Source organism: Haliotis asinina, chromosome 2, assembly GCF_037392515.1.
Source record: "Haliotis asinina isolate JCU_RB_2024 chromosome 2, JCU_Hal_asi_v2, whole genome shotgun sequence".
Taxonomy (NCBI): Eukaryota; Metazoa; Mollusca; class Gastropoda; order Lepetellida; family Haliotidae; genus Haliotis; species Haliotis asinina.
Genome location: NC_090281.1, coordinates 73107092 through 73168039, shown reverse-complemented (window position 1 = coordinate 73168039; position 60948 = coordinate 73107092). Strand labels below are relative to the sequence as shown.

The 60948-nt window shown below is 40.1% G+C and overlaps 1 protein-coding gene across 1 annotated transcript; it reads right to left on the bottom strand.

Annotated features, from left to right (window-relative positions):
* Nucleotides 1-22426: 22426 nt before the first annotated feature.
* Nucleotides 22427-41032, bottom strand: LOC137272854 (transmembrane protein 272-like). The gene is made up of 4 exons (XM_067805261.1): nt 40820-41032; nt 30957-31125; nt 29990-30049; nt 22427-22948 (listed from the first exon to the last, which is right to left on the bottom strand). Exons 1-4 carry the CDS (start codon nt 41030-41032, stop codon nt 22506-22508), a joined length of 885 nt encoding a protein of 294 aa, XP_067661362.1. The 3' UTR covers nt 22427-22505.
* Between the last annotated feature and the right edge of the window lie 19916 nt (nt 41033-60948).

Below are 60948 nucleotides of genomic sequence, written 5' to 3'. Positions count from 1 at the left end.
TCAAATACTGTGTAATGCATTCAAGAATATAGCATAAATGAACCATTGTCCGGAATTATTACAACAAAGTACGGACTGGAACAGTTTTCACACATGTAACATGCACTGATGGTCTTTTAGGAAGAATGTTTTACGCTCATAATTTGTGTTGAGGAAATATAGGCAAAAAACCCAACTGTTTGCCTCAGTCAACAAGAAAGAATATTAAACTGTTGTGTGAAAATGGCACAGTTTTGCAGTGCTTCAAGAACACTTGTACAGTCGGACAAGTTTTGCATTTTTGGATATTGTTATAACAGCTAGAGTTTGAAAATGGATTCACAAAAGATATTGAGAACTATTTTAATATTATTGTCGCTGCTGATGGGCGATAACACTTTGCAAGGGCACTCTGCATTTTATGTTTTCCAATATTTTCCACAATTTTCAAACATCTTATTTTAGAATTTCTTTTCAAGGTTTTTCATAAAAACCTATCATGTTGTAAAATTTCTGGGAAGCTGCAGGAGGTTCAGCATCAGGAAATATGGAATCAGATTACAGGAAATCATAATTTTTGGTTCCAAAGATAGTGCACCCATTCCACCTAAAAATACAATTTTTGCCTTTAGAACAAGTACTGAAGTAATCATGAATATTACCAAAGCAGTAATGGAGTAATTAGGTTCCTATAGAGAAGCATATCATTTTATTGTGAAAGTCAATATTCTGTTGGTATTTGAAAGTTTCATATTTGTGGCACCAGAATGTTTTTCTCGGAATCTGATTCCACTTTTATGTTCTGTTTTCTTAAAGTTGGTTTAGCGAGAGAAATAATCAGTGGATGGAATTGCACAATTTTGATGAAAGTCATGAAAACAGTGTTCATATTTGATGGGATTTGATATTAATGGTAAGTCTCTTTCACTGAATTCTTTATTTCCTGTAGTTTTTGAGCAATGTCGTAATGAGCTCCCTTCCTGTCCATATTTTGCTCAACACAAGATCATGGTCTTTCTGTCAAAACTGCCGAGTCTTTCTTCTCAAGATGACGTCTGTAAAGGAAAGTGGCATAATGCTTTGATGAGGTTTTATTATTAATATTTCTGTCAGAACATGAATCTGTGATAATACCCTAGCTTTGTGTAGAGAGATTCTGTGTGAAGAAAATGGTTTACTCATTCTCTTACAATGCATATGCTGTGTGAAAAAGTGATTAGCAAAGATTTTATATGCCTAGAAAACAGCTACAAAGACAGTTAAATGAACTTCAACAATATCGCACAAATTTCAAGTCAGAAAACAACAGTGTAATAGCAGCCTTTGATATTTTAGAGACCGTATTGTTTCTCTCAGCACTTCAAGACAAACACAATACTTCATCTAGAAGGGTGAAACAATCTTTTACAGAAATAGCAACACATCCAGAAAATATTTATTTCTAGTAATATTTTGTTCTTGTGCAGACAGTAATTGATTTTATTCCCACTATTTACAGTATTTTTTTTAACCCCTTAAAACCTAGTCCCCTCCAATCCCCTTTTCTTGAATTTCATATTGTTATCCCTATGTATAAAAGGCAATGTATTTCTTTAGGATGCTAAATTTTGTTAGGGGTGTGCATCCCTCCCTGGCTTCCATTGATGGCAGTAATGGTGCATGGGACAAATTTAACCTGTTTCATACAAAGGGGTGTACAGAGTTATGTCCCTTAGTAATGTCAGGAAATCTTTATTAATGATCACACAGACAAATTGTTGATAATTAAGCCATTTCAATCCTAATGGTCATTGATGATAATGAAAGCTGGTGAATATATTAGGCCATTTATAAATGTCTTGGACAGCCTTGACAAGGCATGTTATCATTGGTTATTCAAGTAAGTTTGATTTTATGATTGTGAAGTTAACAGAGTTGCAGAGACCTAAGCTGAAAATGTTCACTAGACAATAGCATATAGTTTACCTTTAAAGGAAACGTTTTTGCGACGCCCCAAACCTGGAAATTCTGAAGTATCAGATGACCTGAATACTTCTGAAGTATTCATGATGTGTTGAAGGACCAGTAGGGCAAGGTAACATGATATGTCAGCCAACCTTTGGTATTCAGCAGAATCTCTATTGAACACTTGATGACTACATTCAAGGCCAAAGGGGCATTATTGCCAGAACCCTCCGTCACATGCACCATTACTGCTTCCCTGTGCTTCCATGCTTTGTTTAAAGCTGCCCCTAGACAGATTCTGTTTGAGGCTGGGTAGTTGTGCACGTCACTTGTAGCATTGTAAATGTGTACTCTAGGATAATCTGCCAAGTTCTGTCGAAACTCTCCTTGCCATGAGTCATGTGTTTGTTGCCAAGTTTGTTGTGTCTCTCACCGAAGCAACATCGCTCAAAGATTTTCAGAATATTTTGTTATGGAAGAAAACATCATAGTTGTTCCAGATTTGTTATTGATTTAATCATTGGGGACCAATTCTATTTTTAGTTTTACAAATCATTATGCAGAAAAAACATGTCTAACTAAAAATAGTTATGATTGATTGTGGCATTTTTTTAAACCCTCCTACAATAAAAATTTATCAATGAAGGTTAAAGCCAACTTTTGCTAGTTTCTGGCTAATTTGTGGTTAGGATTGTCTGTAAAACAAAAAATTAATTTTGCCTTGAGGAATAATTAAGTCAATGCTTTTTTGAGTTTTTTATTCTGATGGAAAATTACTCTGGTCTGACTGCTTCAGAAAATTATGACAATCTGTAAGAAATTAGGAAATAATACTGATTTGTCTATTTTCATGTGATTTTTTAAGGCATGATGTCTTAACATATTTTTGTCAATTAATTTCTGAGATTTTGACATGTATCATACAAAAATATGTATGGTTATCTCTATGCATACAGAACCCCACTTAATCGTTACCAGTGGTTTTCTGGCTTTTAGCTAGCCTAGATAAGTATGGTTAAAAATCGTGCAGTGGAAAGTGCATCTTAATGCATTGTTTTAATTGTATTATTGGATTAATTGAAAATATTATTTATCAAACTGGAAAAATGTTGAAAGTTGTTAAATAGGTTAATGGAACTTAAGGGGTGCAGACTGGAATTGGCACTAGCATGTTACACAAAGGTAATAGTTTTGATCGAATGCAAAAAAATGCTATATGTTGTGAAATTACTTATTCAGTCTTAAATAAGAGTTGGTAAGAGGTAGCTCAGTGGTTAAAGAGTTCGTTCATATAGAAGGCCAGGGTTCGATTCTGTACATGGGTACAATGTGTGAAGCCCTTATCTGGTGTAACCCACTGTGATGTTGCTGCATGTGTAAAACCATTCACTCACTGAAATACCAATGCAGATTTGGATTGGTCTGCAAGCCAGTCAGTTTGATATGGGTAGGCAGAGTTTCAGTTTTTCAGGGGGAATCTTCATGTTGTAGGAATATTAGCACTAAAATGTGTCAGATTATGTTGCATCCTTGTTATAATTATGACGATATTCTCTTGAAATTAAGATATGATTTGATTGGTGATCACTCATATTTTGAGGAGGTCATCCGTACATATTACAAAGGAACTTTATGAACGTTGGCAATGTCAATTCAATATGGGTGTAAAAATTTCCAGTCAATGAGAAGATTTGTTTACTTGATTACAAACAGTATAGTCCAATTTGAAAATGGAATTTAATGAGAAATCTATATGAAATTGGGTTTGTTGTATTTTGAAGGGTACCTGTTTGTGAGTCATGTTAAACTGTGTCTGATAACGTTGAGTCTCCTTCCTCTATGATACTAGGTATTGTAAGTACACAGCATACTCAAAACCTATGATAATCTGGCATGTATGCAAACATGTAGTGTATTTCATAGAATGAACTTAGCTGAAATCTTAACATCAATAGCCTTGTATGTGATATAGGATTCCGTCTTGTATGCCATACTGGACAACCTTAAGTCAACTTACATAATGTACATTTTTCTATGAAAAATTTCAGTCATGACTGCCAGTAGATATTCTGGTTCATTATGAATGCATCATCAATAAATATTTTATAATGTTCCAATTTTTGTCATTATTTCAAAGGTGATTTGTAAGATTAGTGAAATATACTTATCATGTATACTATGGTCTTATTTTTCATGACATTTATGGGTGGTCGTGACTGTCATGCAATTTGTATCATGACATAATTATCTGCTATTCATCCTCCTGCAGAAAACCAGAGACCAGTGATACTGACGCGTCATGTTCAAGAGGTTTAAGCCTGATTTTCAACATGGCCACCACCACAACAGCCATATTGAAAAAAAATGTATGATTGTGTCAGAAATGTCCGACTTTGTTCGTAGTGAAATGGAATGAAGTATGTGCACTGTAAGTTGTGTTTGCCAACTGGAACATTCCCCAGCTATACTTTCTTCACATAAGTTAGCTAAGACTTTCTTACAGACAAGTTAATGGATCTGACCAATATTATGCTTACCATGTGATAGACCGGAATTGGCAGATGCACCAAATCCTGACTGCCGTTCAGAAAATCTGAAGTCTTGGTAGTAATGATCTGTGATAACTTTGCATACTGAAAACACCCTAAACTACGACAAAGAATGTAAGTTAGTTGTAACATCTGTAGTTGTGGATGGTACATGTCATACAGGTATACTTTGGAAAGATATGCGGGGCAGTCCTCATGTGTGTCACTTTTCCTAAGTCACAGTGCGTGAGTTGTTTAAACCAGTAACGACATTGCAGCAATAATATGGTGGAGGACACCAGGAGTGAGATTCAGACATTACGGCCATGTGGGGCCTTCTGTGTGACGAGCACATGTTTTAACTACTTGGTAACGCCACATGGAAGTGAGACGCAGGTGGTTTGATCGGGGTCTTGGCAACAGATAACTAGCACGTGCAACAAGCCTAGTAATAGTCTTAGTTATCACAGACTGAATCCGGGAACTCGTGTGAAGGCCGTGATCGTCAGATCACAACATCTCGACAATAGGTTTGCCACAGTAAGCTCCACCAGAATAAAGTTGTTCAGAGGCAGGGTGTTAGCAATCAACCACGCACTTGAGATTTCCAAGCTGTTCGGTCATACACGGGATCTTTTTTTAACCCTGAGTACGCAAACATGCAAGGGTCAACCGTAAGCAGTGGAACCAAACTTCTCTTTCTAGAGGGTGTGTATGTGGCGCATTTGGCACTTACTAGTAACAGATCTTAAGAATGGAAGGTGGGGTTAAATGATGTTCAAGTTCATCCAGGTGTTGTGCTTATTTAGCAAATGTAAATACAATGTGACCGATTCTACTAGTCTTATCAGAAATCGACCTCTCTGGTGTGACACCTGTATGGTCGTGTACACGTGTCAGAGTTATTTCTCAAGCTTGTCAAAAGTTCAGCTATGCCGATTGTGTCCATGAGAAATTGCCTACGTAAGCAGATTGTTAAGTTGTTCATCTTAAACCAGACAGGCCAGGCGGGAAAGCGGGAAGAGCGCGGACAGACCAGAAGAAGGGCAAGCCATGAACAAGGAGTGACGAAGATGGACCGACCAACCAACCCAACCCATCTACAATGGAAGTGTCTGACCTCGCCGCCCGCCCCAAGTAGTCTCTATCGGACTCTGTGTAAACTTCGCCTTACCTCACATTCTTGTCATAAATAAATAAATAAATAAATAAATAAATAAATAAATAAATAAATAAATAAATAAATAAATAAATAAATAAATAAATAAATAAATAAATAAATAAATAAATAAATAAATAAATAAATAAATAAATAAATAAATAAATAAATAAATAAATAAATAAATAAATAAATAAATAAATAAATAAATAAATAAATAAATAAATAAATAAATAAATAAATAAATAAATAAATAAATAAATAAATAAATAAATAAATAAATAAATAAATAAATAAATAAATAAATAAATAAATAAATAAATAAATAGGCCTTTGGAGAGTGCCAGAGTGTGTTTCACAGGGCAGACGCTCTATTCACATAATATTGGATGCGGTGTCGTCAAAATGGAACCTAACAACTATGTCATGAGATTTAAGAGCCCAGTAACGACCAGCGTGTTTGAATAGTGTACATTTGTAATATGAAGCTTTTGGTTAAACCTAAACGTCTCGAATGGACGCGTAGGCGGAAACGTGACATTATGTTACTTTGAGTATTTGTTTAAATTTCCCCATGGCAGGGAATACAAAGGAAATGATTTACGTGGATGATTAATAATAAACTTAACTTTATGACTATCATTCTCTAGATGGAATGTTTGCAGTTTAACAACAAAGTGGACGTGCAGATGAGAGGTCCTTGCGGAAATATTTCAAAAGTTATGTCCCTGTTTATTCCAGTTTATTGCATGTTTAAAACGAAAATAAAATTGAATCAATGTTATTGCCATTTGCTACTGTTTGTGATATGTTTACTTTTCCGATTAGAATTTCAAACTTTAAAATTTTCTAAAAGTTTGGATATAAGGATTGTTCTGTGATAAGCATTACTTCTGTTTGGATAAAGCGTTTGGGAGACGGATTTTTTGTATGAGAACATGATCATGTCTTCCTCAGCTTCATAGGAGTAGGGGACTTTCATATTTTATTGCTGCTCAAGGTTTTGCTTGATTTAGATTATTATTTGAAAAAATCCCTTTTTATTCAAAAACGAAATTCGCTTTTTTATCCACCTTTCTGCAGTTGTCCAGATTATTGATTATTGTAGGTGAAATAAAACGGGACTTGCCTGTAAATGATATTAATTAATATTATTAAAAGTTTCATGTAACTTTCAAAAATGCAATATCATATTGGCCAAAGACCTCACCAGTCCTACAGTGCCCAGTTCCACAAAATGATCTTAGCTCTACGATGGCAGTAAGGCGATGTTAACGTATTGGAGGTACAATAACCTTATCACTAAGATCGCTTTATGGAACAGAGGCTACATTCACGAAGCAACCTGTACTAAGGGTAACCTGAACTTCCATTTTTTAACATTGCTCTGAGGTACCTTGGTGACTTGTGAAAGGACGTCTGTAGCCCTTCAATTAATTTTTTATTACTTTTTGTATTGTGGGTTTTGGCGTTTGTAGAGCGAATCCGTAAAACATCGAAAAGATAAAACGTTTTTCCCCACTCCATGTTATGAGACGCTGTCAGATTTTAAGTTGTTTTTGTCATTGAATCTCATGTGTCTTCCCAAACGTCCACAGCTTACGATGTCTGTCTAGGATCTTTCTTCATCAACTAGCGGTCCTCAGACGTCAGCTGCCTTACTTTACATGCTTTGTTCGAAAACTAGTTGACGCAGGATGTTTCTCAAAGAAAATGCAAAGTTCACAAAATGTATTTTTCAAAGGAAGCTATATAAAAAAAAGGAACTTTGACAGAGTGATCGTTTGAGTGTAAACATTATTTTACAGAGCTGTCTTTGATATTGAGAATAAAACAAACCAATGACACCGACAACTTGACTTTGATGTTTGGAACAAAGGGTTTCAGTGGAACCACTATGTGATGCATAAAACCAACACCTGGTCACCTTGCAGCTAGAACTTAGGAAATCATTGTTTGTTGTTTAACGGCGCTCTCGACAATATTACATCTATATATATAGACAGAACGTATAAAGTTAATCTTTCTTTTTGCATACGCCACCGACAGCATTATTCCAGCTGAACTTTCGAGTTTGGTCCAGACAACCCAGTAATCAACATCATGAGCATCGGCCTAAGCAAATGGGATCACTACGAAATATGGTAACCAAGTCAGCGAATCTGACCACCTGATCCTGTGATAGTCGCCTCTATCAGTTTAAGTAGATATCTATTACATCTTCACGGATTTTGGAAAATCTGCCAAGGCAGATCGGTTCCTGTTTCTTGACAGTTTTGGTGCCAGCCAAGTGGTTAAAGTGTACGCTCGTTATGTCGAGGGTCCTGTTTCTCCACAATGGTATAACTACAATCAAACCCCAGTGTCTCGAACTCGGTTGAGACGAATCCTTGGTTGTGTCGAACTAATATCGATCCTTTCCGATTCCCTTATATTTATCATTATTTCTCTACTGACTTTTGTGTCGAACACTTCCCATGGTCCCGACGAGGCCAACACAACGGGGTTTAACTGTATGTGTAGTTTGTTTCCGGTCTTGATGTCGTGATATAGGTAGAACGGTAAGCAGTGCCTCTTTACAGTGAGTGAGTTTAGTTTTACGCCACACTCACCAATATTCCAGCTATATGGCGGCGGTCTGTAAATAATCAAGTCTGGGCCAGACAATCCAGTGACCAACGCCCATTTACAGTCCATGTGAAGCGCGATGAGGGTTTAAAAAAGACGTTTGTCAGGCTGTCATTTATGACAATCTGATCCAACTGTTCTTTGCGACAACCATTTTCCTGAACACTCATAAACACCCTTGTGTATGTAAGTGTGTAAACGTTTCATAGTAGGCCTTTTACAGTTTATCGAAAATAGAACGAGGATAAAGACACCCTGCTTGTAAGCAACGTTATACAAACTGTGGTGACGTTGACGAGTAGATACCATCTACCCTCTGCTATATCATTTACTATGATCATTACTGGGCACCGTCCTTGAAATTAATCCACATGTTTACAATAAAGTCATCGAGAAGTGAGGCCACTGTAAGTGTGTGGGTGAATGAGTGGGTGGTTCAGCTTGATTTAACGTTGCTTTGAACAATAGTCATGTGACAAAACGGGATAACTTTGTGATCACAGAGGAAATGCTAAAGTAATTCAGGTCTGAAGTGGACAAGGGACAAGAATCCATGATGTCAAGTGTATGTTCCTCGACAGAAGTAATCCCTTAAATACACTGAATGGTGGTGAAATACAAGCAAACTTCTGACTCAACAGACCACCGATTGTGTAACTGTGTGATTGATAAGAGATGACGACGTTGTACGCCCTATATGACGGCCAGATGCTCCACGTGTGTCACTACAAGTGGTCACAGTTTCATGTCCGTTTGTGCAAGGTTCGTCCAAAATGGCAGCCTCAGGATGTCCCCACGATGTCTCATCGTGCAAACATGCCAGTGAGTAGTGTCATTTATTTTTACAAAAATACGAGTTGAAATACGGGAGATGAAAGCTAATTTCAACCAAATAGCTGACTTTCCAAATGTGCTTGGATCTATAGAGGATTTCATAATTCTGATCTACAGGGGATTTCAAAATTCCAATCAAAGCATAAAAAAGGATCAACATTTTCTTGTGTCTAGGAAAGGATTGGCATAAATGTTCAAATTGTGAATGGGCTCAAATGCAAACCACAAACATAGTTGCACAGTGGTCTGGTGCCATCCTCATATTTGGAATATGTGCAACCTGTAAAGTTGGCCAGGGTTAGTGGGAGATGATTAGTTGCTGGGAGAGAGTGGGTATGTATGTGCCCCATGGATGATGACCCCCATATTGAATCCACACAACATCTCTCAGCATAAAAACCGAAAGTGAGAGGACAATCGGCGTTTGGAACAAATATGGAGGGTCCAAGTGTTGCAAAATAATGTTGCAACGTCAATGCTGCACAATATGTGCATTGCAAATGGCCTACCACTTCATGAAGTACTTGATGCCAAAGAGGACGACGATGACTTTTTGATTCTCGGAAATCAATAACAAGGAAATGATTTTGTAGTTTGAAACAATTTACTTGAAACAATCTTTGCAAGGAAATGAAATTCGACATGTATTAACTGTGTAAATATTACGAAAAAAATATTTCATTTGCCATGATTTTAGTATTATTATAGCTTTCACAGTTGAAATATCTAATGAATATCATATGGATAAACCAATGAATATCATGTGGATTAGAAATAAAAAAGACAGAACGTTCAGAAGCCTTTACTAGCACATCACAAGTTCATGTAATCTTTATCCCTGTGGACGGCGATGTGTGGTAGTGTCTCTCCTCCTTGCTTGTTGGTGCTATTGCATCCCTCCTCTTGGTAGTAGAAAACAACGTCACTCAACAAGTCATTGAAACAGGCAGCGTACTCGTGGAATTGAATTGTCATTTTTATTTAGTTTCTTTATTTCAGTCTCTGCTCTTCAGCTTCAAACGTCTTTTTTCAACAGTCAATCGTTGATGCTCGATTTCCAGTCTTTCTTTTTCAGTTATTATTATTTCTTCCTCTTTGTTATTTTCTTTCATGATCTTCTGATATTTTCTTTGTTTTGTTGATGTCATCGATTTTGAGGACTCTCATTCAGCTATGACGTCTTCGGTAGCAACGTTTTTACAACTTCATCTACATACACATGATCCTCCACAACAGCTCTAGATGGCTTGCTGACAAATGTGTCAATGCCCCGTCAACACCTTCGATGGCGATGTCACCTGTAATCCAAACAGCAGATTGCTCTGTTTCGTCCAGGGTATCACAAACTTTACCGCCTCCAGTTTTCTTAGTTTCTTTTCTCCATAATGCTTCTTTTGTTTTAGCGGATGATTTTATCTGTTGTCATTTCTTTTTAATGTCCAAAAACTGTTGTTATAACTGGCGGATTTACGATATTCACGGCCTTGCAGATTTTTCCGAAGCCGTTTGTCCTTTGTTTTTTGGAAGAGTGACGTTGTCCGAAAATTTGTTGACTAAAACTCCAGTATGTCTAGAAAATTATTGTGCGAGAATCGATCTCTCTTCGTCTTCAAACCCAGCTTTCCGATTTTTCTTTCCCTCTGTGGGCTCGCCTGAAATATCCCGTCCCATTTCAACTAAATATCGGAACAAGCTTGACACCTAAGATTGGAAATTTCAAGAATCGTAGCAATGTGGACCATATCTAAACAGTTCTAACAAGATAGCGATGAAGATGTTGAATAGAGCGGCAGATTACCACTATTTTGCTGCAGTCACTTAACAAACTGTCGATAGTATTCTGAGTAAACTCATAAAGTTTCTCAACTTCATAAAAAGTACTAGTCACACGGATGGAACAGTACAAAATGTCACACGTAACTGTGGTTGTATTGCCCATAGTATGCTGAATTGTCGTGTTGTCTGCGATATCAACGTCTGCTAAAAACCACGTGATTTACAGGGAGTCCCACTGTCTTTAACCTTGCCTTAAGCGGTCTATGTATGTTTGGTATCGAGTTACGCTTTTTAAAGAAACCCCTGACGAACGCTTAAGGATTGTTTAGCGAATGCATTGTGATATTTGTGATATACTAATTTTCAACGACGTTGCTAAAGCGCTCGTTACCATGCGTTAGAAGCAGAGTTACGAGCCTCTTACCAGCCTGACTGCCGGGGAAACCTGAAACCCCCCTGTTGCATGATATATAATAATCTGTAATACATAATATTGATAATCATTCTCAGAGTACACCAAGGATTTGAACTCGACATCAACCGACCCTTCACAACTCAGAGGCATCAACAAAACTCGTGCTGCTGGAGAGGAGATTTAGACTCCGTCCGAATGAAATGTAAAATTTGCCTTTTATCTCTTCTTCTGTGTGAAAAAAACGTGCTTGAAAATAGACTGCGACGCCTCTATTTAACAGTTGAAGAACTTCAAATCCGTCTTTTATGTAACAGTCTTTTGCTGCTCGAATCCATACTTCTTGTGTGTACATTTAATATTGAAATCTGCACTAGAAGTAAAGAAACGTCCAAGTTGACACTTATTGGCAACCGGACTTTTACGTAAGAAAAAAATCCTGCATATTCCTTGTCGTTGAGAGACAAGGGTATTACGAAATCAATTTCAACAGGGCGGGGTGATTGATGGAAAGCTGTCTCTTTGGAGATGACCTACGTTAATCTCGACAAGCACGTGCCACTTGCTGTCAGCGCCATCTGGTGGTCGTTACTCTGGGCACATCAATGTAACGACAGTTGTCGCAAACTGAGTTGTTCTTTTATTCTGCAAATGTAATCTGTAACATGCTTTTCTATTGTAAGAGATTTTTTAAAGGTGAAAATATTGAATTTAGGATGAGGATGAGCGTTAAGAAGTCACGCCTGACGAGAAATCGTTTTCAAGTGTCTTAATTTCCACGTTAACTGACAAGCAATGGTGATTATCTTAGAGTGATGTTAAAGGGGCAACGATCACTGGCTTCATTCCGGGAATCTATCGCTACCTCAGAAATCTCATTAGCTGCCGTGAGACGAGTTACGGACGAGGAGTGGATGAGTGAATTTAGTTTTACGCCGCACTAAGCAATATTCCCGCTATATGGCGGCGGTCTGTAAATAAAAGGGTTTTGATCAAACAATACAATGATCAACAGCATGAGCATCAATCTGCGCAATTGGGAACCTATGTCATGTGTCAACCAAGTCAGCGTGCCTGACCACCCGATCCCTTTAGTGGTCTCTTATGGCAAGCATGGCTTGCTGAAGGCCTGTTCTACCCCGGGCCTTTAGGGAACGATTTACGGACGACTGCAGCTGAGTATAACATGGGACTGGGTTTCTGTCTGCGAGGTCAGAGGTCATAAACTTTAAGAAAATGTTTATACGTACACTCGTAATCTATTGAAATGTAAAGAATATATACTTTCAGACACATGGTTGATTAATACAACTGAATATATTTTTGCTGGACACATCCTCGATGATGAGGGGTTTAATGTCTGCATTCTTACAATCCTGAATCTAGTCGCATCCTCAGCTCTGATTTGGAATGATGATGGTTTTTACCGCTTTTAACAATATTCCAGCAATATCACGGTGAGGGACACTAAAAACAGGCTTGAAGGCATACTATCCATTGTACCCAACCTGAGTTTTCGGTGTAATGAGCGAACACTTTGATCACATTTCTTGCCAGAATGTATTTACTTAAAAATAACTTTGCAAATCGACTATAAAATACAAATATGTGGACTTGTTAAATATGCATGAAATGCTTTACCCAGATCAAAAATAATTAAAAATAAAACGCTTTAATCACTAGGCTACCCCATGGTCTTAGGTCTGGAAGTGCGGCGCAAGTTTGCGAGAGTCATTTGATTTAGATGGCTATAAGGGGGAGATTCAAAACATAACACACCTTGCTATCGAGGACATAGTGGTCATAGTGAGCACTTTTGGAGCTAAGATATATTTGTAACTCGAATTGACAGTCCTACACACACCTACACACACACACACACACCTACACACACACACACACACACACACACACACACACACACACACACACACACACACACACACACACACACACCTTTAAAAGAAGCTGTATCCGCAACTGCCCACATCGTGGTTCTGTAGGAATACAGCCAGAGCTGTGTCTTGAATATGTACAGGAGTGGTCGACAGTGTGACAAGACCATTAACGCAGTCTGCTCAATAGCACGCTAGATCAATCATTGGTTCACGTGAAACACTTAACAAATCAAACTGGCAGACACAGTCACCGATCCATCTGTTCTCCGCGACCAGCATTTCTCCCTTCCACCTCAAACCTCGCATGGGTACTCTTAAATAATTCAGTTAAATTTCAGTAATCCAGAAAGCCGTCTTAAGGGTCGACGTAAGTGAGAAAGCCAATGGTTATCAAAAACAAATCCATCTCCAAGTCTCGTTAATCCAGACAACTGTTTTCCCTGACAATTTCCCTGGGCACTGTATAATATTCCGGATGAATGAGGTTTCACTACAATCCCCTATAACGTCTTTACAATCGTTGTGTGTTTTCGATAAACACGAATGACAAAGACGTTTATGTTTAAAGGTGTTGATTATCTGTGCGCTTTCTTTTCATTTTCCTTTCATGCATACCGACTCGTTGAAATACTCGTTGATGACTGTTGAAACCTGTCCTATGGTTTTACGCCGCTGTTAGCAATATTCCAGCAGTATCACGGACACCGGAAACGATCTTCGCATGCTGTACCAGTAGAATCCGGTCTACGGATACCACACCGTCCTTCTTTGTCATTGTTACCACCGACAGTTCAATACAGCAACATGTTGGTCAACTGTTCCATCCATGACATCCTAGGATATGAAAACAGAAAATAGTTGACTTATGTTATCTGTCTTTATTCAAGAAATAAACACTGCTGTTGTAGCCATTTATGAAACGGTGGTATAAAAATGGGCGTGGCTGGGGTGTTTCATAAGTAAATGTTTCACAAAATGTAATATCTAAATACACGGAACTAAATATTTCCTTCAGTCGACATACAGCTGCAGCAATAATTGAATATTTCTTATAAAAGAGTTTAGTAATCAGATACTTGTGTTTAGTGAGTTAGTGACTGCTATCGCTGCATTTAACTGTAAGCACACTTCTTGCAAGCTTAGAATGGGCTATAATCCCGAAGTAATACAAGCCCAGTCTAAGTAAACTAAGACTTCGTTACACTCCACCACTGAGTCTAACAAAACCTTATGGGAGGTCGCATCAGGTAACCTTTGAGTTCGACCAATCAGAACACAGCTCTCCAAATCGCGAAAGTGGACATTCGCACATACCTTTTGAACTTTTTATCTCGAAAAGGTTCGTACAAGAACGATTCCGAATGCTATTTAGCATACGATCGCACACGGCGGACGTTACAACCATGAAAACGGTGAGTAAACAGTCGCTGAAAACAGTATTTTTGGCAATATTCGAATATGTCATCTTGCGGAAATATTACCTAATGGTAACCATGTCATACTGCAGGTCAAATAATTGTGTTATATGCGGATTATTGTTTGTGGAGAGATCTGTGTCAGTGACCTGAATATTTTGTCCCTCCGATCCCTAAATAGTAGTCCTTGTCTGATTGAATCTATTAAATCTATTTAACCGTCTCGCTATTGATTGGACGGTCATAGGTCACTCAAACGTTACCTGACGCGACCTTCTACTTGGTTCTGTTAGATTCAGTGGTGGAGTGTAACGAATAACACTGAGACTAAGTTTACTTAGACTGGATACAAGTCCAACATATTTACAATATGATGAAACCCGAGAGTGAGTGAGTTTAGTTTCTACGCAATATAAAATTCAGCATTACCACAGCGGGTGAAACCAGAACTGGGTTTAAAAAATTGTACTCATGTAGGGTATTGAACCCCGGTCTTCGGCGTGACACTTTCACCACTAGGATACCCTACCACCCCTATGAAATCCAAGACCACGGATATGGAACTGAAACCATTAATGGGGACAAGCCGGGATTCAAACCCTTAACCATTCCACACGTCAAAGGGACGCAACTCTTCAAACTCATCAGAGGTCCAAAATGACTGAAGGGACCTAAAGAACAATCGTGTTTCGCTTGAGGACTTATGTACCCTGCTGATTTCGTCTGGGTCCATGCGTTCCTTAACACCCAGGTATTCTAATAGAAGTATCACATATAAATATTTTAAGAAATAATGCAAATAGTGTAACAGCAATTCGTATAAGAGACCTCTATTCACTTTGTGGAGTTGCGTCCCTTTTGAGTATCAGGATCCCATGATTGTGGTCTCATCTTGTTAACGTCTGATACATGCATCACACTGATGAAAGTAATCATGTTCAAAGTAGCGTTAACCCTTTATTCACTCACTAACGCACTTAGCAATGAGGTTACAACATATTAAGATTGTGACGGGGATCAATACAATCAACTTTGATTTTGAGGGACCTTGGTGTTCAAGTGATTGAAATGTCCGTTACATGTCAATTATGCATATAAAATTCCGAGTTTGCAATCATTTCCAAAAATGTTACGAAGCAATTGCGAGAAGATAAAACATTTTTTCTTTTATACATTGATGTCAAAGATGTGCGATCTTAGGTACCATCAACTAACTGTACATTTATTGACATGAGTGAGTGAGCATGGTTTTACTCCGCTTTTAGCAGTATTCCTACAATATTGACACCAGTGTGGGAAATCGAACTCGGGCCTCGGAGTGGCGAGCGAACGCTTTAACCACTAGGCTAACCAACAATGGTGTTTATCGCTGCTTCAAGCAGTGGTTTGGCAATATCACGGCGTCTCAGCGATGCAATGTTTAGTCTTTTCCTTCTTTGCTGATTTAAAGCTGATAAAACTATCAGGAGGAATCCGGGTCCGAACATAGGTAACAGGATCCAGATAAACCTAAGAGACGCAACTCTGAACCACAGTTAGGAGCACCTCATGAATCATGTTTACTTAACACAGGGATCACAAGTTTTGAGCCTACCAATGTAGTCAAACACCATTGTATCTAAGGTGAAGGGACCTGCACTGACACTTCGAGTTATTTGAACTTGGACACAAACAGAAAATGATGACTATCAGAAATACGCAGGGGCCAATTTTCACATCTAGACAAAAGGGGGCGGTGGGGTAGCCCAGTAGTTTAGACGTTCGTCACGCCGAAGACCCAGGTTCATTTCCCCATATGGTACTATGTGTGACGCCCATTTCTGGTGTCACCCGCCGTGATATTGCTGGAATATTGCTAAACGCGGTGTAAAACTAAACTCACTCACTCACTCTAGACAAAAGCAACAACATAATTCGACAACAAGACTGTTTGACTGCATTCCGTCAAAGTATTGCAGTACAGTTGGGGAGCCTAATAAATTAATCCAGTCTATATATTTGAGTGAAAATATATATAAAACAACAATCCATGCAACATTTGCACATCCAGACCAATCAGTTGAGACGATACTGAGACGAAGTCTCATGATTTATGTGTAAGACAAACAGCAAGAGACCAATTGTATTCAGGTTGAGATGGCAAAAAATAACATTCACATTAACATTAGAAAAAATGTATTTGATTGCGTGGGTAGGTAAACAGGACCTGTGTGAAATACGACCGTGTGTAAAGTAACAAGAAGCAAAACGGACATTCCCAAAAAGCATGTTATTGCTTTTAAAGTGAACCACTCTTCTTGATGCACCATTGTTGGCATGCGCTGTGACGCATATGTATGTTTTTGGCAACTGCAACCTTGGCAACGCGGATGTAAACATATAATGTTGAAATATTATCGTTAAAAACATGTTCTTGATAATGGAATGGTAAGAGATACAAATACGAATACAGGCACGTTTTATGGTATATGGTGTTTAAAATATCCACAACAGTGTGATGGCGCCATGTTACAGATGTACTTTCTTAAGTTGTTGGATTAATTCGTGTACGCAGCTTGGGAAGTGAATTAAAAAAGATTGAACCAGTAATGATCCGGGTTGGAACCGGTTTTCAGAGACTCATGCTTGTCGTAGGTGGCGACTAACGGCATCTGGTGGTTAGACTTGCTGACTTTGTTGACACATGCCACCCTGTCCATATTTCGTGAATCGATGATCATGATCACAGGATTGTCTGGTCCAGATTGGATTTTGTTACTGGCCTTCGCTATATAGCTGAAATATTCCTGGTTGTGGCCTTAAACAATAGCCAAAGAAATAAGATCCACAAGTAATGACTGAGTGGTAGACAGTTCATCAAACATACTACGTGTATCTTTACATAATTTGCAAGTCAAGCTTCATAGAAGAAAGACACAACGCTTTTTCGACCTAACAGCTACATGTGTACTTCGACTAACGTTGTTTCAATCCTTAACCCGTAATTGAGAGAGTTGGATTTATAAAGCAAACTTTAATGATAAATTAAAAACAACTTTGCCGGGACTCAAAAAGTAGTCCGGATTACTGAGAAGAACGGTTTACAAAGAGTCCGGATTTGACAGATTCCACTGTACTTAGAATATACAGCTGTTAAGAATAGCCACTTGTAAAAAGCGACACGCACAACTCTTCAGTAGGTTGGAGGATACTATTTCTCATAATCATTACGCTTCAAGTACCATAAAAAGAAATGTTTCTTCTGTCCTCCCAGTAAACGGAAGTACGTCGTTTGTTTTTGCCAACTTTAACCCCACCCCTAACCGCGAAATTCGTCAGTTGTCATCTGCCATAAATGAAAATAAAGTACCGACCGTTAAAATGGGTCTAGTGTTTTTCTAGTGAAGTGAAATTATTTAGCAAGTAACGTACATATCAAACACGGACAGGTTGTAAAGCTGGTGTGCATCTTAGAAGTAGAAGGGGGCCACATTAAGCTCTTGAACCTGGAAACACAATGTGATACACCACACAACTCAAATTGTACATTGTAAAGGTGATGATGATGATTATATGATGATGATGATGATGATGTTTCGTGAGGTCACAACCAAGTATGTGTAGAAATAGCCCAAAAAATAATATCTTTTGATAGGTGCTTTCCAAACAGGAAAAATACAAGAATGACATGTAAAGAAATCCACATCAAAATAGACTTCGTGAAAAAGGTTGGAATCACTCGTTCAGTAAGGCCACAACAAGCTATATCCTTCTGTAGCCTCTACCTAGATTTTAATTTCAATACCACTGTTTGGCAAGAATCCGAGGCCTTTATCTAATCACAAGTAATTACGATCAATGTAATTTTACCTATAACAACGTCCGGCTGTTGTGCTGTATTCTACAAGGTGTTGCATCAAGCGGTATGTTTTATGTCCCATGAAAGCACATCAAACAACTACACAGAAGCGAGGGTTGTGATATAAGCACAATTAAATGGAGGTACATATGAACATTGTTCTTTGGCAACCTGAACATTTTAGAAGTGGATCACATACGTAGGGACTTCTCGTAGTTATCTTATAGTTCCATCTTTGCAGGAGCTTTTAATTGAGTTTGCACATTGTGATATACCCGAATGCGACTTTAAACAACAGCCATCAAGCAAACAAACGAACAAACAAACTTCATACGCCTAATTTCTGAGAAGACACTGTTCCTCCGTATCGCTGTTTTGCTCTGGCTCATTTTTACACCGAAAATTTACTTTGACGCTGAAATTGAACTGGGATGACATGCTGCTCTGTTAAATGAAAGGGAACTTAATATATACAGTATAATACTTTCAAAATGGCCATTGCTCTGTCACAGCCTTGTTGTTCTTAGTCTTGAGTTAAATATTACCAGATATTTAAATGTTTCGAGAAATCACAGATCGTGATGAAGGTGGCATGGGTGCTTACCTGAAACATTCCTTGTACATCCAACAAAACACATTTATATGTTCCTGGCATCTACTGATGTAAACGTAATTACTCAGCTGGCCACGTTTGTTTATAACGTTAGGTGTATCACAGATTGATATAAATAAGGTATCTACCAATTCTCATTGTATTATGTGAACACTGTCCGCTTGTGAACAGCATCCTTTATGCATGAATGAAACTGGGTAATGGAGGCCCCATTCGTATTTCGTTATTAGTTTAGTACACTGTTTTCAAATTAAATGGGATACAATCATTAGATGTAAATGCCTCGGATTTTAATCCAAGGCATGATCTTCGACCTGACTTCAGATTTTGGCTAAAACTGAAACCTCCAGGTGAGACGGATAATTGTGTTTTAAATGTGTTGAAAATAACCAGTACACATTGATTTCAATCACAATATGGTTATATCTGCTTAGAAAACTCTCTTGATCAGTAATTAAGTTTCTGATGACTTCAGTATTTTACTTCTGAACCGGGACCATTTCTAAAGAAGTGGTATTCGACCAACGGATTTGCTTTGGCCTAATGTACATCCTGAAGGTAGATCACCCGGAATATCACTTGGAGACACGTAAAGACAGTTCATGATATAGTCGTTGAGAGTGGCACCGTCTTTGACTTTAGGGATATCTTGAAACTAAGGTTTCTGGGATAATTAGGAAGTAATGGTCCGTCCCGATCACTGTTGCACATGTATGTTTTTTCACCCAGAGAGTCTTCCTACAGTCACACTGCCCACAGTCCAACACCACACAGTTTGCTGTAAGAACTATGATCCATTACATTCACAGTACACTAAGAAAATTCTTTTTCAAACACACTATCTTGTCTACAATCGTTATAATTCTTGGTCACATTGTTGAAGTTCCTATGTTTGCTTTACTTGTAATTTTTTTGTCCTTGGCACATCTTGCACTTGACAACAGATACACAAATTGACACCAGTCTGTGAAACATCAGCTTGTTTTTGACACCAATTTGTGATACACCAGATCGACCTTGACACACCTTGTTTGTGACACCAGACTGTGAAACATCAGCTTGTTCTTGACACAGATTATGAAACACCACTTTGTCCTTGACACCAGATTGTCAAACATCGCCTTGTCCTTGATATCACATTGTGAAATATCAGCTTGTTCTTGACACTAGATTGTAACACAGCAGCGTATTCTTGACACCAGATTGTGAAACACCACCTTGTCTTTGAGATCAGATTGTGAAGATTCAGCTTGTCCTTGGCACAAGACTGACAATAATCAGCTTGTCCTTTATATCACATTATTAACGGTCAAATTGTCATCGATACTAGACTGTCAGCTCTTCGTCGACCTAACCACCAACAGTCGCCTTGTCATCGATACTAGACTGTCAGCTCTTCGTCGACCTAACCACCAACAGTCGCCTTGTCATTGATACTAGACTGTCAGCTCTTCGTCGACCTAACCACCAACAGTCGCCTTGTCATCGATACTAGACTGTCAGCTCTTCGTCGACCTAACCACCAACAGTCGCCTTGTCATTGATACTAGACTGTCAGCTCTTCGTCGACCTAACCACCAACAGTCGCCTTGTCATTGATACTAGACTGTCAGCTCTTCGTCGACCTAACCACCAACAGTCGCCTTGTCATTGATACTAGACTGTCAGCTCTTCGTCGACCTAACCACCAACAGTCGCCTTGTCATTGATACTAGATTGTTAATAATTAGCTTATACTAGATTGTTAATAAGTAGCTTGACCTTGCGCGTGTCCTTCACACCAACGTTTTAAAAGTCAGACTGTATTTTATACCAGATTATCCTTGATACCTAGTTCACACCTCTTCGTGGTGAGTAAACATTTAGCCTTGTTGACAGATACGTAGTTGTAAGCATATCCTTGACGTGTGGTTAATATACAATGTAAGTTACGCTGGATCATCCTTGAGACAGAGTCACCACATTTTAGTTTGGTAGATGATGCACCAGTTTAAGCTGCCTTTGGTATCAGAACGACAGATGACAGACGGTACATGGAATCTGCAGATCGAATCCCTAGCGTGTACTCAAACAAAAACACAAAAATGGCAATAACGAGCTAGTCCTTGACACAAGATACTGATATTATTCTTTGACACATGATCCACATATTGCCCCTGACGACCTGATGCGTCTCTTAATGTTTTTGACAAATCACATTTTCCTTGAAACCTGCATCACATCATGCACTTGATTACGTTGTAATTCATTTTGTCATTGACGCATGCTTCACATTTTGCGTTTGACAGCCGATACTTGATGATGACATTTATCTTGACGCATGCTTCACATTTTGTGTTTGACAGCCGATACTAAGTAAACACATACTAAGGAAAGGTATAAACCAAAATATGTTTAAACGTTGCTACTTCCGTTCACAGATATGTAGAAAAAGGGTTTAGCAGTGTGGCAGGAAGCGCCTCCAGGGCATAGCATTGTTAGGAACAAGTCAGTGACAGAGTATGTTTTCTATCGATGCTTCAGGACAAACAATTTTTGCTCAGAAAGCAAAAGCCGAACATTGATTTTCCACAACAAAACCCAATATCGTCAGAACACACAGCATCATCAGCAAACAAGTTACTTTTAATGGTAGACCTGAGGCGATATTATTGTTTCCGGATATTGTACGCAAGAATTACATTCATATTTTAATCCATGCCGATGTAGTCACCCTGTTTCACATTATCAGAAGGTCGCTTCTGTCGAAGATATAACAAACATGGTGCTGTGGTGGTCGTCTGGTGATGGCGTAATCAGGACGTGTGATGTTTCACACCCACCAGTAGCAGATGGCAAGAGACTCGTCCATGTATCGTGTGATGGCGTTCAACAAACGTACGCGAATTTTCAAGAAAGCTCAACCCGGCTCGCTTTAGATGTTCTTATTACACTTGCAAACTGTCTGTCCATTACCAGTTTAGTCGCACTTCACACATTAGCACCGAGACTAAACGAAATCGTAATGATATCATCTGTACATTAGTTCATTTTCACACCGCTTTCGATTGTTAATGTCGTCTGCGCTGTCGCAGTCTCGGGAATTTCGAGACACAAAAACCAAGCAGATCTTACTGAAACGTTTTATACATTGTTCGTCTGATCTGACAACTATACGCCCCGGTATTAAGGAACCTGGTGAAAGTGAATTGTGCATTCACGTTTAGCACTGAACATTGTTCATCTTAATGTAAGCGGAATCCAGCTGAAATTACAAAGAAATGAGCATCTTAAATATTTGTAAATTATCTGTCAGTCCAATCACTAAAAGCGATCTCATGATCAGTCATTGAGCATCATTGGATGTCGTCTGCACATCCTCTGTGCAGCCGATCTGACTGGTCATTGAGCATGTTTGGGTGTCGTTTAATATATTCTGTGTCTGCTTTTTACACGAGAACCATGTTGACCTGACCATTGATTGAGCACGTAAGACAGTTATTTATACATTGTCTATCTGTCCTACACAAGAAGACCGATAGATAAAAGTCAGGAAACAAGCCCCCAGAATCCAAAGGCACAGATATGTGTAGAGACCAATGATCTGTATCACCGTGAACATGTAGACTGTCCGGTCGCACCAGTTGCTAGGGCGGTGGAGCTGTGGCGAGTATTTAGGCTCCCATAGCATGAACACCCAGTAGGATCCGAGGACTTGCCACACCAGGAGGAAGGTGTTCAGCAGATGGTTCATCACGCGGTACGTGCGTGACGTCAGAGCGGCACTGTCTCCTACGTCATAGAACGTGTCAGCACTGTCGGCTTTCCGAGACTGGATGGCTCGCCATAGGTTGATGGTCAGCTTGAGCATGCCGAAACACCCGCCCACTAACAGGTAGACCGGAATCCGAGGTTCCAAGGGACAGTCGTTAAGATACTTCACACCTGAAGAAAATAAAAATAGTATGTATGTGAGTTTGGTTCAATGCCAATCTTAGCAGATTTTCAGCAATATGATGGTGGTGGATAAATGAGCTTCCCATACGGTGCCATTTGGTGAATTGTACCCCAATTTTAGGCAATACGTCCCGTGTAGACCCTGGTTAGTAGTGGTCTTCAGCAACCCATGCTTGTCGTGAGAAACGACTAACGGGATCACGTGATGAGACTGGCTGAATTGGCTCATCGTCATCGTATCCCAGTGGCATGGATCGATGCTCATGACGTCACTCATGAAGGTAAAATAACATACAGACTACCTCATAGCTCTAGGTAGTGATGTTATATATAACCTAGGTTGTTCTATGGTTGTCTGTCACCGGAAGAACATCCTGGAATAAGGCTCAAACTTGCCTTAAACCCGAAATCACTTTCGCAATGCAATACTCCACGGATACTTGGGCAGAGGAAACGTGTGGGCTATAAAATGGATCGGCTAGTCCTCTTTGATGGCCGAGTTGATTAAATGACATTGTCTCATATTTCGTTGGGCTCAGTTCATGATATCACTGATGTGTTCGGTCGAGTCCAGGCTATGAGCACACCGTGGGGTGACAAACAGTACAAACACAAAAAGAACACATGACACGTTGTATGGATAAAGACTTCTTTACTCACCTGATGAAGGAGCAAGAATCAGCCCTGAAACGTCGTGTAAAGAAGGAAAAGGAAGTTCTTTATCCATAAACGGTGTCATGTATTCACGTTCGTCTAACTTCTAAATGCCTTAGTTTCAAAAAGTACAAAAATATGTCTCAGGTAACTGTTCGAGTTGTTGTTTTACACGGCACGGCAGCCTGAAAATAATTTGGAACATGAATTCCAGTGAACAACAGCATGAGCATAGATATTCACAATTTGTTCTGGATGGCAAATGTCAACCAAGTCAGCAAGCCTGACCACCCGATCCCGTTAATCGCCTCTTATGACAACATGAGTTGCTCAAGACCAGTTCTACCCCGGATCGTCACGGGTGTCTTAGATACTGCCACGAGTGAGTGTGTCAATGAGCAAGTGCTGTCTAACGTTATAACACTATCACGTCTATATCGATTTATAACATTGACGGACCGCGCAGACAGGACTGACAAAATGCCTAAGGATGAATCACCACAATTCAGGTCACCTACTGCTACTGCCCCGTCCTCATCAATGGAAGCCACACGGTGTTCATCTAAAAGGCGCTTATGTATCCTAATAACGATAACACTCTAATAATATGAAACTGCAAAACTGAAAACTTCAAATCGTTCCAGAAGTTCTGTACTGAAATATATTGCAAAATCAACATGAAACTAATCAAAGTCTCTAATGAGTCCTGACATTTGGTTAGAAATGATGTAAACATGTCGGAGTCTAAGAAGCCGTATGAACTATGCGTCTCAGGTAATGGAATCGAAGTATTGCCCACATGTTTTTCACACATATCATGAGATTACACGCTTGTTAATGATCTGTATATGTAACAATTCAAATACTCCACCGAAACTTCTTTCATACCTTTACAAATCTACACTACATTGTAACGAATGCTATGCCATATATCAGCACCGAAAAATGTTAATGTCAGAAAGATGCTCAATCGATTACGGCGCCGGTACACACTGCATGTCTTTTGATAGAACGCAATCAGATCGTGCTGCACGGCCACCTGATACGGTTCTAAAGATCAAATATGCACTCCTATTTAACGCTATTAGTCTTTTCCCAGTTAATGCTCTCTCTTGTTTAAAGAAGCCAGGTTTTTGATGAAAATGAAGCACTTCCTGCATGACTAGCGCCCGTGACTCTTAACGTATTATGATATCAAATATTGCCCTTTGCAAAGCAAACAGTTCTATCCCTGCTCAAACAAAGGCTGTACAAAGGGCAACAGTCCTGAGTGACGATAACGGAGTGTTACAGTCGTTGTCGTTACTTCATGGCGGATGAAGGAAGTTAGGATTTTATAAAAACAAAACAGGAAGGAGCTTTGTCAGAATACATAATTTTCCCGCTGGGACCATTGCTTGTTGTATAAGTGTCCCCTGCTGGGAATTTCGGGAAAGTATTCGTGAACAGATCCGGTGGTCTAGTGACATGGCTGATTGTATGGCATTGTATCCCAGTTCCGTGGATTGATGCTCATGCCATCACTCACAGGATTCTGGGCTTTAGAGTGTGGCGTTAAATAAGAAAGACTTCCGTGTATCGATGCACGTGATGCCAGTCACTGGATGGTCGGGTCTAGTTTATTTACATATCGCTGGTAATGTGGCTAAATATTCCTGAGTAGCGTTAAAAATGAAAGAATTCAGTGTATCGATGCTCGTGACTGGATGAACGCCGCCAAGGCGAGAAAGCCGCAGAGTGTGGAGCTGAATTACAAAGGATATAAACCTCGTATGAAACGTCATAGGGTATTGGTTGGCCAGATCGTACTCGGTGTCTCCTTACTCCGATCGGATATCTGATTACTTGTCTGGTAAACACACGGCTATTTCGCAGGTATCGTAAACAGATTCATATTGTTCACGATGTCACAGGCTACCTTCTATGTGTTCTAAGTGACTATGTCACTTCAGGAAGGACTAATGCCATTTCGTCTGACTTTAGTGTGGACTTGTATCATTGCGTATCACAAGTGTTGCACATACACACATACACACGCATGCACGCACGTACGCACGTACGTACGCACGCACGCACACATACACAAATGGTTAGAACTGGTCTTCAGCAAGCCATGCTTGTCATAAGACGACTAGAGCGATCTAGTTTTTTGACTTGGTAAACACATATCTACGTATCCCAACTGCGTACATCGATGATCAAACTGTTGATCATCGGACTGTGTGGTCCACACTCGATTATATTCCACAGTCATGGAGCTAAGCAATAAACAAACAAATATACTATGTATACTATTATGTTATAGTTTGAAAAACATCAATTCTTATCTATTTCAATCAGTTGCACAAAACAATTTCAGCTTGTATTGACATGAAATCATCACATCACTTCTTACAGCGAACTGCATGCACTTACTGTCCTTAAACAACTTCACTGAGTGCTATTTTAGAAGTTGGAAAGTACAATATAGACTTTATGGGTAACAACGTTTCCTATCGAAATGTAGCACTCACGAATAAAAGAAGTCGTCATTCATAATCTCTGTCTATATTGTGCAAGCAAATTGCTCGAGTGAGGGTTTAGGTTAAACAATTGTGGCACCGCGGTAAGACCCATTACATCAGTCCTGTGCTAATGCCATCATAAATAGCAGAGACATTACTGACACGGTCAAATCGTTAATACAATTAACAATCTATTTAGAAATATCCACTATCCGGGTAACAGCACATTACACGTCCCATCGGTTGATTATGATAATACGTACTGGTTACATAATACCTGTTCTTTAAAATATACACTAACCGGGTAACAGCACATTACACGTCCCATCGGTTGATTATGATAATACGTACTGGTTACATAATACCTGTTCTTTAAAATATACACTAACCGGGTAACAGCACATTACACGTCCCATCGGTTGATCATGATAATACGTACTGGTTACATAATACCTGTTCTTTAAAATATACACTAACCGGGTAACAGCACATTACACGTCCCATCGGTTGATTATGATAACACGTACTGGTTACATAATACCTGTTCTTTAAAATATACACTATCCGGGTAACAGCACATTACACGTCCCATCGGTTGATTATGATAATACGTACTGGTTACATAATACCTGTTCTTTAAAATATACACTAACGTTTATTTGACATTAACAACTTTTTGTGTTTAAGTCAGTTGCTAGCTTGGTTGCTAGTAGCAGTTGCTAACAACAACAAAAACAACAAGAAAATACAAACAGCCAACCATCCCCCCACCCCACCTGGAAAAAAACAACAAAAAACCCAACCCAAACAACCAAAAACAACATAACATTGAAAAACCCAAGGCCATTTACGCCAAGTACGCTAAGGACCCTTCACGGTCATCCCTTTGCCTGAATATTCACTGCCAAGTAAAACCCTTTCTGAGGAATATGTTGTCACTTAATATCCATTAGCTAACACAGTTTTCACTTAGGCCCAAATGCCAACGAACAAGCAATTAATTCGTTTTACCTCACTACGTATTATAATTCATTTTGAACATTCGACTTTGTTATGATATAACGCTACCAACTTGGCTGATTATTTCTCGGTAAATGCCAAAGTGGTTCCTTTGCTACGGTCAGAGACCAGTTCAGTGTGAACGTCCTTCAAAGGTAATAAACTAAAAGCAGAGAGTGGAGTTATAATGTTTCTTGTGTTTCATCTAATCCCCCGTACTGGATTACAGGCTTTAAAGGTCAGTGCCACTCAATTCGGGAACAGAAAGACCTAGGAATATGTGATCATCGGTTCGCGAACGGCTTGATGCACAATACACGGGATTTAGACTGTCGGGCAAGGCATGACGGTCACTTTGCAATCGATTGGCTATTTCGGACAGTTGAAACCAGTCACACAACGCGTAGTGTTGTTTAAGGTCCCAGCCAGAAATATTCATTATGCAGTATCTTGAAAAACAGCCTGGAGGTGGATAGTTGTGTCGTTAAAGCGTTCGCTCGTCACGCCGAAAACCCAGGTTGGATTCTTCATATGGGTACAATGTGTGAAGACCATTTCTAGTGGCTCCTCCGCGATATTGCTGGAATATTGCTAAAAGCGGCGTAAAACTATACTCACTTGAACAAAATCCGAATTAGTTGTTGACAGTACTGTTGATCTGGTTCAGAAAAACCATGCAGGACGATATATTCAGGTCGGTAACGAGTAATAGGACTTAGCCCAGTCACTGCACTTCCTGAGTATTCTAGCCAAGCCTTAGTCAATTTAATTTATTTGCTTTCCAATTATAACAGATATCATACGCATGTGCTCATGAATCAAATATCACATAGTTATGATATCAGTTATGATATCAGTAATGTGAGCTTATCCTGCCCCATCGTTTCACAAGGCACTAACACATGCAGAGGCAAGTCAACCGCTTGCCATCAAAGACACACACAAGTCAAAATAGGGGTTGAACTTGACAACAATAAAACGCTCTGAAAGACTGAAAAATATCTTCTGTTTTTTAATCCTGATAGAGCAACATTTGAGCAGTTATCCTATATTTTAGTAAAAACAGCACATCCAGCTGAAAGTTTTGCATTTCTGTATTGTCATACGGTCCTGTTGAGACTCAATCATAAATCTGCTCTGAATACGTTTGTTGACTTCGAGTGGACTAGAAACCATAGAAACCCAGTGAAACCTTCACTGGTAGATTGCTTACGTTCTAAATGTCAAAAGGGCTTTGGAGAATTTTCAAATAGTACTCATAATCTATTTTAAATTGGAAAAGAAATTCAAAAATTTGATTTTCGGACGCCAAAAAAATTAGAAGTACATCTCAACCAAATATTTAAGATTTACTTCTACTGAATATCTTACTTTCTTTTTTTTAATTTGTGAGGAGAATTTACTAACTTCTATGGTCCATGTAATAGTTTCATCTTTATTATGATTAGCTTGAGAGAGATTAATTCTACACCGCCTTTGGTAATATCCCAGCAATGTCATGGCGGGGAAACCAGAAAAGAGCTTCACATATTGTACCCAAATGGAGAATCGAACCCTGGTCTTCAGCTTAACGAGCGGACGCTGGGTTACCCCACCGCCCATTGATCAGCTTGAAAATGTCAGCTTGACGGGCGTAACACATTGGTATTGCTCATCAAGATGGTTTGCCAGACCTCTGATTGACGCATCTTGTCGTTATCCGCTTGATTCCATGCTGTCTCTGCACCTGGGGGGCCAACACCTTGTCCCCACTGTGACAGACAGGAAGGTGAGTGGGGTGTGTGGGGAGATATCGACTGCATGGGAGAGACGGGGGGCAAAGGATAGGATTACCATTCGAGGCAGGAAATTGTCTCGTGAAGGATATGGCTTCGTCAGCTGAAATGTTACCAGACTTCCGGTCCGTTGAAACCACTCGCCGTTATCCTGAGAGTGATTCACACAACAGCTTCGGGGAAGTCTGGTTCGGACGTGTGGTCATCCAATATCAGATAGTTCTCGATCAGAGAAACGGAACCTCGGTGTAATAGGAGTTTTCGTTCGTTTTCCGTATCCATTGCTAATCTAGCGACAACAATCAGTCGTGACCACCAGGCGAGCGAGAGGTGAGGACACGATGTCTCGTGACACCTAGCGTTGGACAAACAGATCCGTTGATGGGTCTAGCAGTAAATTAAGCGGTCACTTTAAGTGCCGTGTACTTCAGTCCAGTGCGTGTCTGAAATAACTTGTTTGAAAAACATTGCTTGCTATACACGTGAGTTGTGAAATTTCGAATTAGACCTTCGATGAACCGGGACGTTGGGGGTAGCCTAGTGGTTAAAGCGATCGCTCGTTACGCCGAAAACCGGGGTTCGATTCCCCACATGGGTACTATATGTGAGCCCATTTCCGGTGTTCCCCGCAGTGTTATTGCTGGAATATCGCTAAAAGCACCGTAAAACTAACCTCACTTGAACAAAATTCCGATTGCGTTGTTGTACAGTCACCGTTGAGGTGTAAAACTAAACTCTCTCACTGACTCACTTCGATGAATCCATGGAACAAGCGTGTGCTGCTGGCAAACGGGAATCAGAATTAGTGTCTGGATACACAAAACACTCGTAACGCTACGACCTGTCGAAACTCTACATTTTACCACATGCTTACGACTGTTGTAGCGCTGCCAACGCTGTGTGGCTCGGGACCAGGATACTGAATGAGGGAAAACAAATTATTCCAAGGATCTTGGTACAAATAAGAATCGCAACTCTGCAGAAACCTCGGACGACTCAGTAACAGGGCAACTCATGTTTCACGTTATTTCACGCATAATTTAGAGCAATACATCGTCAGTGTTTACTGTCGTAAATGATTACAGGTTAATACTTACCCATTGATAACATCACAATAGGTAGTACCATAGACAGCGCCAATATCCCGGTCACAAGAGCTGAAATGTAAGTCGTCTATATAGTATATGAATAATATATGATTTATATATTGGCACAATGGTGGGATTGCCTCCATGAATCATAAGTATTGAAGAACAACTATGCATAGACTCCAAAGGTATTTTCGAGTTACACGTGTATGCATTTCTCCATACGGGAACAGTAACGACAACAGGAAAAGAAACAAACAGAACATATAATGTTTATGTATTTGAAATCATCACCAACAACACATTTAAGTATGTCATCGTCGTTGTCATCGCCATGTTTTCGCATTGGCTAAGTGCTCCTCTATTATTTCCAATGTATCCTACTTACAAGCGAGGTATATTTCAATGTTCCCCGCTGCCAATGGCAACTCATTCGGTACTTCGTGGTAGTACTTCTGTATCTTGAATAACATTGAAGCACAATGATGCATGGAAAATACCGATGTCTCGCGAATGCTAATCCATGGAACGGGGATAAGTCTAAATTTGTTTTCCTTGTGTCTTCTGCAAAATCTAGCGATGGCAACGAAAAGATTTGCATCGTATTCCAAATAATAAATTATGGCTAAACGTTCAAATGCAGTGAATTTAAGGTATACCGATACCCATAATTCAAAGTTTAGAATTAATATTGAGGTAAGATAAGTATGTTGTTCACTGATCCCCGGGGCCTCATCGAGGGTATCATCTTTCAACCCATGTCATCCTCGTGACTGATGAACAACCTATGATATAACAGCGGGGGAACAAGAGACAGGCTTTGGGCATTAATCCATGGCTGAAAGAGAACGCGTTAACCAATAGGATAATCTATAGAAAATGCGCTATCAACCAGACCCTTGAAGAGAAACTCCACTGAACAGCAAGGGCACTCGTGTTGGTGAAGGACATCACAGTATCAGAAAGTTGTACTTACTACTTTTACATATAACCGAACACCCTCTGCAGGCGAAGTCGCACGCCCCGTCAGCCTCTTTGTTAGCCTCCTGTAGTTGCAGACAGACGTCATGGCTGGACTGGGCGCTGGAGAGAGCGGCGTCCCACTCAAGATTAGTCTCGTACAGCTGTCGATCATCGTTGAAAGACTGCAAGACAGAGGCTCACTGAGTGAGTGAGTACTGTTTTAGCAATATCCATGCAATGTCACGTCAGGGACACCAGAAATGGGTGTCACGTATTGCACCGTAGTCTGTTATACAGACCCTGAAACAGATGCAAGTCTAGATTACTAGTATGTGGCAAGTCTAGATTTCCACAGTTTCTCAGGAATAAAAAATAAATCTCCGGTCTACTTTACAACATATATTCTTTTTTTATTATGAACTTTTTTTCTGAAAAAATGTTCATTTTAGAGACAAGCTGTTAGTCTAATTGCACGCATGTGGAGAATCGAACCCGGATCTTCGGCGTAATGAGCGAATGCTTTAACCACTAAGCTACCTCACAGACCCTTAGATACGTACGAAGACGAACAGACGTTCCATGGTTAACATATTCGAATTTTGAGACAAAAAGCCCAAAAAGATACATCTTTGAAGTTTGTAATTGTTGAATTATATTGTTGTCATGTAATACTTTCTACACAAGTGTCAAGGACGCTACAACTTGCAATGCAGAGTTAAGTCCCTTGTGTGCTCCAAGGGTCTACTTATGCAAGATTAGCTCTGATTACGAGCATTGGTTTGTCAGTAAAATACCAGTTCCAGCTGATTTCAACTGGTCCGTCGATAAACTGCATCTATTTCTTTGAACTGACTCGCTATAACAAAATACATTGTATGCTGTACTCACTCACACTCTTACCAGCTCCACAAAGCATATTTATGGCGTATTGCAGAAAGCCTAATATTGTATCAATTCTGTTAATGAAAACCCATTTATTCATTCTGTTATTGATTGACTTGATGTCAGAAAGGACGCCTGCTGGAATCGAATGAAAACACCATAGGAAAATATTATTCGTCTGTGAACTTATCCAGGGCCCAAACAACGGCTCTGTGGTCATAACGGTTAATGGTTCAACTCATTGTCTCAGTCTTTAAATAATGACAAGAAACCCTCTGTTCTTCAAACAATCTAGTCAAAGAAACCATAAATAATAGCTTAGCAAGCTGCGGCGAGTCGGTGCCGATCCGAAAAATCAGTCGTGCGCCGTCTAAGACATTTTATTGATACAAACAGACTTTCGAGAGAGGGTCAATACCTACTCTACTTTCTTCAAATATCCAGGGATTTTGAGGAAATAAAGCCATCCAGACCTTTCCTTCCCGCAGCTGGAGGCCGTTCCCCATGTCCTATAACTGTATTTCTACAACGTCATTTCATGGACACCGTACCATGTGAACGTCGTGTGACCAACACAATGACAGAAGACTTACAAAGGCTTACATGCGGGTAGTCGTGTGACGTGTTGAAGACCGAGAGAGATGTTTCTTTGCTATATAAAGTTCGGTGATTACAGAAGAAGAGGATGGGGAGGCACGTTGGCTGACGTTGTTATGGTCAGAAGGCTGAGGCCCATTGTGAAGATGAGACTGGTTTAGGCTTAAAAGAAGAGTAATAATAGTCTACTTGCGTGTAAGTCATTTTCTCCCTTGGTCACTGTTTGTGTAGACCCAAATAATAGACTAACGCTTAGTCTCTGAATCTATCTATCTATCTATCTATCTATCTATCTATCTATCTATCTATCTATCTATCTGTCGGTCTGTCTGCCTGCCTGCCTGCCTGCCTGTCTGTCTGTCTGTCGATCAAATGTAGACAGTAACATATAGAGTGAGTCCTAGTAAGATGGAAGACCTTAGGCGTAGGGCTTTGGGATTATATGGAGGGCTAGGCGGTAGGAAAATATTGTGGTTCTAGGACTCTGCAGACGCATTATATTGTTGTTTCATCTAGCGGGGGCAATATTGTATGATGATTTCATTCAGTGGTGGCAATAGTGTATGGTGGTTTGATGGAGCGGTGGCAATATTTCATGGTGGTTTCATGTAACGGTGGAAATAATATGTGGTGGTTTAAGCCGGTGATGGCAACGTTATATGGTGGTTTCATGGAGTGGAGGCAATATTGTATGTGATTTCATGGAAAGTTGGCTATATTGTATGGTGGTGTGTTAGAGCAATGACAATATTATAGTAATATACAGTAGTTTCATAGATTGGTGTAAAATCATATGGTGGTTTCAGAGAGAGGTGGCATTGTTATGCAGTGGTTCCATGGCGTGGGGGATTATTTCATGGTGGTATGGTGGTGATGACACAATATTCTGGTATCATGATGTAGTGGTATGGCGGAGCATCATTTAGGGGTGGAACATTTTTTAGTTGTTTCACTGGTGTAGTTGTATGATCACCCGATTGTATCTTCATGAATCGTTGTTGTAGCTTGGTGATGATGTCACCGATCCTGGACAGAGTTTCACCTTTCTGTGCTACCAACGTCTGGGTTTTTTTGCAGGTACATATTTATGTGCATATGTAGGAGTATAACGTGGATCAGAAGACAGGGTTACCAATGAAATATAAGGCAAAACGTGGGAGAGGATATATAGTGTAGGCTTGGACAATCATTTCATGTCATCATGTTACTCAGATATGGAAAATATAACAATTGCGTCTTCCAATACTTTCAACGTATTACCAACCGAGCACCTGGTTCCATTTTTATGTTCTCAGATGACAACATTTAAATCTAACTCTCAGAACTGTAAATGAAATAAATAACATTTACAATTCTATTTACACCTCGTTACCTTTCAAGGATACCTAAATCAAATTCTGGCCCCTCTTTGTTCAGTACAGATAAAAAGACAGACGTTTTAACGATATGAGATCACCTGGAGGCGGTTGAACAGGCAGACTAAGGTAAATCGATCGCGAACAAGAAATAGCAACATCGCCCATTCAAATAGCTGTGTCACCGGATCGCCGAAAAATATTGCTTGAAACGGCATCGCTTGACGCCACAGTCTGTCGCACTGTCCATGAACCATATCATCTTGCCTTTCACGAAGCCCTTTCCCCCGTCCCTAAACGAAGCAGATCCATACTGCCACAGTTTCATGAATATCCTACCTCGCTGGGGCTCCTTATCAAATTAAATGATGTTTTTGTTTTCATCAAAATGTCATGTTTTTCAGACTAAAGGCTAGTCTAACTATATTTACGCATCTTTGACTCACGTATGAATATATCATTAACACTTATGTTTCACAAACTTTTCACTGATGTTTTCATATTTCACTTATGTCTATATTCCGTGTTTCATTTATGCTTCACATATTTGTCACACATATTTTACATGTTTTTCACTTATTTTCACCTATGTTCATTCACATTTCATTAAAGGTTTGCTTGTATTGAATTTTGCAACAAAACCAAGCACAGAGTTAATGCAAAACGTGTATATAATAATACTAGCAAACCGCCCTGAAGACTAAGATCCTGTCTTGTCTTGAGGTGATAACCGATATCACAGAAAGGTTACATCAGAATCTGAAATATATACACACTGTTATCGTTTAAAGGTAAACAGACATATCAGTGATCAACATCATGAGCATCCAAGTCAGAGAGCCTGACCACCCGATCCCGTTAGACGCCTCTTACAAGCATGAGATGCTACTGACCAATTCTAACCAGAAACTTAACGGATATAAGACAAGTACCTGCACAATCCAACAAATAAAACGGAAACAATGATAGCGACACCATAAACCTCTATATGTCGACAAAATGGCTGCAGTGGGAAATGAAAGCAATATATCATGTACACAGCATTCATTTTCTAATAAAGAAATTACGATCCATCTAGGTCTATATTTAGACACGTGTGGCTTAAATAGTCCTGGTATTGAGCAAACACAAAGATGGAAATACATTCTTGGATTGATTTTCATTAATGAAATGACACAACTTCAGTAATGGATGAAACACACAGCGTCACAGCCTTTTCAGTGCACTGTAATTGTCCTTGCCAGTATTATAGAGAGGTTCGACCGAACAGGGTTATGCTTCATAGCACTGATTGCCATTTTCATTATACACGTATTGGGTACAGGACTAATAGGTGAAATGTTCGTTATACTGAGAAAGGAAAAGACATAGAACACAAGGGTCTGGAGTGAGTGAGTGAGTTTCGTTTAACGCCGCACTCACCAATATTCCAGCCATTGTCTGTACCAGGCAATCCAGTAGTCAACGCTACGAGCATTGATCTACGCAGGTGGGGTACGATGACATGAGTCAACCAAGTCATCGAGCCTGACCACTCGATACCGTTAGTCGAGTCATACGATAATCACAGGTTTCTGAAGACATTTAACCCGGATCTTCACAGGTAGTGTTCCTGATGTCGAGATCCGATAAGATTTGTAATCCTGACCAAGGAAATATATATAAAACGTTTCAAAGATACAGTAACGGTAATCTTGTGTGACCGACAAGCGTATAGACAAGCTTTTTAATTAAACATAACAATGCCACTTGTATGAAGTCACTTTTCAAAGGTTAATTAAATGGAAGTAAGACCTTTCCATAATAGAAGAAGACAAACAATGTATATTCACAGACATGGCGTATGCTTCACATCTTTCTCAGTACTTCCTTGTCTAGCTTCACCTTAACATTGATTGAACGAGGCTGCGCGAGATTTCATGTTGACATACGAGAACCTGCAGTTGTGTGTAGTGGTATATGTAGTGGAGTGCACGCAACATATAGATTTGATCCAGGGACGTAAGTCGACGCGAGTTGACGATCTACTGGAGTATCGCCTGAGTCAAGTACAACAACATGGATGGATGAGTAGTGTTTTACGCCGTAATATCCACACCTGAAGAAGAACTTTCTTGGTGAAACAAGGACGAGTTTACAGTAAACGTTATGCCAAAGTGTTATCGTAAACTTTCACAGCGATGATGTAACCCTATTTTGAACAGAATTTACGGACCACGGTACACGTCGAAATGTTGTTGAGACGTTAAATCTGGATTCGAACGTGGACTGTAGAGGAATTATATCGCATTGTCATTAAAAGCGCTGAATATTGTTCGCTGTGTCATGAATTCGGTAGTCTTGTATTGTTCAGAAGTTAATTTTATAAAGTTGTGTCGTGTTGCACAAAAGAGATAACTATTCACTTTTCCGAATTACTTTCCTTTGTGGGTTTAACCTACGAGGTAAACTTCCATGACATCATCATCATCATCATCATCATCATCATCATCATCATCATCATCATCATCAAAGCCGGCTTTAACGTGAATCATCGTATATCAGAGGCCATATCAACATGGATTTCCTGGCACCTTTTAATGAATGATGTCCACATCCACACGTGGCCACAAACACGCAGACAAACAAACAAATTGTTGAAGGAGGATACTACCGCCGATTTTTCACAGGGTAAATGCCACCTTCCGTGTTTAACATTGAATAAAATATTTATAATATCGCAATAAACACATGCAAAAACGCATTCTTATTTCCGTCAGTTACGTAGACACTAAACAGGTGATAAGCAGATAAGATCATTTACTAAATAGCATAATGAAATATAGAGACAGAGCGCATTAAAAATATTATGAATTTGTGAAAAGCGCATACATAAACCTTACAGTTTCCATGGTTTCCACAGATGGTGTTTACACACAAAGAAACGCATTTAAAAGACTACACCACTGATAATCTAGTTTAATGAAGCATAGATAAACATATTTACAAATTAGTAAAGTTATCAGTGCTCAGTCAAGTCGAAAAAAATTGGTTTGGTGGGGTAGGTTAAAGTGGTTTGTCACGATGAAGATTCGAGTTCGATTCCCTACATGGATACAACATGTGAAGTACATGTCTAGTGTCTCCAGAAAAAGTATTACTAAATCGGTGTAAAACAAAACTCACTCACTAAGCAAAATTGAATGTACTCTTCTTACAGGTGACACCACCTTATCAGATGTAATTGCACACGTCACAAAATATATGCCATTTAATACCCGTAAAAGTTGTTATTGTGAGAAAGTTGTCGGGCGATCCCAACGGGAATTATGAACCGTATTGACCTGCGCCACGTATTAAAGTCAAGATGAAACAGGCGCCATCCTCTGTGCAGAGCCTCTCTGCAACCTGTCTGATTCTCTTTAACGTAATACGGGCATATCTTCAACTAAGACCCTAGCGTCATGTGAAACGCTGTTAAAATTGGAAATGAAAAAAATCTTGCATTTCAAGCAGAAAAACAATCACACGTCTAGTTGAGATTCTCGTTAAGTCTCGGCAATATTGTTTTGTTTTTCTTCTCCTTGATAATGACGTACTGCTGAGCTGGGTTCCATTTTTTTCTCATTTTCTTTCTAGCTTTTTCGATTAAATGGGGAACGTGGTATAATCGCAGCGTGAGCTTGTTGGCATGAGCTATATCAATACCTGTTGTCGTAATGTGTACATGGCAATGCTATGTGATACATGTCGTGATACATGATAATGCCATGATACATGATACATGTGGTGATACAAGTCATGAAAAATCGACACTTTTCACGATAAATGACGCGCAACGCCATAAAACGACGAAATCACCGAACAACACAGCTTAGTGTGTCACACCTTTCTCAATCACCCGTCAGCACTGATCCAGTGATTCAAATATTTTCACCGCATACATCCCTTTTACGACAGTTGGAATCTGTTCTGGAACTTAACCGCGACTGGATACTCCACGTTTCATGTTCTGTTCGAAGTTGTGAGAGTGAGTTAGTGAGTGAGTGACATTAGTTTTTACCTCGCTTTATTCTAGCATATTCACGGCTAAGAACACCATGTACCCATATGGGGAATCGAAACCGGATTACCAACGTGGCGAGCTAACACTTTAACCCCCAAGCTACCCAAAGCCCCTTTGCCATTTGCACAAGTATATCATTGGGAACCCCGACAGAATGATTAACTCTATTGAGAAAGACTGAACATGAAAAGAATAAATGCCCATGTGTCTCTACAAGAGTAAACAGAAGATATATGTGATGTATATTTTCACGTTTTCCAAACACATTTTATGATGCAACAGTATCAGTGCCTAATGCATCGACATCGAGGGATAAACCACAAGATTGAGATAAACTGTTGCCAGTTGTAATTCCCACTATTTTACCATTTCTCAGTCCTACCAAAGTTTGCAAAAAAGTAATTTGTGGTTGCGTAATTGTGACAATTTGTATATTTTTGCAGTAAAGACTAGGTAGACGATGAATTCGCAACCACATGACTCATACCATGCTAAAGATGTACATTTCTTGAAATGACAATTTATTGATTTTCGAAGATAAGATGCCCAGACGTTGTACTACAGAACTACAGAAGTTGTTTTTTTTTTTCGATTTTTTTCTTATATTTATAAAGTTCTAAACCAATTATAAGGTAAAAACATGTTGGAGTATACTTTGACAGTGATGAAGCACCAGGACAAAGTTGTTACATAAATATCACAAACTGGGATATATCAAACTGATAAACTGAAACTGTAGTATATTATCAAAACAAAACAACAACAAAAACAACCTCTAAAATGTTTTTAGTTTTGGTGCATGAATGTTTACATCACATTAGAAGAATGTAATTATTATGTCTATACAACCAAGTGCCCTTAGATAACGGAGACGTTGAACGCGATGGTGACGACGTAGCACGACCCCGACGTCGGGTGTCCCGGCTCTCAGACCAATCTCTTTCAGCCTGTTCCGTACAGTTCGACCGTGTATCCTCTGAAGTCCAGGCACCCCTGACTGCTGTGCTCTCACTTGTGGCAATACGATCACGCAAGAGTAGTGCCTGGATGTACCGATCCTTGGGCTGCAGTGGTAACTCGAGGTCTGAACGGGGAGGGTCATTTGTTATACCTGTTTGGTTGCAACCAGCTGCAAGGAATGCTTGCTCAGACTAACAGCCAGACGACTGGTAACAGAAGGTTGGCAATCTCCATCGTGCATTCTTTCAATGACGATGTTCCGTGTCGCAGAATCAAGACGTGACGTAGTGATTTGACCTTAAAACTCCTTCAAAACAAATACCAATTTCTGGAAGTAATCTGGACTATTAATGCCAGACAGTGAATGCTCTTTGCTGCATAATTTCAACTTGAAGATGATTTCTGTTGCGTTGTTGCGATGCCTTTCTAATCCTTGTCAGAAATCTGATCAAAATCAACATTTTTAGGTAAAATCGATTTTGCACTTATACAGTTGTGTAAAATCATGTTATCAACACTTTTGTTACCTATTTTGACGATTGTTTGAACACAATAGGTAATTAATAGATTTTTGTTGCCTATGCGTTTCTTTTTTTTCAAAAGTATATATGACAAAAACAACTCTGAGGTATTATTCCTTAAATTCTATGCCGTAGATTTGAAATGAACTGACTTTGATTTATCACATATTTGGAAGCATTTCCACTACATCAACGGTCTGCATGTACTTTTTTCCCGTCTATTCTTTACATTCCACTTCAGTCCAAACCTATATCACGTCTTTAGAAAACATGTATCGTCGGCTTAACGCGCCGCAATTTGATTGGAAGCTGTCAAGTTGTCAATGGCTTTTGACCACTGCGTTCGCCCTTCTGAACGGACAGAGAAAAACACATTCTCAACAAAATCGATACCGACTAAAAAGCAGAGAAAATCCCCGGTGTTTTCTGAATTAAGCAACGCCAGCAAGTCAGCGAAACGGGTCCAGATTCCATGTAAAGTACGAATGCAGTGTCGTACCCAATTATACTTTAATCAGTCAAGTTGCAGAGACGTTTAACTCCATAAAACACTCACCTCAACTACTGCCAGCTGAGGTCTACCTCAACATTTCCCATCCCCACTCCCTAATATTCAATTTGCACAGAGAGTCAAAATAGTTGGATTAATTGTAAAAGCACTTTTTAAAGGCAAAATCATTACGAAATTTTTACTGGATTTCCAGGAGGCAGATCTGTGGCATTATATATCTTCGCGAACCGATGTTGAATTGGCTTTCGTTATTAGCCGTTATTGGTTCATTTTATCACCACCACCATCATCACCACCACCACCACCACCACCACCACCATCATCATCATCGTAAGTAATCTTGCTGCATCATTTAAAATAGTCCCCCGCCGTGATATTGCTGGAATATTGCTACAAGCGGCGTAAATACTCATTCACTCATTTAAAGTAACTTCAGTATTTGTTCTGTTACGTAAATACAGTTGCTTGTCATCAGTCCTTGTCTGTTGTTGTATGCCCCAGGCAGAAAATATCCATCTTATAACAGAATACGGACAAGTGAAACGCATAGAGGTTGGGTGAGTGAGTCAGTTTAGTTTTACGCCGACGGCCGCTCTCGGTGAGATAAGATGACGTTTGATTAAGTGGGATGAGGTAAGGTGAGGTTGGGTTGGGTGAGATGAGGTGATGGGGTGGCGAAACATATCTCACACGGCCTCTGTTACACCTGCCACAATACCTGCTGCAACCGATGGCATGCCGAAGTGAACTACAGTAGGTATAATTCCAGCAGTTCAACCCTTTGCGACAGAGAATTTGTCTTTCATGGAGCCACTATACATATTCCGTGAAGATGCTGGTGAGAATCATTCTTAAGCCACGACTGCTGGAAGTAATGGGCAATGGTACAAGGTGTGATGACTTGTTGATGCATGTCATTGTATCCCATACTCATCAATGCTCATGATGTCAATCACTGGAAAATTACATACAAACAAACAAGCAAGCAAAAAGTACTTTACGTACCACAACAGTGCTTGTAACACTTTTTGCTGGGGAAGCGCGGGCGTGACAATGTGGGTCAAACTTGGTGATTGGTGATGGCGGAACTGAGGATTCGTCATCCTCCGGGCGTGTACTGGTGCTACTTCCGCCCGATCTGGTCCTGCGCACTGAGGATCTTTTGCCGCTTCCGCGGTTCTTCCTGACCAAGGTACCGCTTCTCGTCAGCATTGACATGCTGAACAGCTACATCACGGGGACGATGGCAAGATGTAGACACTGCTCATCTGGGGGAAGTAAAAACAAGGTTATATATTATATTTTTTAAAAAAGATATCGCTACAAACTCCAGCGTCTACGATAACCAACCAACCAACCAACCAACCAACCAACCAACCAATCAATCAATCAATCAATCAATCAATCAATCAATCAATCAATCAATCAATTAACCAGGCACCAAGGTTAACATAACTGTAGAGTAGTTCAGGGCCATAATCACATTTTCATTTTCAATCTGGTGCTCGGATACACACGCGTTGCTAGTTATATATGATAAGCTGCCTTCACATCATCTACGATGCATATATGTGTACACGTGTTTCGGGAGCAATTACTGAATCCGATAAATAATATAGTTCACTCATTTAAAATACTTTTACCTGTAGTTGAAATCGTAATATAAAATATATTTTTAAAAAATGTGCTTTCTTGCACTTGGTTTAAATTGTATTCCGCAAAGAGGTAATTAGTAAAGAGTGAGTGAGTGAGTGAGTTTTTTAAATCCGCTTTTAGCAATATTCCAGCGATATCACGGCGGGGGACACCAGAAAATGGGCATCACACATTGCACCCATGCGGGGAATCGAACCCGGGTCTTCGGCATGACGAACGAACGCGTTAACTACTAGGCTACCCCACCGCCCCAATAGTAAAGAAACTGAACATCGCCGGACAGTGGGCGTGGGGACCTCAGACAACTGATTGGACCTTATTCACACAGGCTGACGTCAAGGAGCATTGTTTCGCCGGTGTGTTTTGTAAGGTAGTTGTTAGTAGTCCTGAATTCTAAAGGTGGGTAAAGGTTTACGATCAGGTCAACATCCACCTTAGTCTTAATTCTGTGCGATGTCTACGTATGTGTTCCCGGTGGGCGGGTTTAAGGCAGCTGTTTTATGTCCAGCTAGTCGTCATTAGGCTATCATTAAGATAAGGAACATTGATTTAGTTACATAAACAAATTACAAGGTCGCGATCTTCACAGGAAATGGTCTCCTCTCCGCAGACTTTGTTCGCTTAAAATCGTTTCGTCTCAGCGGTAAATGAACATATTACATGTGTGTGTCTGTTTATTAAAGGGCAGCGATGGCGAGTTCCGTGATATTAAGCATATGGTTTCTTTACAGTACGCCTCCGAGCCGTGGGTCTGTGCGTTTGGAAAGTATTTTTCCATTGAATGTTCGTCGTTAAATGTTGTTATGGGTATATTTCGTGTTCTCTCTCGTTAAACATATAGCGTTTAATATACGTAAAAAGATATGTTGTTAAAGTAAAATGCACGTTTTGGCTTATGGCAGTTCGGGTTTTAAATGGTCTAAACAAATCACGAAAGGTGGTATAACATTTCATACAGTTAATTGATGACCAAATCGTCCAGTGGCGCAGCAGTTTGCAGCACAGAGTAACTTCTCTTGGACACGCCAAAAACCACCTGTGAGAATCCAAAGTGGAAAGACACCCACCTCTTTCCTTATTACCTGACATACTGAATCGGTTCAAAACTCGCATACTCGCAAACTCACAGTCCCCAAACTTTCATATCTTATATTGTCTGTCTTATTCAGTTGAGTCATCGTCCAAATGTTACTAAAGACCATAAACTATGGAGCGAAGCAACGTGAGAGTTAATTATAATTCTTAATCCTCATCACTACCGCAGTGTACATTGTGTTGTCAGCCACCTTATGCCACTTTGCCACTTTCATTAAACATAGTATATGATATTTACGGCCTCAGTTGGTCATCTCCATTGGCTGTGTCTGTAACCCCATGAACTGTACAGGAAAGTGCAATTGTTTCTCTATCTGTTCATTGTTGAGTGTTTGCATGTCCATTGTTGTAAAACAAATGTACGTATATACATATATTGCCAAAGAGGAATCTGGTATTCCGACTGCCTGTGTAGGGACGACCGCGAACGTTATTATGCAACTCATAGGAAATGCCCTGGGGTTGAGCTGAAATTCCGCTCACCTTCATGTATACTTGATTGCCATGTCTTGTGTAACCAACTAAACAAGCTGGAACTCAACTATGCCTTATTTAAGAAGTATTTCCCCAGTCGACGCACCATATGAACTGCGTTGACACATACAGATGTGTAAGGTTACTGGAATAATGTTTACTTTGACCCCAACTCCAATAGTCTTGTTAAAAATGGAAATGTTTTCGTTTTGCCTTTAAGCGATTGCATGATTATGTGTCCATCTGCCAGAAGATGGATAAATATGATGAGAAAGACGATGGTAATATTCTAGTTTCAAAGCAAATGTCTAAAATGTTTAGTTTTGGCTACAGTCTTACGTCAGTTCAAAAACGGTTTTCACTACACATTCAATAACCGCGTGCCCTATATCCATGCATTATCTTTAAATTCTATTTCCTTATTACGGTAGCAGTTGGGTAGTTTGTAAGTGAAATAAGCCAATAATGGATATCAATCTACGAATGTTCGTTGAAAGCTGTGTCAGTCAATACATCCTCTTCAAACTTCGTCCTAATGCTGTAGAAACATTAAAACAGATGGAAGTATTTCTGAAAAATATCGATTTGTTGAAGAGAGATCCAATTTGTACTAATAGGTGAACATGACAGCGGATTGTCGTTGGAAATCATAATGGCAATCAGTGACAATGGCAATCAGTGGCAATGGTAATCAGGAACAATAGCCTTCTGGCCCCTCTGCAAACACGCTGTGAAAGTGAGAAGTGAAAGTTGCTGGGCGACATGGGACACGGGGACACTGAAACACGGAGAGATAGTGTTGATGGACTTTAGTAAGATGAAGATGTCACGTCGTGACAGATCGTGATCAGCAACGGTAGTACCAAGGTATCATCTATCCAGTTAACAAGAATCCCTCTCCACAACCACACATATATACATGAGCTCGTCACGCGGTTGACCGGCGCGATTCCCCAATTGAGTGCAACGTGTGGGCCCCCGCAGTGATATTGCTGGGATAATACTGAAAGTTGCATGAAACCATATTCACTCACTCACTATATATAAATTAAACCCACGTCGGGAGTCGAACATGGATCTTCGGTGTGACGTTTTATTATGAAACTACCCCACAGTTTCTAGAAACACACTCCCGACTGTTCCCGGTCTTGTAGCATTAGTTCCCTGAGACAGCATGTCGATTTACAACATAGACTGCTCTCGTAACAAACAAGGCCTTTTCAATAACTAGCGCCAGACGAAGTAAATCATTCATTGCCTTGTATAAAAATACATAGCCGTACTTGATGTTTTGTTTGTGCATTTAAAGTTCCTGTATAGGAGGACATGACATACCGAACTTTTAATTTGAATTGTATTTGTTCTTATCGACAAGGTGGGCGGTATGGACATCAAGGGTCTCTAAACCCTGATGCTTCTCGCCTGAATGCTATTGGATCGAAGACCAAGGGTCGATAAGCGTGACCATGTGATCTCGCTGCAAAAGAAATGTAACTCTGTTTTTGTCAAGCCTTTAAATAGAAGACATAAACAGAATTCAATTTTTCGAAACTTGCGTTTCTTTTGCAGTTCAGTATACTATTGCTCGCTGATTTATATACATGTAGATCAATGTAGATCACCGGATTGTATGGGTCAGACTGTCGCCATATCGCTGGAATATTGCTGAGTGCGACGTTTAACAACAAACATCTACACTATAACCACTGGTTATCACTGGACGTCACTGCAACGTGCCAAGCACTGCCAGGATGTAACGCGGTTTGGTCACATATTCACATGAACAAGGATTTTGTGCAGACAAACTGAGGACAGGAATCAGGATGAATACTAGTATGTTAGCTTTACTCGAGATTAACGAATCCTGCACGTTTAAGAGTCACTATACGAAATACTCCCCTATATGACTGGTTTTCTTCATTTTGGCAGCAGAACAATTGAAAAACCACTTCATGTAATCTTTTAACTTGAGCTCTTCATCACTGCCTTAAACACATCATACCAATAAATATCACAACCATAATGTTGGTAGCGCATTTGCCACTTCAGAAATATTAAATCTGTTCAAACAAGAAAGCAAATTTCTCTGAAAGACTTTCTTTGACAAAGCAAAGCGGCACTATAAAAAATGCTTTAAAACCATGGTTCAGATTTGCAAAGAATTTTACAAGATTAGACCACAAAGAGATTTGTGTCGATTGACCGTCGAAATCTTACAAGTTCAACTTCTTGGCAGTAACCATGGTTACTGGGGTTTTGATTCTGTAGGGAGTGAAATAAGCCCAAAAAGAAGGAGGCTCGTGCTATCGAAGTGGAAAGCGCCACTTGTATGATATCCGCCTATGGCGAACTTGTTGATGACAGAGAGACTCCAATTATCTTTGAGATTACTGTCACGGAGTCCCTGGCCCATGCATGACGTCATTAATCGTGAGAGTTTGATTCCGGCTCACGTCGACTTAACCGCATTGATACACCGGATAATTTTGAAGATGTACCAGAAGTGATCTGATTGGCTGAAGTTTGGATAATTGCTCTCCTTGATTTCCTGGAGTAGAGTTAGAAACGCCATAGATGATTTGGGTGACAGGAATGGTAAATTATTATCACCCATAATTGATACAGCCTCGCTAAGCTGCGGATACTGAGCAGATTATACATTGTTAATGGAAACACCCCGTAAAGATCAAGGTTCATTTATCTCGGCCACTTAGCGAATGTCCTGATGTATTCACGTTGATGCGTTCTTAATGATTCATGACTTTCATAAGCTAACAATAAATGAAGCGCAAAACGACTATTGTTATGTCACAAACATGTTTATCACCATGGACTGTAAAGATGCTGACAGAAAGCAATATATTAAGTGAGTGAGGGTGGCTTTACGCCACGTTTAGGAATATTTCAACGATGCTTTAGAAATGGGCAGATTGTACCCTTGTGGGGAGTCGAACTCAGGTCATCTGCTTGACGGGCGAACACTTTAACCACGGTGCTACTCCTCCGCCTGATACTTCATTAGAGCATTTTTTTCGTACACCTCTTGTAGATAAAATAACTGGTTATAATGACATATTTTTTCAAACTTCCAGTATTAATATGACTATATTAGATTTGTCTCAATATTGAGACGAATTAATGGCGAATACTCCAGTAATTATTTTAATGGTGAAAGAGTTCGCGCAACACACCAACGTTTCGGGTTTTATTCTCCACACGGATGGAACGTGTGAAGTACTTCCTTGGTATCAACTGTTTGCTTGATACTGACAACAGAAAGTCATAAAACCCATCGCACCAGCTAACCGATTTTCTGGTTGTTTATAGTTTTACGCCGCACTCGCACTATTCCATCTACATGGCGCAGTACCAGGCAATGCAGTAATCACCACCATGTGCATTTTCGACCTTCGCCATTGGGATACGATGCCATGTGTCAACCAGGTCAGCGAGTTGACAACCCGAAAATGTTAGTCGCCTCTTACGTCAAGCACAGGTTGCTGAAAACCATTTCTAACCTGCACCTTCACGAGTTCTATGGGCTTAACTTGAGACCATGATGCTTGCGATCGGCAACGTAAACTTCAGATTCACTTACATAAAAACATATTTATCATATAAAACATCCCCCACCCTCACCTCCAGACCCTGCACCTTATCACCTCCGCATCCACGCCTAATCCATCAGTGTCGATATGGACATGCTCGAGACGAAGCCCTCATAAACGAAGGTAATTTGCACTTCACTACATGATAGAAATACACCATTGTACAAAGTCCAGACTCGGATTAAAGGTACTTACTGGGCAATCTACTGTATACTACGTTCACAGCGTGACACAAAGTGTTAATCAAGGTCGCCTGAGGTAAAGATAGAAGCACTATGGTTGCCCTGTACTTTCCCAGCCAGCCGGATAGTCAGGCATCATCTATTCCAGAAGTATTCACTACATTTCTGCTCCCTGTCATCAGCGCCATGAGATTACAACGGACATCGCCATACATAGATTTTTGCAATCATCAGTCCAGATAACGATCACCGGATCACATGAAATCACTGGTTTTGTCAGGTGGAAAAATGACTGGAACCAATTGCCGGCTCTGTTGCTCGTCAGCCGAAAGGAATGTCGACCTCGGGAGTTTAGTGAAGCTAATAACATCTTTAAGGCACGAAGGAGAAGGCGATGAAAGGGAGGGGGGAAGGAGGTGGGGTGTGTGTGGGCAGATGGATATTGAACACTTTGATAAAGATGAAACCCGTACTTGATTCTCTAATGCACACGCCAATGTCACACACGTCTTAGATCTAGACCGCCATCATTTCTTTCATTCTTGTTCCAGGAACTCACCAGCTATGATATTACTGGATTACTGTTCAGAACGGCGTTAAAATCTCACTCACAACGAATTTCAGTACAGTCGATCTCAGAGTCAAAATGGTGCACATTCTTTCCGATTCCCCATCTAGAAATTGACACATCTACAGTAAATTGTATACATGTTCCAGCGATATCCCATGTCGGGAATCGAACCTTTGTCTTCTGAGTGACGAGGAAACCGTTAGGTTGCAGTACCGCCCCTCAAAAATGACAACGCATTTTTGTGCATATTTTTTATCCCTTGTTTCAGGGTTTAGTGGTCAGAACTTGTTTTGTATCATCCAACAGTGTTCGGGAGAAAAAGTTGGCAAAACATATAAATAATGATGTGCCTTATGTCTCTTGGTTTTCAGAAAGAGTTAATACTACAAACTCCGTTAATTGAATAAAAGGAAAAGCATTTCAAAGATCAATTTTGAAATGCTGATCTTTCGTAGAATTTGATATTTTTCTTCACGGTAAACTTCATGTTTGACAAAAGACGAGGAGAAAAAAATCCGCTGTTCATCCAGGGCGTTAACGCACCAACTTTCCTGTCCATTCGAACCGTTTCTTTGATGTTTCCTGTGACAAGTTTCCAGCTCTTTAATTCATTATAACTCCGGCAAAGTTCAAGGATTGAAAACAGTCCCCATTACAGCAAAAGATATCACGAGAGCGTGTACGAGAGCGTTTCATAGGCGTCATCAGCAATGATCGCAGGATGGCGGAAGTGACCTATGATATTTGAAACGAGAGTTGGGCGAGACTTGGAGGGCGTTACCGAATTGATTGTCGCTGGGGTCTTGTGTCCTTCTAGACATGCTTGATTCAAAGACCTTTTGTGGAGAAGAATTACAGGGCAAAGATGAAGTAACACTGACGCGCAGCGACATCAAATCCCACGAGAATAGTTATATAAGACAAGACAGCGTAGTAAGACCCGAATATCAGAGCGGAAGCAAAGTTATTGCGATGCCCGGTGATCTTGGCCACGCATGGTCCATATGATGTTAAACATCAAACACATATCATAAACATCAGAGCAGAAGAAACTATGTGTAAGAGTACACCGTGTCCGTTCTAAATAATACCCACACCGAGTATTTATTTCAAAATGTTACCCCTAAACATACAATAACGTTACTTTTTTAAAAGGGTAACATACATTTAGTAGAACATAATATACTTTTTAAAAAGGGTAGGGAATGATCAGACTATCTCCCCACTTCCAAAATTGCAAGACATATTTAATATTTGAGGACATTACAGTCTTCAGTAAAATGTGACAATATATCTTCAAAATCAATAGCGCTCTTGAGGTGCAATAGTGAGTGAGTGAATATGGTTTTACGGCTCTTTTCGCGATATTCCAGCAATATCATGGCGGGGGACATCAAAAATGGGCTTCACACTTTGTACCCATGTGGAGAACCGAAACCAGGTCTTCGGCGTGACAAGCAAACTGACAGTGAGGCATGTCTGTAGATGTGAAGAGAACAGGCGATCTTTAAGGACAATAGGGACAAGAGGCATGCCAATAGATGTGAAGAGAACAGGCGATCTTTAAGGACAATATCGATACGAGGCATGTCTATAGATGTGAAGAGAACTGGCGATCTTTAAGGACAATATCGATAAGAGGCATGTCTATAGATGTGAAAAGAACTGGCGATCTTTAAGGACAATAGGGATACGAGGCATGTCTATAGATGTGAAGAGAACAGGCGATCTTTAAGGACAATATCGATAAGAGGCATGTCTGTAGATGTGAAGAGAACAGGAGATCTTTAAGGACAATAGGGATACGAGGCATGTCTATAGATGTGAAGAGAACTGGCGATCTTTAAGGACAATATCGATAAGAGGCATGTCTATAGATGTGAAGAGAACTGGCGATCTTTAAGGACAATATCGATAAGAGGCATGTCTATAGATGTGAAGAGAACTGGCGATCTTTAAGGACAATAGGGATACGAGGCATGTCTATAGATGTGAAGAGAACTGGCGATCTTTAAGGACAATATCGATAAGAGGCATGTCTATAGATGTGAAGAGAACTGGCGATCTTTAAGGACAATAGGGATACGAGGCATGTCTATAGATGTGAAGAGAACTGGTGATCTTTAAGGACAATAGGGATACGAGGCATGTCTATAGATGTGGAGAGAACTGGCGATCTTTAAGGACAATATCGATACGAGGCATGTCTATAGATGTGAAGAGAACTGGCGATCTTTAAGGACAATATCGATACGAGGCATGTCTATAGATGTGAAGAGAACTGGCGATCTTTAAGGACAATATCGATAAGAGACATGTCTATAGATGTGAAGAGAACAGGAGATCTTTAAGGACAATAGGGATACGAGGCATGTCTATAGATGTGAAGAGAACTGGCGATCTTTAAGGACAATATCGATAAGAGGCATGTCTATAGATTCGAAGAGAACAGGAGATCTTTAAGGACAATAGGGATACGAGGCATGTCTATAGATGTGAAGAGAACAGGAGATCTTTAAGGACAATAGGGATACGAGGCATGTCTATGGATGTGAAGAGAACTGGCGATCTTTAAGGACAATAGGGATACGAGGCATGTCTATGGATGTGAAGAGAACTGGCGATCTTTAAGGACAATAGGGATACGAGGCATGTCTATAGATGTGAAGAGAACTGGCGATCTTTAAGGACAATAGGGATACGAGGCATGTCTATAGATGTGAAGAGAACTGGCGATCTTTAAGGACAATATCGATAAGAGGCATGTCTATAGATGTGAAGAGAACAGGCGATCTTTAAGGACAATATCGATACGAGGCATGTCTATAGATGTGAAGAGAACAGGAGATCTTTAGGGACAATATCGATAAGAGGCATGTCTATAGATGTGAAGAGAACAGGCGATCTTTAAGGACAATAGGGATACGAGGCATGTCTATAGATGTGAAGAGAACAGGAGATCTTTAAGGACAATAGGTATAAGACGGAAAAGTTCACGTTTCGGGATAGCTTAATATCGCCATTAGGAAATTAGTCAAACGTTCAAACTTAGTCAAACATTTAGCAAACTTCAAGTCGCTACTTAGGGAAGGCGGTATCTCTGTTGCAGCAGCTGGTCACGCCTCCCAAACATGTCGTGGTCGTTTTCAATGGGGAAAGATGCTCCCTCATTGTTGGTCCTGGCATTCTGTTTTTTGTTTATGCTGCTGAAGACGAGTTCGGGCATTGTCGTCCTAAGAACACAAAATGTCGACCCATTCGCCTTGGAGACTGGCCATAAAGGATGTCTGTTTAAAATCGCGAAAGTGCTGGGTGTAACGGGTCTTCTGTCTGTCATTGACGTTCATGTCGTTGTCAGATACGACCACTCCTATCAAGCAAGTGTATGGAGAATAGGGACTCGTCTGATAACATGGCACTTAATACGCGATGATTGCTCCAGTTTCTACGTTGTGTACACCATTAACGTCTGTCGGCGATATGACGCTTTGTAAGTAGCTGCACAGCACGTCGCCACCAAGCATAGAGTAGGACAGTAAGTGAGGTTAGTGTTACGGCGCTTTTAGCAATAATCCAGCAATATCACGGTGGGGTACAAAAGTAACTCACACGCTGTACCCATGTGAAGAATCTAGACCCGTGACGATCTGGGTTATAACTGGTCTTCAGCAACCCACGCAGTTCCAGAGAAGCGACAAAAGGGCCAGGTTTGGTTGACACATGTCATCGGATCCCAGAAAAGTATATCGATGCTCATGCACTGGAATGTCTGGTCCAGAGTTGATACTAATGTGAGATTTAGATGACACTACTGGGTGTATTTATGATGACTGCTTGTTGAGGATTGTCAAATACTTCGTACAGGGTGTTATCAGACTTAAATTGTGGCGTGTTATATAAAAGAAATGTCAGAGAAAAAGAATACCAAATCTTGACGCTCAGCACAAACAAATAGTGTTTGGTGTAGAGGAGTGAGGTTGCTCCCCTTTTAGCCTTATTCCAGCAATATCAAGGACACCAGAAATGGACTTCACATATTGTACCCATGTGAGGAATCGAACCCAGATGTTCGGCGTGACGAGCGAACCCTTTAACCACTTGGCTACCGCACCGCCTCTCGGGTAAGGGTACTCCGAAAAGTAAATTGACGGCCAAAAGTAACTATACCAAATGTCAGATTCCAGTGTTTTGAATATTTGAACTGAATTTTGTTTCCAGGTTACATAAACATATCACAAAGATACAACACACAAAAATCTGAGCACGAGTTATGTGAAAATGTACTGGTTCCTGTGATGAAAAATGTAACATCTCATGATCGAAATGGTAATGGGTATAAAGACTCTGCAGTCAGTATTCCAAGGCCATAAACAAGATTACTTCAACTGACATGCCGAGATTAACTGCAGAACAGCACGGGAGGGCGATTGGTATGCTCCAACTGGAGGCCAGGCATCTTCAAGTGGCAAGAATCTTTGGATGCACTCGAGCAACAATAACAAGGCTGCAGACAAGACTGAGGCAAACAGGAAGCACTGCTAACAGGTCAAGGAGCTTCAGAACCACCGAGTTACCACCGACAATGAAAACCGGTACCTGCGTTTATTCCATCTTCATAATCGCTTCACCACTGTGACGTCATCACTGACGACGTTGAATCATGTAGTCAGTCGAAGAACAGTTACAAGACAACTGAGACATTATGGTATTCGAGCTTATCGACCATTCTGTGGGATTGCCTTGACCCCTCGTCATCGACGTGACAGACTGACGTGGGCCCGCACTGTGCAGCATTGGCAAAATCGGAATTGGCAACAAATTCTGTTTACTGATGAAAGCCGTTTCCAGGTATTCCGTGCAGATGGTCGGGTTCGAGTCTACCGTCGTAGAGGTGAGAGAACAGCCTGCTGCATTCAAGAGACGATTCCTTTTGGTGGAGGGAGTGTCATGAGTGTCATGCGGCATATACAGAGATTTGACGACACAGCTGGTAGTTTTCGATGCAAACTTAACATCCCAGCGTTACATTGATCAAGTTTTGCGTCCTGTTGTGCTGCCATTCTCACAGCAACATCGGCGTTTCATGTTTCAGCAAGATTACGCCACGCCCGATTTTGTCAGGATTGTACAGGACTTTCTCCTGCATAATAACGTGGATGTTCTGCCCCAGACCTCTCGCCGATTGAACACTTGTGGGATCACCTAGACAAATTCGTTCACGTAACCCACCACCCGCAAATCGTCAAGACTTAGTAAATGCATTGACAGTGAAGTGTCAGGCCATTGGAAACAACATTACTTGGCGATTAACTGATTAACTCTGTTAGACATCGATGCATATGAAGGAAATACCCGTTACTGACATTGAATTGTATCTGATAATGACTCCCCTGATCAAGCTCCAACAGGTCTCTTAACAAACTGCAACTTTACAAGGAATATCCATTGACAAATGATTGGGTGAACAATGAATTGACATCTCTTCTTATAATATTTTCCCAGAGACAAATTTGTATTGCTATAGTTTCTTTTGCCCGTCAGTTTATATGAATTGTCGTGAAAGGGTAAGCACATCGTGCCGAGATAACCGGGGGCCTAGAAGGCCTATAGAACGATCATATGCATATTTGCTAGAAACATAAGATAGACGAATCAAATTTCTCCTTAGAAATATAACATAATATAATATTTCGAAAAAGACCATATGGGTCATGATATGTCAAGATATAAGCATGCCAGGAGGCGAGGAGCGTTGTATATATCTTGACGGAACAGTGTAGTGTTAAAACTGTTCTGACTATAGAGTGATATTACAAATACAATTTGATGGTAGCTTAAAATGAAAAGATCAAAATGTTCTTTGATCGTAATCTACTTGACACGATCAAATTCAAGTTTCAGTTGATACGTCATAGTGCACGGCAAGACCTGGAAGTGAAAAACTATGGATCCTGCTTCAGCAATGGGACACATCACGACGCCTTCCATTTATATTTCGCCTCGGTGGTGTAGTGGTTAGAGCGTCCAGTCGGAACGGAAGGTCGCGAGTTCGATCCTCGGTCGTGTAACACCAAAAGACATTAAAATATGGTACTGGTTCCTTCCTGGCTGGCGCTTGGCATTAATGGGTACAAGGACAGGTCGGCTCGGAGTAGTTGGGTATTCATGCGTAACTGAGGTATGGGATCCCATTAAGCTAGCTATGAAACCAGTGCGTGCTAGTACAAGCAGCCACACACACGCGCGCATGCACGTCGTCACATGAGAGAAATATTCTTAAGTACGTTAAAGCTCGTTTCACTTCACTTTCCGTATATTCGTATTTTCCAACGCCATTCGTATGTCCATACATCGTTGGTTCCAACTGTTTTAGAACTAGCATGGTATTCAAGGATCCATTCAAGAACAAACGCTCTTGCTCTTATATCATTTCCAACATGGCATTTTGTAATGTCCCCGTTTATCTAGTTTACAGCAATCTATCATCATAACAAGAGGCGTTTTCCATGTCAGGGAGATCCATTACTTGTAACCAACAACTATGCTTTTGTTGAGATCTGATCGCCTCAAAAACGACGTGAATTCATCGTTTATTACATTGCTCCATAGCGAAAAAACCATGTCACGTGACCGAAACCTTTTAAGTAACACGAGTTAAAATTCGCTTTAAATGAAATCTGGGTGAAAAAATGCGTTGTACAATCAACCTTAACGGACACGTTGTATGTTTGGAAGATCGGAAATAGTTGTGTGGAAAACATCATTGAGGTGGTTATAAGAAACACGTTTGTGGACTTAGCCTCTCCTACTTAACGTCTCTTATGATCCAATTAAAGTTACAATGAATGATATTCAAACTAACCAGGGACATTGAAGAACTAAATGTCTTTCAGGGAGAATTTATGTACTTGATAAAAGTTGCTATTAATCAAAGAAGGTTCAATGTATTTAAAAATATTTGAAATCAACAAAAGAAGGGTGATTGTTAGACTCTGGCAACTAATCAATACATTGACCAGGAACACAATTCCTTCCATTGGTGGCCGGCGTTATCGTGTGCGTGACAAACATATTTAAAGTTTCATGTCGTTACAAACCTATTTGGAAACAAAACGATCAGGCAATCTGTAATTAAAGAGGAAGGGAGAAGATGACTTCGGTAACATCAAGACAAACGACTTTGGGATGGAGAGCTTGATCCTTTGTTCCGTGTTTGAATCTAAATGGTAAATTCCTTTCTCGTGGCAGTGTCATGGATACTTGTTGAAAGCTATTTCTGTGAAGCAAACTGGAAGAAGCGAATTCTGAAAAATCCCAAACATACCCAAACCCACGAATATGAAATTGATTTTCATAATGCTTATCCGTCCATGTCTGTCTACCGGGCGATGTTCTCAGGGTGTGGAGACTTAAGGATTGAGTGTGAAAATTTGTTCTAGATGTGATAAATACTTGTTGAAAGCTGTTGCAACAAACTGGAAGTGGCGAATTCTAAAGAATTTAAAAGAAAACCAAACCCACAACTATGACGTCAGGTTCTCCCAATACTCCCCCGTCCATGTCCCATCTTGGGTAATATGTTCTCAGGGTGTGGAGACAGGGATGGAGAGCTTGATCCTTTGTTTCGTGTTTGAATCCAAATGGTAAGATTTTGACTCGTGGTTGTGTAATAGATACATGGTGAAAGCTGTTTCTGTGAAGCAAAATGGAAGAGGCGAATTCTGAAAAATCCCAAAGACAACCAAACCCACAACTATGACGTCAGGTGCTCACAATGCTTATCCGCTCATGTCTTGTCGTATGGACGTTGTTTTCAGGGGATCTCTCGATATAATCTTCCCGAAGGCGTTTTCACGAGGACTCCATTCACCTCTCCTCTGAAACACGTTAGCGAAATGCCTTCATGGCTAGATCCCACGAAGGGTTTCCATAGATAATCTCCACTGACCAGTCCCTCTGATGGTTTCCCTCGATGTCCTTTATTTGTTCACCAGATTGTTTTTAAATGTTTTCATATTAACTCAACAGACCTGTCAGTTCGTGGGTTTTTCCATGACGTCAACAGTGACCTACCCTTCCGCTGGTGTTCACTAGCTGTCCTTGCTGATCTGTGCCCCCTAAGGTGTTAGCGTATTTTCTCCACTGACCTGTCCCTCCGAAGGAGTTCTCATGATGTCTTCTTGATTTGCTCTTTCAGTGGTGTTCGCTGGATGTTGTTATTGTATGTTCTCACTTAGTAATATCCCCGCTATATGGCGGCTAACAATCAATCTAAGAGGAAATAATACAGTGATCAACAGCATGACCATCGCTCTTATCAATTTGGATACGATGACGGTTAGTCGCATCGGTTCGTAAAGAGCTATTCTAATCCGAATCGCCTTATAGATGTCTTCACTGACCTGCTCTTACAATGCCGTTGGCTAGATGTCTCCGGCAAAGTATTCCCCGATGGTGTTCGCATGGTGTTCGTTCGCGGACACTGGTGACGATGTCAATGATAATCTGTCAGAATCTGTCAGTATTACCAAATTGTACATTCCCCAGAGAATACATCCCAGAACCATCTTCATTGGATCGCATTATACGACCACTAACGGACGTATTTACCCATCAATCAGAAATATACGGTGTGAATAAAACAGTTATTTATAGCTTATGGAAGAGGAAAAATGAAACACCTCTTGAAAAGGATTTATATTTGGTGTCTCACCTCCCAGAGCGTATGTCTTGAGAACGGCATACACCTTGAATCATATAATCTCAAGAACAACAGACAGTTTTGAAAGTTTATTGTTCCTAGTTCCTCGTATTCCCTAACACAACTGTGAAGCCCAGCAGTAAAGCCCAGCAGTAAATCCCAGCAGTAAAAGCCAGTATTGACAACAGAACTGTTACGTAAAAGCCATTATTGTCAAACAGAACTGATACGTAAAAGCCATTATTGTCAAACAGAATGAACGGTTGCGTAAAAGCCAGTATTATCAAACTAAACTGTTACGTCAGCCAGTAATCCTTATAACAATATTCCTTAACGCTGTCAAAGCCATCAGACGTAACCACCAGTTCAAATTACAGGGACAGCTGTGAGGCAAAGACCAACAATACTCAAGACCAACATCTGCTACAGTAATACCTAAGCAAAGAAAGCCATTTGCCATATCCCGTCGTCCTCTACTCCTCGTGCCCATTTTCTTACACAGCATTCCCTTCCACACCTTTCGAACAAGTACCCCAGACCGTAATTCCCAACACAAACATTAAAAGCAGCCGCGCTAGTCGATATTTTCTGGTCAAAGCCCTGACCATTTCCCCAAGCACACACTGGGATTGCAAGCAGACCGTGACCACTACCCAATACAAATGGTGAATGGCAGCAGTCTACTAACATATTCCCTAACTGGAACTGTGAATGCAAGTAGACAAAGATCATATTCCCTAGTAAAAAACACAAAGACCAATATTCCCTGCGCGTATTCCCTAACACAAATTAACAGCTATGTGTCAGCACAACACAACGCTCTGATGCCCTCGCTGTAGATATTACTTCCTAACGTTTTACATGCATCGTCTAAATCTGCAATTCACAAGCAACGTGTGACAGTATAGCACTCATGATCAAAGCACTTATGTGCCGTTAAGAAAGACCGCTTTGATAACACGCTCAACAGTAAATCAAACAGACACATCAGGAAGAGAGTTGTTTTGGATGTCACCTTCTTTATCACGAGGAACACGCCGTTTCGGAGTGTACCCATACTCCTTCGTCTAAATGAAATTCAATGATCAAATAGACACATCGTTCACAAAAGCCATACTCAAAGTTCGTACAGCCCAACGCGCCACTAACCATTCTTCTTATTTCAGCACTAATCAATGTACACTCTTCGTGAAAAAAACCCTCAAAACAATTAATAGAAACATTTGGAAGAAAAAGACATATACCATACTGCTTATAAATTCACATATTATAAAAAATAAATAATTTTCTTCGGAAATATATTTTTGTTGAATGAAATGGATTGAGAAAGCACTAACGTCTAAAAAAAGTCAAGATTACAAACCATTGACCTTATTTGAACACTCACCATTGTTTGTACAGTCACAAATAATTACTAGAATCATTGATAAGAAAAACACATTTACGAAACTGCCTATGAACCCATATATTAGGAAAAATAATGAATTTTCTTCGGAAATATATTTTTGCTGAACGAAATGGTTTGAGGAAGAATTAACGTGTAGATGTCAATACATATAATCTGTCCTGTATAATTCCCAGTTTGGAGCATTTGGCTTCAGGATTTTGAAGGGAAAAGACGAACAAGTGTAATCAGCTGCGGCTCAGACGTACGGATCTTTTGATCACGAGTCGATAGAACATTCGCAATTTTAATCAAACAGTGCAAGAAATGCATCTAAACACTGTCATCAACATATGCCCTTTTTAAACATGATGGTGGGATGAATTTATGTTTCGCCTTTCAAATGAGTGTTTGTTACAATAACGTATGAGCATTCCTTCTACAGGAACACTGTTATTAGCATCTGAACAGGAAACTAATAATTAGGGAAATGTTCCATTGGATTTCCAGCTGTATTTACTGCTTAAATCCGTTATGTACTCTGGTCAACATGTCGTAATGCTAAACCGAAAAGTTAAATAGATCGATCGGGGTATTTACATTTCTGACAGGCAGAGTAACGAACTGAACTGTCTATATTAACGCTAGGCTCACCTCTTGGCTGGGTGCTCCAAGGTTCATCACAAATCAATTTCAGCGCCGAGGACCATGGCGCTTTCTCCGCGGAATAGAATCCATAAACGTTCGAACACCTAGAGAGCATGTCCACTCTGAGACAATGGGGCTACGACAGACGTGGTATCTCCGGAAGGTGTGGCTGTACCGCGAGGAAGGACCCGCCCCCTAGAGTGGTGCTGGTCAAATGTGACACGGAGATGTGAGAAATGTCTCGGGACTGGTGCCTATGGCGGTGTTTGACGGATGACGCTATTCTTTTGGTGCTGTAGGTAGACAACTGCTGTCCAGTGTCCTCCAGATTGATGGAAATTGATATAGGTGAAAATGGGCATTGTAGGTGGGTGTTTGTGACGTGCAGTGATAAGATGAGTCAGTCAGCTTTATTGTTGTAATTCTAGTTTGATGAGAGAGAGAGAGAGAGAGAGAGAGAGAGAGAGAGAGAGAGAGAGAGAGAGAGAGAAACAAAGAAGATAAACGGCCATCAAAGCTGGCACATTCCTTTAAAGCGTACGTGAGCCAGATATGTTTCACATTCCTCTGAAGGATTCATTAATAGTGACACCGCTCACTCTCCTATTTATATTTCCCAGATGACTTTCATTTCTATTTATATCTCATCTTATTTCAGATGGCGTTGATAACACCTGTCAAACCAGATACAGTGAGAGCATGTAACGATGACGGATGTTTTCATTGTCATCTATACCATATTGTGAATACGTCTTGTTACTCAGCTGGATTTTAAACAAGTATTCTATGGCATAACAGCCGATCCCCATTAAATGTACATACCAAAATTCCTGACGTCACCGTCATATTATACTAATATTTCTACATCTGACAAGTTTAATATTAGAAATGTCCTCCTTACCCAAAGGTAACTTTTCACATAAAACTAAATCTGAGACATAGTAACATTTCAATGATCCGTTTGATTTAAAAAAAGACAAGTCGTAAGCCATAAATGTCATTCTTAATGTCATGTTTCCAAGTACCATGCAACACCTATTTCTCACCTACGTTTAAGAGGATTAGTGTCTCGGATATCTTTAACAATCTTTAAAAATGGTTTCATTGCCCACAAGGAATATTCTGTCTGGTGTATGTTCACAAAAAATGCTTTTGTCCCAAAGGTTTTGTAATGTCGTTATATAATTACAACTGACTTTTACTATTGTCCCTTTTGCGTAGATCGAGGCTCATGATGTTATATGATTGTTTTGTCGTGGTTTTACACCGAACTCAGCACTATTCCAACTATATCGTTACGGTCAGTAGATCAAGTCTGGGCCAGACAATCCAGTGATCAACAGTAAGATATACGCAATTTGGATACGATGACATGTGTCAATCAAGTCTAGTTTCTTACAGGCACGTATTGATGAAGACCGAATCTAACAGATCTAACCCGGGTATTTACAAAATATTATGTAGTCGTATAAACAATATGACACATACTAAGAAACAAAAAAGTCACCCCTCCAACACCCCCCCCCCTCCTACACACACACACACACACACACACACACACACACACACACACACACCACTACCACCACAGTTTCCCCTATGCAGTTATATACAGAATGCCCATGCGCATAAGTACGCGTTAAATAAAACATATTCTGTATATTTCACATGTCAACGCTGGCGGATATTGACACGAAACATACCGTTATTTATTTGCATGCCCTGTTTAACCAAAACGGAGCTAATAAGTCGAGACCTTTGAGTTGACTACTGACGATGAAGTGGTTCATACGGTTATTACAGGAGAGCTTACTTTCATCAAAGACGGCTCAAAGGATGAGGTCAAGGAAACATGAAAAACGTATTGCCGGATCGTGAACTGTTAACAGCCTGTGTTCTCTGAAGTGACTTGTAACACTACTATCTACGAACGCGTGTATGTTGAAAGCGAAGTAACTAGTGGACCTATTTAATGCTAACACGTGAGCGATTGAGATAATCTCGGTATCAGACAAATATGATCGTATATTAGGTGTGTATTAACTTGAAAGCAGCATAGTATTCGCTGTCTCGACGTGGGTTTAAGGGAATAAATATACTTAGTTGGATGTTGTTGGCTTAGAAACAAGAGAATATATAAAGAGCTACATATTTTGACCTTGTAATGTGTATGTATGTTTGAATGTATTTGTTTCGTTTTGTTTTTGTTTCGTTTCATCATCTTTCCGATCTGTGACGCATCAAAGATCAGTTCCACTGATTGGAAACTTGGTAATTCCAAGTCTTCGATTAAGACGGAATGTCTTCATAGTCTCGTGATTGGAACTATGGACCCGAAGGTTCCCATTGTTTCGAGTTTTGTTTACCGACGTCTTTAGCAATATTCCATCAATATCAGGCTAGGGGACACCAGAAATAGGCTCCACGCATTGTATCCAATTGGGGAATCGAATGTTACGAGCCAACCCTTTAACAACTAGGCTACCCCATCGCGCCATTCGAGTTACAGAAGTCACCAACCAAATGAACTTTGACCTTTAGCGATACTTGCTTATTAAAGCATTGGATACCGTCTCCAATCTGTTGTCCATTTGTACACAGATACATTGGAAGGCAGGCTTATCTACGTCCAGTTCTGTCCCGGTGAATTTTGAAAGTGATAAAATGAGTTTCAGAATTGTGTTGACTCAAGGCTGTGTGGCACAAAAGGGTAGCCTTGAAAATCGATGACGACGGCCTTGCAATGTCTTTCGGATAACACCAACTTCAAGAGAAAATCATCAAGTCGCTATATTGATGAAAGAGCTCAAACCAT

Bases quoted from the DNA above. Each gene is read 5' to 3' on its own strand.
- LOC137272854 (XM_067805261.1), bottom strand. From the start codon at position 41,032: ATGTCAATGCTGACGAGAAGCGGTACCTTGGTCAGGAAGAACCGCGGA. The intron at 30,050-30,956 runs GTAAGTACAACT...CTTACATTTCAG, and splicing joins TTCGGTTATATGTAAAAGTA to CTCTTGTGACCGGGATATTG. The intron at 22,949-29,989 runs GTAAGTATTAAC...TATTTTCTTCAG, and splicing joins TATTGTGATGTTATCAATGG to GTGTGAAGTATCTTAACGAC.